The 72089-nt window shown below is 39.4% G+C and overlaps 1 protein-coding gene across 1 annotated transcript; it reads right to left on the bottom strand.

The window, feature by feature from the left end:
* Positions 1 to 16983: 16983 nt before the first annotated feature.
* On the bottom strand, positions 16984 to 62196 carry LOC145394535 ((3R)-3-hydroxyacyl-CoA dehydrogenase-like). The gene is made up of 6 exons (XM_080268371.1): positions 62052 to 62196; positions 39894 to 40010; positions 33365 to 33552; positions 33038 to 33222; positions 32740 to 32867; positions 16984 to 17075 (listed from the first exon to the last, which is right to left on the bottom strand). The coding sequence occupies exons 1-6, from the start codon at positions 62194 to 62196 to the stop codon at positions 16984 to 16986; spliced, it is 855 nt and encodes a 284-aa protein (XP_080124497.1).
* Positions 62197 to 72089: the final 9893 nt, after the last annotated feature.

The raw sequence follows: 72089 nt of genomic DNA, 5'->3' as shown, positions 1-72089 counted from the left end.
GTCTACTTTTTTCCCCATTCTCAGGGCCTTACATTCTTCAGCGGTGAAGTCGAATTGCTTTTGATTTATCCCGTTTTCGGCTGCATCTACGATTTACTGTGACTTGAGTTGGACATTGAATTTTGGAAGGAGGAAGGGTATGATTGCTAACGGAGTTCCAGAAAGTTTGAATCCATGCTAGTTACAAAATTCCACAAAATTTATTATTTCATCCTTCTTTTTACTAAAACAATTCTGTGAGAACATTATTGTAAGACATCTGTTGTATGTACGCCATTTTACTGCAGTTAATCTCTGGTCTTCCGAAAATAAACAATCCGAAAATAAAAAACGTACGCCTGCACCCTCTCATGAGGGGAAAAAAAAAAAAAAAATGCCTGTCTGCAACTTATCCGCCTCATCATCCACAGTTACTTTTCGTAAAACATTTATCATCTGGAAACAAGCAAACAAGCCTATTGGATTTTATTGTCTATGGAACGTCACCGACAAACGGCCGAACAAGTAACAGAGCCGAGAATATTGCCTTTGTGGAATGATGGTTGTTAAGTTTACCCATGTTGATCTTCCATCAATAACAACAAGAAAAGACTATATTCATAGACCTGCAGCGACTCTATTGCCACCAATTTTTTAAAGTTTCTCTCTGTGAATCCTATAGAATCTGTGATACTATTTTATTAAAAAGCGTCCTTATTGCCACAATTGAAAACTGCAAAATAATCAGTCGACGCATCAGCTAATGCAAGGTGACATGTCATATTAACTCAAAATTTCAAGCTGAGCAAATTTACATTCCATAAGGAAGTCACTAAAATGCCTACTTATAGGCGAAACTGAAAATCGCCTAATAGTCAGCTGATACGTCAGGCGACGTAACAACTGACTTGTCAGATCAACTCAAAATTTCAAGTTGAACAACTTTATATTTATTAAGAAAATCGCTCAGAGCTCTTTAAGAGGAGATAATCGAACTTTCCTTGAAAGAAGGAAAAAAGAAAAGATCACCAAAGTGTACCACTTATAGACCTGTTGACTATGCTGCAGGTAAAAATTCCGAAATTTTCGGGCAAAGATTGATTTCAGCCCTTAATACTGTATATGAAATCCGACATCTAATCATTTTGATTAGCAGTGCCTAATGTATTATCGTCAAAAGGTGTAACAGAACCCATGTATTATACATCAACAGTAATGTTGATCAAATGTTTCTGGCCATGTGTCTAGTACTTTTTTGAAGTACACTGTAATGGAATGTTTCCATAAAAATTCAAATTATTCCCTTGAAGTAATTTTTTTCTGCATATGGGAAATTATTGCATCCCTCAAACGACATTCTTTCCCCATAAACGTAATGCATGTTTATAATCAGGCCTGTTAATTCACTATTTGTGTTTATGACAAATTTATGTCATATTCTTCGTTTCTTTGCTTGCCATTGTAGCACAGTGTACGAGATTCATATCTGTGTTTTTATCCTCGTTACTGTCAACAATCCTGCCTTGGAGAAAGGAAAAAACAGCCAGCGATATGAGGTCTGGGATGCGTTATCTTGTCGCTCTGACAGGGCTCAATCATCTTGTGGTCCAACATGTAGCCAGGCTCCTTCTGGATGAGAGGAACTTTCACTGGGTTCACACGGTAAGGAGGCAATTTAATTGGCTTTGCGTCTCCAACATCGACATCATGCATCAACACAGTGGTTCTTCCTGGAGTAGCACGGAACACTTGCGGGTACTCCTGCAGTAATGCCGAAAACTCCTGCCTTTCCTCGGGAGCTGGAGGAAAGCTTAGTCTGGAGATCATTCATGATATCAGGATTCTTCCCCAAACTATCACTCAGGCTCATACTGCATGGGAGAGCTTCACTTGCAGACTCAGGTGGAACAGCTACAGTGCAGACTGGGTTATTTTCGTCCCGCCTGTGATATAACTTTAGCATGTTGATGTGATAAAGTTGCTTGTTCTTTCTACGATCTGGTGTGGCGATGACATAGTTGACATCACTGAGTTTCTTCTCCACGAAATAAGGACCACTAAACTTGGATTGAAGAGGTTGCCCATGCACCGGTAGCAGAATCAAAACCTGATCTCCTGGCTGAAAGTGCAATAACCTGGACTTCTTATCATACCAAGTCTTCATCTTCTCCTGAGCAGCTCCTAAATTCTCTCTCGCCAGCTGTAAAGCAGTGGACATCCGTTCTTTGAACTTCATCACATACTCCAGCAGGTTGACGTCATCTTCCTCCGACAGCCAGCATTCCTTGAGTAACTTAAGGGGTCCTCTTACTTCATGGCCAAATAGTAGATCAAAAGGTGAGAAGCCCAGTGATTCATTTGGAGATTCTCTTGCGGCAAATACAACGAATGGAAGACCTTTGTCCCAGTCTTTCTGATGTTCCAAACAGTATTTCTTGAGCATCGATTTGAGTGTTTGATGATATCTCTCCAACGCTCCTTGGGTCTAGGGATGGTAAGCTGAAGACGTGATCTGGGTGATGCCCAACTCTTTCAGAGACTGCTTGAAAACATTTGACATGAAATTACTTCCCCGGTCTGACTGTACCTCCTTGGGCAGATCAAACTTTGTGAAGAACCCAAGCATTTCCTTAACCACGTTCTTTGCTGAGATATTTCTAAGTGGAATGGCTTCAGGATAACGAGTAGCCATATCAATCAGGGTCAACACATAAAAAAATCCTGAAGAAGTCTTAGGAAGAGGGCCCACAATATCCACCAATACACGAGTGAAAGGCACCTCAAAAGGAGGAATGGGAACTAGAGGTGCAACCTTTTCGGTCTGATTACACTTCCCCACAACTTGACAGGTGTAACAAGACTTACAATACCAGGAAACATCCCTGAAGATACCTGGCCAGTAGAAGTGTTTCAAAATGCGTGCCACAGTCTTCCTCACTCCAAGGTGTCCTGCCAAACTGGAATCATGAGCCACTCTAATGATATCCTGCCTACAAACACGAGGGATGACAACTTGATGTACAACCTCCCATTCACAGTCGGCTGATGCTGTTGGGGGTTTCCACTTCCTCATAAGTACTCCTGACTTTATATAATAACAAGTAGAAGCACCAGCTGACTCTTCCTCACTGCAAGCAGAGTTAGCTAGACCTTTCAAGTCAGGGTCAGCAACCTGCAACTCAACCAACTCTTGACGAGACAAATTATCAACACTACGGGGTACTGCCTCATCTGGTGAGTGGTCCAAATTAGCAAGGAAAGTGTCAGCTAGGATAACATCATCATCATCATTATCCTCTAAGTCAGCAGTAACTTTGGACTTAGCCCTAGTGACAGCACACGCAGAGAACACATCAGGGACATCACAATCCTGGGCCGCAGCCACTGGCTCACTAGACAACTGAGGAGCTGGACACACTTGATTTCCACCAATATCATTTCCAAGTAAGAAAGTTACACCTGACATTGGGAGTGTCTCAACCAACCCAACCATAACGGAACCATTAACAAAACCAGACTCTAAATTCACTCTGCACAGAGGGACGGAGAAGTAATTATTCCCTACACCTTGTAAGATTACAGTTTCATCAGAGGAATTAACATTAGAGCCTAGAACACTGGTCAGCATAAGGGATTGGCAAGCACCTGTATCACGATATATTTGAACTGATTTCCTGTCATTACTGTCCAGAGGACTGACAAAACCATCAGACAGGAAATTAGCACATGAACTCTTGAGAGTGTCACCCACGTTACTGCTCAAAAGAGGAGCTTCATCATGGGAATTTAAGTTACCCCTCAAAGCAGGCTCAGTTAACTCAGTTAAAGAATTCTGGGAACTCTCAAGGGTGGACACTAGACCAATTGACTGAATATTTAAAGACTCCTTTTTGTTCACATCACGCTGTCTCCTGAAACATTTCTCCGTAGTATGACCAAGCTTACTACAATAAGTACATTTACTTTTCTGAAATCTAGAGGTGAAGCTGGTATTTACTTCCTGAGAAACATCATCTTTATTCTCTTTCCTGTTACCTATACTCTGAGTAGAGGCAACGTACTTACTCTCAGCTTTCCCTTTTTCTCTAGAATATCTCTTGTGAGTGAGAACATATTCATCAGCTAAAACTGCAGCATCAGACAAATTATCTATTCTTTTCTCATCAAGATATAGGCTTACATCTTTATTAATACACCTTTTGAATTTCTCCAGCAAAATCATCTGCTTAAATTTGTCAAAATCAGAATCCACATTCTTAGAATTTAACCACTGCTCTAACAGATCTTCTTTGACTTTTGCATACTCAACATGGGATTGCTTATCTTGCTTATAAGTTGTCCTAAATTTTACTCTATAGGCTTCAGGAACAAGCTCATAGGCCTTAAGAATCAAGCTCTTAACTACATCATAATTATCACATTGATCCTGAGGCAAAGATGCATAAGTTACTTGAGCTTTACCGATGAGAACAGTTTGAAGGAGTACTGGCCAATACTTTTTGGGCCAATTAAAACCTGTAGCTACCCTCTCAAACAACTGAAAATACTTTGTTAAATCAGATTCATTAAAAGGAGCGACAAGATTAACATTTTTAGCCACATCAAAATCATCAGAGCTGGATGATCCAGTTCCACCTTGTTTCATGCGATACTCATGGTCTGCCTGAATCCTAGCTAGTTCAATTTGTGCCTGAGCCTGTGCCTGTGCCTCCTGAATACGAGCATTTGCCTGAAATTCAGCCTCCTGAATACGAGCCTGAGACTCCGCCTCCTTAGCCTGAGACTCAGCCTCCTTAGCACGAGCCTGAAACTCAGCTTCCTTAACACGAGCCTCCTGCAGAGCTAGCTGTAACTTAGCTATTTCAATCTGCGTTTGCTCATTTGGAGGAGTTACATTAAACAAGCTTTTATTAATCATGCCAACAATTTGATCTTTAGAATGATGAGAGTGAACTGTAATTCCCAATTGTTGAGCAACAAGCTTAAGTTCATTCTTTGTTCTGTTTTCTACATCACACACTGTTTGCACATTTGACAAAAATCTTTGGCTTCATCAAGTGTAGTAATAGTAGACACCATGAATAAATCACAGTCGCAAAATATCAAGCAATATCCTTATGATAATATCCTGAATATCCTGATAAGAGGTCGCCAAATTTATGTTACGGAACAGAGAAAGATAATGTACACTTTAAGTGAGAATACTAAAAAATCACTACTGTCCCGTAAAGTCCCAGGTTCAAAACAAAAGAGTTAGGTAAAATTACAAGTTAAAGGTTAATGCTCAAACTAACAACAAAACATTCAGGACTCATAAGGATAATGTAATGGCAAAAAACAGGTTAAATATATGGTGAACTGCAATAGCCTCTATTAACACGAAATTAGCATGAGTAAATTTATCTAAGTCAGCCCTGATAAAATGAGAATACTAGATAATACTCAGTGAATGCAAGATATATTATTACAGATAAAAAATATTATTAATAAGGGCTGACACCCAAAACCCATGAATCACAAAAACCTTATTAGTCCTAAGAATTAACATCTTACGCTACACAGTACAAGAAAAAATGCAATAACACTTATACTCAAATTACACAGCTGCTAGATGGCTGGAGACTTCCTGAGCACTCACAATAATAACAACTGTACAGGGGAGGACAGAGATGTGAACAAAATGAGGAGTAGATCTAAGTGGCAATTAATGTAGAGACTGAGCTCATTATATAGGGGACGGCAGACCTTGATACAACTTGTAAGAAGGACGCGCAAATGAAGCCATGGGGACAAAGAGTTGACAATCCTGCTCTGAACAACAGAAAGAACGACTTACTCTACTATAAGGGTAGAAGGGGGAGTGAGGTAGAACACGCTCGTGATCAAACATGCAGCATACTGTACGTTAGAATTACACAAAGGATGGTGAAATCATAGGCTATGTAACAATATATATATATATATATATATATATATATATATATATATATATATATATATATATATCCTTCATTCTTTCCTTGTCCTTCTGCCTATGGATGACTTTACACTCCCTCTCCTGCCTTTCGTTCCTTCATTCTTTCCACTTCCTTTAGCCTGTGGGTGACTCTACACTGAGTGACTAGCCAAATGGTTTGCTATGCACCAGGAAACCATTTACTATGCTGGGTGGTAACCATATAATCAAATTTTGGCACCTGGTGGTTTAGTGGGTAATTATTGCGCTCCAATCGGATTGAGCCGGTGAAGGTTTATATCCAAGGGATGGTTGGGGTTGATTGCTCATGTAATGCCACTCAGGGATGAGTGAGGCTGGTCACTCTCATCTTAAATGTCGGGACCAACTGCCTAGCCCCGGGCTCCTACGCTCCTCATGGGGCAATGTAGGATTGGATGATGTATGGATGGATATATATATATATATATATATATATATATATATATATATATATATATATATATATATATATACCACTTGGAAGATGGTATTACTATGTTGGTTTAGAAATCATTACCAAGGAGTAGGCTTACTGCTGAGTAGAGATGCTTGTAAGGCAGTATGTGAGTTTGAACCAATTAATGAGCACTTGCTTTATGCTCGTTTAAAATCTGACCATGGTAATATCAGTATAGTTGTGGGGTACGCTCCGACAAATGAAGCTGGTGATGAAATGAAGGATGACTTTTATGAGAAGCTGCAGGATGTAGTGAATAGAGTGGCAAGACATGATGTGTTAGTTTGCATTGGTGATTTTAATGCGATTGTTGGCAGTAGTAGGGATGGCTTTGAAGATTGTATGGGTAAGGAAGGTGTTGGTATAAGGAACGAAGACGGAGTGCGACTTGGAAGCTTTTGTTTGGCAAATGACCTTATAAATGGTGGAACTATCTTTGAGCATAGAAAAATACATAAAACTACTTGGATTTCACCATGTGGTAAATATTGTAACCAGATTGACCACATTGCAATTAGCAGAAGGCATAGGAGTTATTTGCAAGATGTTTGCGTAAGGAGGGGGGCAGATATAGGTAGTGATCATCAACTTGTTGTGTCAAAGATTAAAATAAAACTTAAGAGAAACGTTAATGGTAACTGTACAGGAGGTAATAATTATGATTTGGATGAACTGAGAAGTGATGAGAGCACGAGGGAAAAGTTTCGGTGGGAATGTAGGAACAGGTTTCTAGTCCTGCAGACTTTGATGGAATCTGAAGACAATGACATTAATCAAATGTGGAGAGAGGCAAAAGAGGTTTTGCATGAAAGTGCTAAGGTTACTATTAAGAAAAAGGGAAAAGAGAGAAGGAAAAAGTGGATGTCAGATGAAACATGGAATGCAATTCAGAAAAGGAAAGAGGCTATGTTAAGAAGTGAAGAACAACATGTTGATGGCCAGGTAGTTGAAGTACTTATAGCAAAGTACTGGAGTTTATATTCTGAAGTAAAAAGACTCGTTAGACGTGATAAGAGGAGACTTTATGATGAAAAGGCGACAGAGACAGAAAATAAATTAAGTAAAAATGACGGTCAGAGCACAAGAGCAGCGTATCAGGCCATAAAGGAGTTAACTGGGACTGAAAAGAGAAGGAAGGAAATACCTGTACGAGATAGAAATGGTAATTTGATGACTAAAGATCTGGATATAAAAGGAAGATGGAAAGAGCACTTTGAATCTGTTCTAAATAGACCAATCCCAGCTGAAGAGGACATTTTGCCAGCCGAGAGAGATTTGCAGATAGAAACAGGGGATATAACCTTGGAAGAGGTAGCAAAATCTATAAAGGAGTTAAAGAATTTTAAGGCCCTAGAAGAGGATGGAATATTCCCTGAAATGCTTAAGGTGGAAAATGACGAGTTGATGAATGCGCTTTTGAAACTTTTTAATGTGGCTTGGGATAATGGTGGAATTCCAGAAGAGTGGAAAAATGGAGTGATTATAAAAATACCAAAAATGGGAGATTTAAGTGTGTGTGGCAATTGGAGGGGGATAACTTTGACACCTGTAGTTGCAAAAGTCTTTTCCAAAATCTTGTTGAACAGAATAGAGCCAGTAACTGATATAATTTTAACAGAAGAACAAGCGGGATTTAGAAAAGGTCGAGGTTGTAATGATCAGATTTTTATTGTAAGGCATCTAATGCAAAAAGCTAATGAGATGAAAATGCCACTTAGTATGTGTTTTGTGGATTTTGAAAAGGCGTTTGATAGTGTTTCACGTGGAGCTATGTTGAACATTATGAGATTCTATGGTATACCAGAAAAATTTGTAAATATTATTAGAAGCCAGCATGAAGGTACTTTTTGTAAGGTAATGGTGGGTGGTTCTTTGAGTGATCCATTTCAAGTTAGGTCAGGAGTAATTCAAGGAGGAGTTCTTTCGCCATTGTTGTTTGTTTTGGTTATGGATTATGTTATGAAAAAGGTTGTAAGGAGAACAGGTGCAGGAATTAACTGGAAAGAAAATAAAAAGCTGATGGATTTGGACAATGCTGATGATATTGTACTGATTTGCGGAAGTATTTACGAGATGCAGAGGGTGCTTGATTGTCTGGTGGAGGAAGGAGAAAAAGTGGGATTGGTAATAAATTGTGGAAAGACTGAAATTATTAATATGAATGTGGAGAACCAAATTGATTGTGTAATTGGGAATAATGTGGTGAAGAATGTAGAAAACTTTAAATATCTGGGAACGATTGTATCATCTAATGGATCATTAAACGATGAAATTGAGGAGAGGATTAGACAGGCTTGGCGAGCTGTTGGAATGTTGAAATGTGTTTGGAATAATAATATGCTTTCGGTACATACTAAAATGAAAATTTACAAGTCCATGGTTAGACCAATTTTAATTTACGGGCATGAGTCATGGTACAGTACAATTGCAACAGATCAGAAAGTATTAGGATTTGAGAATAAAATACTGAGAAGGATTCTTGGGGTAAAGTGGCAAGACAGAGTTACAAATGCAATAGTAAGGGATATTACGAGAGTGGAACCAGTTAATGAATATGTGAGACTGTCTCGCTGGAAGTGGCTGAGGCACATACAGAAAAGAAGGTAGTGTAATACAGGATGTGCCAGAGTGGACTGCTAGAGGAAGAAGAGGTAAAGGTAGGCCGAGGGAAATCTGGTTGAGGACAATGAAAAAAGAAGCAGGAGAGGAGTGTTGGTGGGACCTGAAGGAGATGGCAAGAGACAAATATTGGTGGAGAGAGTTCATTGAGGCCCTTTGCGTCCCGTGGGGTGCCACAGGAAATTATATATATATATATATTTCCAGAAAACTAGACTGCGAAAACAAAGGAGTGAACATAGATGGAGAAAAGCTAAACCATTTAAGATTTGCAGATGACATTGTCCTAATCTCAGAAATAGCGGAGGCATTGCAAGAAATGTTAAATGACCTGAACAGAGAAAGTCCCAAAGTAGGGTTAAAAATGAATCGGAGTAAAACTAATGTTTAATCCACAAACACCAAAGAGCGTCATCAGAATGGGCGGTGAAATTATTGAAGAAGTTGAGGAATACAACTACTTGGGACAAATGCTAAAATTAACGAAAGATCATGATACCGAAATAAAAAGACGCATTACAATTGGATGGAAAGCTTTCGGTAAACATAGAGACATTATGAAAAGTAGCTAGCCAGTTTGTATGAAACGAAAAGTATATAACGAATGTATAAATCCAGCTATGATGTACGGTTGTGAGACCTGGAAACTGACAAAATCAATGGAAAATAAATTAATCCGTTCTCAGAGGACAATGGAAAAGCCAATGTTGGGAATATCTTTAAGAGACAGGAAAAGATCAACTTGGGTGACAGAGCAGACTAAAGTCAAAGATATTATAGAAGTTATAAAAGAACAGAAATGCAGGTGGGCAGGCCATATAGCAAGAATAAGGGATAACCGATGGAGCAAGAGGCTGACTGACTGGACACCAAGAGATTGTAAGCATTGCAGAAAAAGGCCAGTCAGGAGGTGGAGAGATGAGATAGAGAAATTTGCAGGGAGAACGTTGCAAAAATTGGCTAAGTCAAGGAATTAGTGGAAAAGGTTGGGGGAGGCCTTTGTTCAGCAGTCGACTAGTTATGGCTGATGATGATGATGATGATGATGATATAAAAATACTGTATATCTATATCTATCTATCTATATATATATATATACTGTATACTGTATATCTGGACCTCCTTTCCCACCCCATCCATATATATACTGAACAACCTTGTTGCACGCCCACACCGATCGTGAACTATTCACTTAGATGCCCATTAATTCTTACACATGCTTCACTACCATCATAAAAACTCTTGACGGCACCTAGCAGCTGACCATCTACACCGTACATGTGCAAAACTTTCCAAAATCCTTCTCTCTCCACTTTGTCGTTTTCTTTTTCTAGATCCAATAATGCCATAAACACCTTATGGTCTTTCTCATAAGCCTTCTCTGCTATCTGTCTCACTGGAAATATTTGATCCACACATCCTCTGCCACTCCTAAAGCCACCCTGTTCATCACTCACTAGAACTTCGGATACCTCTTTTACCTCCTCTATAATAATTCTTCCATATACCTTCCCTACCTCACTCAAAAATCTTATGCCACGATAATTCTTGCACTCACTTCGCTCACCTTTATTTTTGTACAGGGGTACAATCACAGCCTTTTTCCACTCTGCAGGCACAGTTTCACAGTTTCACTCATCCATGGTTTCTTACATATCTCCAACAAGCACTTCATTCCAATCTCTTCACTACACTTAAGCATCTCTGCATACACCTCATCATCCCCAGCTGCTCCCCCATTTTTCAGCCACTTCACAGCACTCTCCACCTGTGCGAGTGTCACATCTACTGGTACTGCATTCCTCCGCTGCACACCCCCAAATCCAACCACGTTTACAGTCGCTCTGCTCTCTATTCCCATTCATCAGGCTTTCAACATATTCTTTCCATCTGGTCCTTACTTCATCCCCATGGGTTAATAACCTATCACCTACATCCTTCACACCATCACATTTCTTTAAGCTTTCACTTCTACATTTCCGCACCTCTTTCCAGAATAACTTCCTATTTTCGGAGTAGTTCGCATTCATTTTTCTTCCTAAATCATTATTTATCTCTTTTTTTTTCCTATTCACTAGTCTATTAGCGTGCTTCATGCTCTCAAAATATTTAGTTCTTATTTCAACTTAACCCCTGTCCTGTAACCGCTTTAGCCACTTCTTCCTCTTTTCCTCCACCGCTCTCTTAACCCCCTCATCCTACCATGTCGTACCTTTCTTCCTTTTTGTTACTCTTGTCACACAACACACCGCTTTAGCATTCCTAACTAAGCAATCCCTATATGCATTCCACAGGCTGTCTAGATCCATTTCATTCCAATTAACTGATTCTAACTCCTCCACTACTTTGGTCCTGTAGGAATCTGCCATTTTTTTTTTACCTTCAGCTTCTCAACTTTCAGTCTTTCTCCCTGACTGCTTCTCTTTCTCCTGATCCACCTCACTCCTAGCAGCTTGATCTTGTGTACCACAGTCATAACAATGATCTGACAGACCTCCACATTGTCCTCTCACGGCCCTCGTATCAGCAACCATTCCCATCATCGACTTCTCTACGAGCACGTAATCAATCAGGCTTCTTTCAAGATGATCCCTGTTCCATCTATACCATGTATATTTATGTGCATCTTTGTGTTTGAAATACGAGTTACAAATGCACAACCTTCTCTCCTGACATATATTCTTTAGCCGCTTCCCATTATAATTTTCTCCTGGTGCTCCATAACAACCCATTTTATCATCCTCAGGACCAGTGCCTACTCTTCCATTCATATAAATACATGAGATTATTAAATTACGCTAAGCCAGCTGAACCATTATGGCAGAGATGTTACTAAGTCTCCCATGCCAACGTAAATATAGTTCACAAAAGAACCATTGTTTTCAGTTGTAATGTGTTATCCTTTACTACTAACTCATATCTCTTATTGGTGGTAGGTGGTGGCGACCATCATCCACACATTTGTTTTAATGCTGCCTAATTCTTCCTTGACCCATATCATTCTGTCCCTGTGTCTGTCCTCGTCTCTTCCTGTTTTTCCCTCTCCTTCTTGTTACTTTTTATGACTCTTCCTTTCACTTCAGGCAGCTCTACACTAAGTGACAAATCTGTTTCCTGTAACTCAGGAAACCATTCACAGCGCTGAGATGTAACCTTATAATCAGATAATAGGGTGCCGTGGAGCATGATTTGGTGCCCATACTAACTGGGTGTTGTTAAAACTCGACGTCAATCCAGAAATCAAACTCCCAAGTTTCCCCACGCCTCGCAGTTGCGGCACAACATCTACAGCAAGGGAACGTCAGTGTACTACAAGAGATGGCCTTGTACGGGCTATTGATTGTCTGTGGTTGTTGGGTATGCTTCGGCCAGACAGATGGGTTGATCCACAACAATATCACATAGTAATCAAGTGTATCTAATAGCTGCGTTCAATAAAGCTTATAACGTATTGTCCAATATTCTAAACTTTTCCTAAAATATTATGTCGACGGTGAATCGAAGCACTGTGCCCCAATTCCACATCACCAGTGAAGAGAAAAGCTATGTGCGGAAAAATATTCTACTGATAAAATGAAGCATGAGTCTGTTGATATTAACAGTCTCAGACCCCTACGACTCACTGTTTGCTGAACAAATTCTTATATATATATATATATATATATATATATATATATATATATATATATATATATATATATTGTTTTTGTCTTTTTCTTGGAAGGAACGGTTTGCGGGCTCCTGGCCTTTGGTTCCTTCTTTATTGCATAATAAAAATATATATATATTATATATATATATATATATATATATATGAGATAATATATATATATGAGATAATATATATATGAGATAATATATATATAATATATATATATATATATATATATAATATAATATAATATATATATATATATATATATATATATATATATATATATATATATATATATATATATATATATATTTTTATTATGCAATTAAGAAGGAACCAAAGGCCAGGAGCCCGCAAACCGTTCCTTCCAAGAAAAAGACAAAAGCAATACAAATGAGAGCCAAATTCAAGATCCGTTCATTTCGAGATGCCTGGACACACTGCGTTTGAAAGACTGGAGATAGTAGGAAGTAGGAAATACAGACAGATAGAGACAGTTCCAGAGTTGACCTGCTGCATAAATGAAGGACTAGGAGTAACGGTTAACTCTTGCATTAGAGAATTGGCCAGAAAAGGGATGAGAATTTGTTGCTAGACGGGTGCTACATGCCCGTCGTAGAGGTGGAGGGATGCATGCAGACGGTTCAGAGGAGCAGTGACAATTGAAGTAGCGATAGAAAAGAGATAAAGATGCAACAATGCAGCGAAGAGACAGAGGTTGAAGGGAGCCAGTAAGAGGAGGAGAGTTGGTGAGACGAAAGGCCTCTGACTCCACCCTATTGAGAACAGCTGTATGTGGGGAGCCTCCCCACATATGAGAGTTATACTCCAAACAGGGGCGAGTAAAACCCGTGTATAAAGTCAACAACTGTGCAGGGGTAAAGAAGGTACGGAGTCGGCTTAGCACACCCAATCTCTTGGAAGCAGATTTTACAAGAAATGAAATATGATCTTTCCAAGATAAGTCCCAAGTGAATGGAACCCCAGGCATGTTCAAGGATGATGCAGGATTGAGCTGGATATTATTAAACACACACACACACACACACACACACACACACACACACATATATATATATATATATATATATATATATATATATATATATATCTGCATCACAGATCTTCCTCATGGGAGCCTTAGTTTTGCCAGGAAAAGGAATACCTGTAATATGTACAATTATGTAACTGTTGTGTGGTGCAATACTTTCCGCTGCCAATGTGTTATGATGATCTAGCCTTTAGCTTGAATGTGCTGACTTGGCTGACAGTTTCCTATTGCAGAATGCAGGGTAAGGAAGAGAAGGCTGGGAAGACCTTTTCATATGTATCGATCAAGGAATTTGTTCACTCAGCATAACGTGATGGCATTGGGTAAACTTGATATCCTCCTCATCTCTCTCCCAAGGGAACTAGTGAGAGAGAGGTATCAACTTGACTCCAGAACAGGGCGAATCACTTCTAATAAATAACCTGTCCCCGCGGGAGCTTTCTTATTATCTGAGTTCCTGGTTGTGTATCTATCGTCCCACAAATGCAGCTACAATAAACTGGCAGAGATCTTCTTACATTCCAATATTGATATGAAGAGCATCTCTGTTATTTCAGACATTTCGGAGACAGTCAATATCATCAGTGGATCTAAGAGTTTAAAATACAACAATGTCATTAAAAAAATTTATAAAACCTTTTTATTTAAAGATACATTAGATGAGTTAACATAAGAAAATTATATAGAGAGAAATTATACAACACGGGTACCGTATAAAAGCAACACGCTTACTCTTAGCAAAATCAGAATAACAGGTTAAAGGCTGGCTAGCTATGCTGGATATGAAAAGTACAAAGCAGGAGTTGGCCTCTTCAAGTAGTATTGCGTGAATAGTGGAGTAGCTCTAACTGAACTACTAAGACTAGGTCGAATTCTACAAATCCGAATTGATTCGGCAGTGATGAGCTCTGAGTAAGACTAGAATGAAGTTAGTATATGCAAATCAGCGGAAGATAAAAGGTGATCAAAGGGTGAGATTGCTTTCTGAAAGAAGAATAAGACAGCTTAGAAAGGTGCCTTCAAGTCTCAATGGATTCACCTTGGTGCTCAAGAATTTGGTAGAGCAGCCAACATGAGGTCGATCCCACATATCTAGCTGGACAGCTAGAACATGAAAATAAATAAACCACATTGGACCGGAGGTTAATGGGAACTAAAAGGGTATGTTTAGGAAAGGTGCCAATAGTACTCTTGTTGGTAATGATTATCTTAAAAATTAATTTGTGGATATCAGTCACGGAGAAGTTTGTTTAGTGTTCTAATTCCGTAGGTTAAAGAATCTATGTATTGGAACTATGTTTACATACACCCTTTATCGACAGTGTGAACTGGCTTCTTTGGGGAAAACTTTGAATTTAGAAACCTGCTCACTAGTTTCCCAAAAAAATGGTCGGGATATTTATTACTGGCAAAATTGACTCAAGAATAAAATTTCGTAGTGGAAAATGAGTCATAAGAAGCATAAATTGTTCACCTTCTTGAACAAAGTAGTTATACTGTTAATCTTAAACTGAACAGGATGTAACTGAGGAAGTTTGTTCTTAGGCCGGTGAAAGTAGGTTTGCGGCAAACACTTGTAGATAAGTGAGTGGAGTGATTGGTAAAGAGAATGTCAATGAATGGAGAACTTTTAATTTTTTCAACTTCATGAGTAAAATTTATGTTGGGATGTTGGGAGTCAACATAACCTCCCCAAAATTGAATGTGAGCAAGGTTGTTCAATGAGAAAAGTGTCGTCCATGTACCTTCGGTAGAAAAAAAAAAAAAAATTGGCCTGAAATCACGGGGACAATTAACAAGCCAGGTTGGTTCATTGTGGCAAAGAAAAGCATTCGCATGTGAAGGACTCAGTGGTGACCACATCACCACTCCACCCATTTGAGCAAAAAGTTTATCATTATGTGTAAACAGGGATTGGTGGGGTAGCTTTCTCCAAGAAGCTGTACAATGATTTCCTGTTCAAGCCAAATGACATGAAAATAGAAATACTGGTGTTATGTGCGATGAGGCGAGTCGTTTCATGCAGGGGAACAGCTGTAAACAGGGTTTCTACATCAAAGCCAGCCAGATTGACTGGGTGATAAAATTTCAGAGAAGTGACCTCCTTGACAAACACTGCAGAAATTCTGAACTATATATTGATTTATAGGAAACGGATCAGGGGAACCAAAAATTTTGCTGTATTACACTTGAAAGTACCTATAAATGAAATGATGGGTGTTTAAGGTATGTTAGGCTTGTGAACTTCTTGGTAGACCATAGAGATCACCAGGAACAGAACTAGAAAGATACATACTAACAATTGTTACTATAGTGTGCGATCTACTGAGACAGTTATTCTAGAGCTTGCGGTTAGGATAGGGTAGGTAATGTTAGGTCAGGGTAATTTAGGATAGGTCAGATCAGTCTGGGATAGGATAGGATATAATATGATAGGTTAGGTTAGGTTAGGACAGGACAGGACAGGACAGGATAGGATTGGATAAGATAGGTTAGGTTGGGTTAAGTTCTGTCTTGTCCTAGGCTAATGTAACTTAGCCTAACCTAACCTAACCTAAGCTATCCTAACCTAACCTGTCCCATCCTAACTTAACATACTCTATCCTAAAGTTCCCCAGTAGACCCCACGCTATAATGTAAATGTTCCAATAGAAAGCACATTATATAAGCACCGACTAATAGTCGTACTGTCACCAATTCATTATTAATACTTCTTAGTAATCTATTTAGTCTTTCATGCACAGGGATGGTACAAGGAATATCAGAATTGATGATCTTAAATTCAGAGGAGTCACTCAGAATGTAATTAGGTTTTAATTCATAATCATCCTTATTCTAGATAACTACGCCCCTTCCTTGTCGGGACGATAATAATCATTTCATCATCATTTCTGAATGATTTCAAAACCTTACGAAATCCGTAGTCCTCCGTTTCTTTCCATGTGTACAGTACTGTTTAAAAGTAGTTTCAGCTAAAGCAGATTCATTACACCACACGTAAGTGCAGTCTTGCTTGAAGATGTTGTATTTCTTTAAACCTGAACATAATCTCTCAAAAGGTAAGAAGAACTTAACATAGTTAAGCGAATAAGAAGGAGAGCAAATTCCAGGCATAACGAAAAAAAACATCGAACTAAAATCAATCGTTCAGTCAGTACATATAAAATCATTTTTAATCTCTCCACAAGGCCTTTGACTGGGGAGGAGAAAGATGTGTATGGCGATCACATGCCGTATCCTCCCGTCACCTCAACACAGGCCCCCACCATGTAGCTGCTCCGCTCGCTCAGCAGAAACGCCACCACTTCAGCCACTTCTGTATTTGACGAGAAAAAATATGGTATGAACAATTTAAAACTGAGCAAGTTTGTTAAGTTCGTTATGTTTGTCCGTTGCCTAAATGTGAAAATAGGGACCTGGATGTAAATCGATGGTCGTGTACCGTATTATGGGGAAATGTATGGGTGCTTTCCTTCTCTGTCACACTTGTATGTGTTTGTGATTGTCCCTTGCCACTAAATACTGCCTGCGCATGTTGGATTGAGCCGTGACACTAGTCTTGTTCCTTCCACTGAAATTCACTTCCTGACCAACTAATTCTTCCTCTGTCCCCCTCTTTTCTACCGATTTGGTGGTTTGCCAGTAACATCTGGTTCTTTCCTTTTCCGTCACATAGGCTGTATCCTCGTTAGAGAGCTGGCCTGAAAACTTGACTGTGATACGATAATAATGGAGCTTTGTGACTGAACCCATGATTCATCAGTCTTGTAATTTGATTCTCTTTGCTTACTTATTTTTTTCCCCCCTCAGACCAACCTCCCAAAATGCCTCTCATCATACATCCAGCCCTCATCCCCTACCTCCCATCAGTTATACATAACTGCGGTTTCCAAATATGAACAATAGAAAGGTTCTACAGCAGAACTGCAATTTCAGGCATTCGATTGAACTTTAACTTTATGAGATAAACTGGTTTTTAGTCAAAGGCCAGTTTAGGAACGTACATATTTTTAACTTCTTTTACAAGTAATAATAAGGTAGACACGGTTCTTTCCTCTCCCCGCACATGCACACACACACATGGATGACCAAATTCATTGAGTGTCCCTAGCTGCATCACTCATTTATCGAGTCACTGTACGATTTTAAATGATGAACTCTGGTAAGCTGCAACCACAGAAATATATGGGTGTCAAATGGGGGGTAGTGTGTTGAAGGGTCGGAGTATTAAAGGTGCCTGGAGTGTATCTGAGGCGTGGGTGTTTTGCGTTTTGGGTGTGTCTGGAGTATATTTGGGAGGTTTGTCCAAAGACAAAATATGCATTACAGTGAGAGTGCCATACTGCACAATCATCAGCATAGGAAGAGTACAGTATTTAAGATTTCTGGATGGGGGCTGAAGACGGAATATCATGTTACATTATACTAAACAATGTATGAATAAGCATCCCATACTTTCCTGAGGTACCCCATTTTCTTGGGGAAAAAAAAAAAATGTTATCTTCCAGGGCAATTTGACAGACAGTTTTGTCACTTAACCCCTTAACCGCGGGGCGTCACTTTCGTGACGCTTGGGAGCAAGGGATCATACCGCGGGGCGTCGCTTTTGTGATTCTGTGTTATTTTGAATTCACCCGGGCTTTCAAGTGGGGGCTTGTATCATCTATCAGTACTGACAATGTCCAACACTAGTCAGCACTCCTAATCTCATCTGTACTCCCATCCATTGTTGACAATTTAGCCATTTCTCCCCGTTCTTGACTCCCCTCCCTACCCCCCCTCCATTACCCTATGCTCTCGCCTTCCCGGCCATGCTACGCTAAGTAAATCTTCCCTGGAATTTTTCACTGATTTCATCCATTGAAATAAGCCCTATGTCGTATTCTTATACCAAATAATATATACAAGAAAGAAATCAGGTAAGTGAGAGTGCCATACACCTGGAATTGGCTAATTATCACCTGACAACACCTCACGTGCACTCGTTCGCTAATTTTCGCTGTTTTTTTCCCCTTGAAATATGCTGTATAATCTATTTTCGTAATAAATATACATGTAAGGAGAGAAGGGAGAACCCTAAGTGATATTTACATTCACCTGGAACCACCTAATTTATAATGTATTGTCTAGATTTCCTGCCAATCATATCAGTGCTACACAAAGCTGTTTCAAGATTTAACATTGGTAGCTCTGATTATATATCTCCTAAGTAGGCCTCTAATCTATTTTCGTAATAAATATAAATGTAAGGAGGGAAGGAGAATATTTACATTCACCTGGAACTACCAAATTTATAATGTATTGTCTAGATTTCCTGCCAATCATATCAGTGCTAGACTTAGCTGTTTCAAGAAGTAATATTGGTAACTCTGAATAACCCCTAAAGCAAGCCTCTAGGCTGCCCCTGCGTTATCAGTGTAGTCTCATCTTCCGAAGTGAGAGGACGTATGTTTCAACTTGCTGACTTCAAGGCCTTTTTTCACCCCCATGCAAATGGTTCTGTGACCTTTACCCCCTACTAAACCTCGTGTGGAAAGAGGTAAAGGGCTGACAATTGATAAAAGAGTGACTACGATCTTTCTATTGAGTAAAACAGTGCAAGTGGAATTGTAAATAATGTGTAAATAATGTGTAAACAGCAAGTGAAAGTAATGAATGTAAATATACGTGAACAATGGAAAATAGTTTTATAAGTTATTTCAAGTGACAGTGCACAACACAGTGTAAATAAAACAGAAATGTAAATAACGTAAATAAAATAGAGAACGTAAATAGAAATGTAAATGAGTAGTATTATAAGAATACGAGTATATACTAGGAGTAATGAAAGTGAAAGTTTCACTCTAGCATGTCTGAATGCTATGAGTTATGAGAGTGAAGATGAAAGTGACATTCACTCTCAATGCCAGTATACAAGATGAGAAAGTGAATGCTACGTATTTTACTGAAAGAAATTGAATCCCTACAATGACAATAAACTAATACTACTGAAGGAAACTTATGGATAAAGACTGTAGATATATATAAGTGTTATATAGTAATAGAAATATAAAGTGTGAGGGGTTTTATGAATAATAAATGACAGACTACCATGAGCGAACTAGTGCCAGTGCGACGATCAGACGCGCTCGTAATTTCCATTGCTTTCACAATGGGTTTTTTTTTAGTATGGATCCCAAACTACTTGGAAATTGTAGAATAGTGTTTATAGTGTTTGTATCTGGCTGTGGTAATCATATTACGGGTTGTCGGGAAGTGTAAAGTGGAGACTTCGTTACCCAACTTCAGAGGTCTCCACAAGTCCTACGGTAACCGACGAAGGCTCAACAATCATTCCAGAAGAAAGCTGAAGGTATGTGCCATAAGCATATGTAATTTTATTATTCTAGGACTAATAACTGATTTTTGGCAAATATTTTTTGAGAGTCTGTCGGAGCCCAAATAACCCCGCGGCACACGCAAGTTATTGGTAAACAAGCCCGCGGTGTAGGGGTTAAAAAACTGGAAAAAAAAAAGGAAGTTACCTCTTAAACCAGGAGCACAGAGTCTTCATTAACCCCTTAACCGCGGGGTTGTCAGAAGTGTGCCGTGCACGTCCCGTGGGGATAATCGCGCTCTGACTGACTTTCTAAAATTATTTGCCAAAAATGAGTTATTAGTCCTAGAATATTATAATTACATAAGCATATGGCACATACCTTCAACTTTCTCCTGTGATTTTTGTTGAGCTTTCGTCGACTACTGTAAGACTTGTGGAGACTTCTGAAGTTGGGTAATGAAGTCTCCACTTTACACTTCCCGATACCCCGTAATATGGTTACCACTGCCTGATATTATAATTACAAACACTATTCTATGAATTCAAGTAGTTTGGAATCCATATAAAAAAAAACACTGTGAAAGCAGCGTAAATTACGAGCGGATACGAGCTTTCCACCCACTCTCGTTCCCCAATGGTATTCTGAGGCGGAGCTGTCATTAATTATTCATAAACACACTCACACTTTATATTCCTAGTACTTTATTACACTTATTTATATATACAGTATTTATCCATAAGTTTCTCACAGCACTAGTAGTTTATTTTCACTCCGGGCACTCATTTTCTCGTTCAGTAAACTGGCGTAGAGAGTGAAAGTTTTCACTTTCACTTTCATTACTCCAAGTATTTATACACGCTAGAGCAAAGCGTGATATTCACTTTCACTTTCATTACTCCAAGTATTTATACTTATATTCTTATATTACTAACTATTTACGTTTCTATTTACATTCTCTATTTTATTTACATTATTTACATTTCTATTTTATTTACATTTTGTTATACACTGTCACTTGCAGTAACTTATATATCTATTTTCCACTGTTCAGTTATATTTACATTCATTGCTTTCACTTGCTATTTACACATTATTTACATTTCCACTTGCATTGTTTTAGAGTCACCAGAAAGATCGTTGTCACTGTCCATCATTATCATTGATAAATTAGGCAGTTCATGGTCCACAGCAGAGTCACTTAGCCCTTTATCCCTTCCCACACAAGGTTTAGTAGGGGTAGATATCACAGGGCCCTGTGCAGGGGGGTAAGGACAGGCACGAATAGGAAGTGGTTTCACCTTGAAAGACGACAGTAAACTGAATGATGTGGCCTAGGGGCACGGAAGAGTTGACAATGTCAGCATGGTGACAGCTGCTATTTTATATGCTATATAATGATTGGCAGGAAATCTAGACAATACATAATAAATTACTTAGTTCCAGGTGAATGTAAATATCACTTAAGCTTCTCCCTTCCTTTTTTATATATATTTTTGTTACGAGAATAGGTCATACGGCATATTTCAAGGGTAAATAAACAGGGAAAATTAGCGAACGAGCACACGTGGGGTGTTTCCAGGTGATTATTATCCCATTCCAGACGTATGGCAGTATCAATTACCTCTTCTCTTTCTTTTATGTATTATTATGTATAAGAATAGGGCATAGGGCACATCTCAATGGATAAAATGAATGGAAAAATCTATCCAGGATTTGCATAGCAGCTGGGCAGGTGGGAGGAGAGGGTAATAGAGGGGAGGTAAGGAGGGGAGTCAAGGACAGGGGGAAAAATGGATATATTGTCAACAGTGGATGGGAGTGCAGATGACATTAGCAGAACTGAGTATAGCTGGACACTGGTAGTACTGATAGATGATACAAGCCACCACTTGAAAGCCCGGGCGAATTCAAAATAACACAGAATCACAAAAGTGATGCCCCGCAGTATGATCCCTTGCTCCCGAGCGTCACGAAAGTGACGCCCCATGGTTAACCCTTTACCCGCGGGTGTCATCCCAGAATGACATTGCAAAAACTGGACCAAACCGCGGGTGTCATTCTGGAATGTTTGTGAATATTTTGAATACCGCGTGTTTTTTCCGTGCGCCAATTGTTTCAAGGGAGAGTAGCTATTAAGTTCTTTCACTCCAGCCAACCCCCACCTCCCTCCTCCCACCCCCCAGGCCCCCACCTCCCACCCCCAGGGCCCCCACCTCCCACCCCCCGGGCCCCCCACCCCACCCCTGACCAAACACACACCAGTATCTGTCCAGCTGTGTGAGTGACAACACTGCTGATGTGGCAGTGAAGTGCGAGCAATTACAGTGCCTTTTACCTGCCTCAATGAACACAGAGTGGGTGTTTATCGTATGTGCAGTGTTCATATGTGTTAATGTGAGTACGTTTAAGTACTTGGGTAGTGTGATGAGTAAGGATGGAGGTTTGGAGAGTGAAGTGCTTGAAAGGGTACAGCAGGGAAGAAAGGTTGCTGGTTCTTTGAAAGCAGTGATAAGAAACAGGGAAGTGAGCATGGAAGTGAAAAAGTTACTACATGACAGTATTGTGATACCAACTCTAACGTACGGAAGTGAAGCTTGGACATTATTGGAAGGACACAAGTCAAGAGTGAGAGAAGTAGAAATGAGTTATTTAAGAGGAGCCTGTGGAGTCACGTGGAGAGACAGGCTGACGAATGAGGATATAAAGGAGCGTTGTGGTGTTGATGTGGATGTGATAGGAAGCGTCATGAGGAACACACTGAGGTGGTTTGGCCATGTGGAGAGGATGGAGGGTGAAAGACTGACGAAGAGAGTGTATGTGAGTGAGGTGGAGGGGAGAAGAGGGAGGGGGAGACCGAGGATGAGATGGAGGGATGGGGTGGAGAGGTATATGAGAGAGGGGTGTGTGAGTTGGGAGGAGGGCAGTGAAATGGCAGGGGACAGGGCGACTTGGAGGCGATTTGTTTGTGGCCACCCCAAACGGGATTGAGGCGTCTGGCAATAGATAGATAGATAGATAGTATTATTATCAGAATGAGGTTGGCATTTGGTAATGGTGTGTGAGCGAAAAATAGTGATTTTAGATTGCTCACTTCTAATGGCACTGCCCATCCAGTGATAGTCAACGAAATCATGAAACCTACATCATTGCAAAGCCGAAGGTTAGTACTTTCTAATGGTACCTTATTTTTCGCTCTAGATTTATTCTGTGCAGAGTTATAAAGGTTTAAAGTTTGTTTACATTTTGGCTGGAACCCCCATGGGGGGGGGGCAGTTGGGTCAAAACAGTGCCCGCGGTTAAGGGGTTAATATGCTGTGTGGCAATGTCATGTCGTAGGCTTTATGGATATCCAAGAGCATCCGTATCATGGATTCTTTATTGGCAAATGCCTCCAAAATGCAATGCTACAAATTCGTTAAATGATCTAGTGAACTTCCTTATTTACAGAAGCCACATTGTCGATCATCTAACAGTCTTCACTCTACAACAAAATGAGGCCTATCATCAACCATGCATTCCATGACTTTACATAGACAAGAAAACAGCACTATAAGACGAAATGAAATGGGCTTCGTAAGACAACCAGTCTGTTTGGGTATCAGTATGACGTGCACAAAATGCCATGAGTTTGGGAAAATTCAGGACACCCAAAGCTGCTTGAACAGTGCTAACAGCTTAATCAAATTGTCTTGATTGGGATGCTGGATTATGCCGTATGTGATGGTATCTGGTCCAGGACTGGTGTCTTTACGGGATTCTAGGGCAAGGAGGAGTTTATGGTTGTATGGGGAGTTTACATCTTCTGTGGCAAGGTCTCTTACTCGTAGCTCAGCCAGGCGTTTATGGTCTTGAAAACGCTGGTCATAACTGGCTAAGGTACTTATATGAGAAAAACTCCTGGCAAGGATGTTAGTAATGTCCTTAGGATTGTCATATATGTTGTTGGCCACCTGCAGAGTGGTCATGGGGTTATAAAGAAGTTTATTATTTAGTATGTTAATAATGGACTAGACTTTCGTCACTGGGGTTAAGCGATTTACCATGGACACAAAACAACACCAGCTGTGTGCAATATAGAATTAATTAAATTTTGGGCTTTACATATATGGGCTCTTCAGATATATATAAATTGGTGATCCTTGAGAAGGATCCCTTATGGATTTCTTAATATTTAATTCTGGAAGTGGAGGATCTAAAAATCGTCGACTGAATAAGAATGTCAGATGGGTAATGGATCAATTCCTGAGGAGTAGTCATAAGGATCCCACTAGAAATCTTGTATAACTGGGGAGGCCAGGGATAAGTCTATGGCCGAAAAAATTCCAGTACGATCATCTGCACAAGTCGCTTTACCTCCACTCAGAAGACAGTGGCTGGACTGTATTATTAGGTCAGCTCAGCTCCTTGTTCTCCATGACTATCCATCCATCTTTAAGCAACCTGACTGATAGAGATGGGCATTAAAGTGGCCCAACACTAGCTAATTTCGGGGAAGGTGGTCAAAATCATGCATCACTACAAATGTGGAGGACAGCAGAGAGAGCAAATAAACAGGCATGTGAAGAATTTATAACCACTTCTATTTGTGGGTGTGATTTGCCTGTATGTATGGCAATGTCTTGACCATCATGTCTTTGATACGACTGGTAATATTTGAACTGCAGAGATTAGGGTGATCTTTCAAATGCAACTCCTGTAAATAAATAATGTCTGGCCTCTGTATGGTATGGATAGCAAGATTTCTTTAGCATGTAATTTATTCATGAGAATCCCACGGTTCCACTCCAATACAGTGAATGCCAGTGTTTAAGATTTACGGGGTGGGCCATTGTGCTTTGTCTTTTATGTCGCCTGGCAACAGGTGAGAGATTACAGAAGGACGTATCTCAGTGCCTGCTGACGGAAACCTCCTTATTATCATCGATAACAAGGCTCCCAGACTCCCTTGAGAAAGAGCTAACAATTTCCTCCCTCCTTGGAGCAGGAGTAGGAGGTACATGAAGACGTGACTACTTGGTATGGGTGTTCAGATTAATCTTGTAAGTCTTGTCAGACTTCGATTAAGGTCGTACTGACTGAGAAGTTGCAGCAGCCTGAAAGTAAGACGCTGCAACAGGAATAACAGTAAGAGCTGGAACGTACAGGAATATCAGACCAAGAGGTAGAACGAGTGACAAGAGTACTGGGGACAGGGTCAGTTTGTGTCTCCACTGTGCAAAGAACAGGACGGCACACAACTGCCGATGCAGAGGAGACATTAGGTTTGGGAGTCGCATGCAACTCCCTCACCTTCCTAGCAGCATAATAGGATATGACCTCCATTGCCTTCACTGTGCAGACTTTCTTCTCCTCCTTATACTGTAGGTGGGACACTTCCTCGAGGAAGTGGAGTGACGACGCTTGCAGTGAAAGCAACTTACAGACTCGGAGTGCAGTGTTCAGCATCATGACCCTGAACTGCACACTTGCCATACACTGGCTGAGAAGCCCGACAAAACTTGTCTTTAAGTACATACAATTGAGATCTTGAACAACAAAGAGGGTTAGGGATATATGGCTTGACGTTAACAATTTAGCAACCAACTTTGACATGCACAGGGAGAGAAACTTAGCCAAAGGTCAAGATACTGGTGGCAGTCTTAGTCCTCTTACCTTTCGAGAATCTACTTATAAATCTAACATCAAGTACATGCTGCTGAGCAAAATCACGTATGATGTCATCCTCTTCCATAGATATGAGGTTCTTACAGGTGATAACACCCTTGCAGGAATTCATGGAACCAGGATCCTCGGTTCAACATCATAACAATGAAACTAATGCAGCTTGACAAGTCCTTTACCTGAGAGGAAGTAACAGCCTTAACCAGAAAGTCCACTAGCAAGTGTTATCAGTTGTTTCACCTACTCGCATAGTTGTCAGTTACTCTCTTAATAATTACAGGATTATGATCAGTCAGATAAGTCAAGGAAATGGAACCGACGGCATGTAGAAAGCATTATTTACAGAAATGTAAATGTATTTACAGAAACTAGTCTGGGGCCTGTCAGTATGTGGCACATTCAGGAGTCCGTATGGACAATCTTCCCCCCTGAAGGTGGGAGTGGCAGCAGAGATGTTCACCATAGTAGCCACCTCTCCCCCATAGGGGGAAGTAGGAAGAAAAAGAAAAAAAAAAGAGCAAGGGACAAAATACCCATAATAAGACAACTAAGACTGATCAGTGAAGGGGTCACTCCAGAGGAGTAAGGAAAGGCAATCTCAAGAAACAGATACAAACACCTAATGACTCTCTAGACAAGAAAGGGAGGAGAATAAGTACTAGCTAACTTAACAAGTCCATGGTGAACAAAATGCTAATGCCTGTGGGTCTGAACTGCAGCTAAAGGAGAGCAAAACACGCACGTCCGTACCCTCCACAACCACGCTTCAAAGTCCCTCTAAACAAAAGGTCATACAGCCGTGGCATTTATACCCCTGGAAATTCCCTCTCATTTTTCGTGTCGCAGCCTGATTGGCTACCTATACTCGTAGGAAAATTCCGCCGTCCTACTCAAATGCCTGGTTAGGACACGAGTGCTGTCCTTGTTGTACATCTACAAAGGCTGAAAATCCTCCACTATGGATAGTTATATTTTTCACACAAGTGTGTGCTGCTGCCAGCATTTCTATAATTTGTTTATTCAGATAATTCTCAATGTAAGTAGCTTCTTCCCACTTGGCCAAATGGTTGTGCTGATCTATGTGCAGCACTAGGGAGTTAATACTCTGTTACACTGGACATATGCTTTGTGTTCTGCAATCCTTGTACCCATTCCTCGTCCTGTTTTTCCTATGTACGTTTTTGAGCACCCACGGAAAGGTTTTCTGTAAACTACACTGCTGTCATTTCTACTTCCTTGCACTTTTGTTTTGACTATTTCTCCTATTTTACGTTCTAAGGATGCTGCGATCCGAAGGCCTGCTTTCTGTAAGTACTCACTGATGTCCAAAGGTTTGGCTGAGTTGGGGACAGATGCATGTCTTGTATTATCATCATTTGTTTGAGCACTGGCATTTTCTCTTTTCTTTTTAATTACATCAATAGCCTTCCTTTTTTAGCATAGCTTCTTAAAGGTTTCTATTATGTATTAAGAAGCTATGTTATCCAGTTGGCATGATACTATAACTAATAAAGAAGTGCAAAGGCTGGTCCCGTTTTACTAGTAAAAATGATAACTACATGTGTTCACCACACTTACTTCAAGCAAGGAAGATATACAGTTACAGTCCTTGTACAGCATTATACTTATGAAATAGTATGCGCAAAAATGCAAAGGAATGAGAGGGTTGAAGTCTCCTGTCCCACGACACGCATATTAATATCTCAGTGCGCTATGGCCGTATAATAAACTGGTGATACCAGCCAATATCATAGCCGCTTCTGTATTCTGTCTTAGGGGGATTGTTGTATTTATGTGGAAGAAGATACTTAGAAATATTTTATGCACAGTTCCTACGTTTGTGTCACTCAAGAATGGTTAGGTTCAACGTTTGTGTCATTCCAGAATGGTAAGGCTATTTCTCTTGGTTTGATGTCTTCCCTTTAACTATATAAATTAGTTAAAATTAAAGGTTTTGGTGTAGCACAACGCTTAACTGCTGTTTGGGGTGAAACTGATAAGTGTTACAGACAGTGTTGGCAAAAAAATCCACCTTTTTTTTTTTTAAGCCCAACCCACCTGTTTTATTTCTGGTTTTTCCACAACATACCCCCAATACCCAGGCAAAAGTGTTTTTTTTTTTTTTTTTTTTTTTCAAAGTTTACCTTAAATTTAAATAAAATAATGTTTCTGCTATACATAATTATGAATAGTCCAATAAAATCTTATTTTTTCACACAGTTATTTGAATGTGGGAAATGAACACAGTCATGTTTTGACCTGTTTGGCTGTCATCCTTGGCCTGCCTGCAACACACCAAAACATTCTTCAAACATGAGAGGCTTGAGCGCACTGCACAACTCATGAGCTGGCAAAGATCAGTCCACATTATACAATAGTAGGAGGAGTCATTTGCCTTGCTATTCTCCTTTTCTTTTTGGTAATTATATACTTGCATTTCTCAGTCTTCCAAATAGTTATTATTGAAAGTTCTGTTGCATAAGTGATTTCACACATTATCTTAACAGTAATAATAGCTTTTGGTAACCAAATATCTAAGCCTACAAAATACAACTATTTTAAACAGAAAGGAATGTTTATATTTCTATAGAATTATTGATATTTGGTAATGATATAAGACAACATATAGTATAAGTTAACTCCAGTAATTATTACTGCTATATAACAAATTTACCCCCCTCCTTAATCAAACGAAAAACCATATCTATGAAAAACAATTTTACTCTTAATTTATAACTTTCAAAATTAGAGACAGGCAGTGCTGGCTGTAAAGTTTGTATTCACCAGATGAAGACCAAGGAAACTTACCTTGAATTGAAGCTAGTTACTTTTAGGATTTTTTAACCCAATCTTAAGCACAGGTGTCATGTTTACACTCATTTTGGAGAAAAGTGTGATCAAGGTATTAGTAAGAATTAAGAAATTGAGTGCAAAATTTCTTGTTTACTTCAGAGATCAGAAATATGCCTCACACAGCTGGTTGTGGTTGAAAAAACAAAAAACAAAAAAAAAAACAGTAAAGTGGGTAAAATTTTTTTTTTTTTTTCAAGTGGGTTTTACTGAAAAATCCCGGGTGGGTAAAACCGGGTTAACCAATTTGGTGCCAACCCTTGTTACAGAAAAAATCTGCCACAGCATGATGAAATGAACGCCACCACCAAATTGTCAACAGTTCAGGTGGAGTTGAAAGTAAAACTTACTATACCCCAAGTCATGTTTCAGTGCAAATATCTGAGCTAGTGACAGTTTATCTCCCTAGCCTACTGTGTAGAAGACATGAAATGAGATACAGAGATCTACTACATCCTCTGGAAGTCAGTAATGAATACCTCTTACCATGCTATTTATTTCTATGCCATGACAATCTTCCCCTCTGTGTGGTGCTGGCACCACATAATGCATGACACACAGGGCGAGAAAAGACGAGCAATACACATTCTGTTCTTAGGGCATCCGCAGTTCTGGTACTTATGTGTGATGGTCCTATGATACAGTACTAGTTTGGTGCACCTTATTTGGTTGCAATACGTTTATTATTCACGTATTTCTTTATGAAAATCCGAAGAAAGACACGTCTGTTGCAGGCAAATATGTTTTAACTCAGCTACGGCAGCCAAACACACTGTTTTATGTTTGTACTGTCACCATCTTGTGACAGTACTGCTGATCCTCAAGAGTCGGTTCTGACGGCGCCTACGATTAGCTGATGGGAGACATGATGTCAACTGGTGCCAAAGCTGCTTTACAAGGCCAAAAGTTATGGACATGAAGTGTCGGGAAAAAATATCGGGTTTTGAGAAATTATGCTAGAGATCCAGCGTCTCAACATCACGGTAAGCAATGCACCAGAATTCAGATATGGCATTCTGTGCACCGCAAGTACGTGTTGTATGTATAACACCCAGGAAACCACTTAACACACTGGGTGATAACCATACAGCGAAATGGACGCGTGGTGGTCTAGTAGGTTAAGGCATTCCAGTGTGATGGGTCTCATAAAGAGTTCCATCTGAGGGATGGTTGGGGTACATTGCTTACATGACGACCCTTGCCTTACATGACGGGAATGATCATTCTGGGCCCGAACCTCTTATGATCCTGTGAAACACAGAAGGGTTGGATGACAAAAATATATTTTATAAGATCATGGCATTAGAGATTTTTACACCTGCAAGGGCAACACTACAGCAGATCTAATGCTTTTCCTTGCACGTATGTGCATGTGTGTGTGTGTGCCTCAGTCTGTGTGTTTGTCTGTGTAATGATACCACAGTAACTCTTCTTTGATTTTAAACAACTCTATGGAAGGGTTGAGGATCAGTCAAACGGTAGGCCAATTCATTTGTAGTCCAACAAGACAAAAATTAAGGTCACATGGCAAGGTTAACCTCAACAGATTTTGTTTTTAGAACAAACTTGGTGGAAGGGATGAGGGTAAGACCAGATTGAAGGAATACCTTTTTTTTAGAGGGATAATTCAAAGGTCAAAGTCTCACAGGACTGTCAAGGTTCTACCCGTGTGTGTCTGTGTGAGAAAAAAAAATAACAAAACAAATTTCATCTGATTTAGAGCATCCTTAGTACAACGGTTGAGGATCAGCCAGTTGGTTCATCTTGCTTTATAACAGTAAGATAAAGGTCCGTGTCTCATAGAAAGATGTACTTACGAGGTTTTTGTCCAGTTTACACCAAACTTTCTACAATGGTTCAGGGAAAGGCAAGGATGAGGAATTTGATTTTGAGAACAATCATCCAAAGGCAAAGGCCACAGAGAAACACCAAAGGTCAAGGTCACACGGCAAGGTCAGCCTAAACTGTTTAAATCCAATTTAGAGCAAATTTGGCGGAAAGGTTGAAGGTAAGACAAGGACGAAAATATTAGGTTTTAAGAACTTTCAGTCAAAGGTCAAGGCCAGAGGGCAAGGTAAAATGTTCCACCCAAGGACTCCGACAGTTTAGATTACAGTTTGGACCAAAGTTTGTGGATGAATTGAGATGTAAACCACGGATGAAGAGATTTGATTTTGAGAAAAGTAAAAATAAAAAGTCTGGGAAACAGATAAGAACAAATCAATTTTGATTCATCTAGGACTAAACTTCGTGAAAGGGTAGAGTTAGGCATGAATGATGTGATTCGATGTTGAGATCAATCAGTCGAAGGTTCACGTCATTAGACCAAGGCAAATATTTCTCCCGTACACCATTTGTAAGACACAGGTATTGCATCCTCTCTTGGTGCTCATTCATGTTAACGCTGTCACCACAGAATATGGAAGGTCTAACTGTGTTTTGTTAACCTTCCCTCTGGCCTGCCGCAGTCTTTTCAGTAACTCAGGAGTAAGCCTTACCAGGACACAGACCTTGCTATTTTACTTGTTACTCCATTTTGCTTATTTTATACTAAGTTTCATAACATGATTGTCTGCATAAGGACTTACCGCATAAGATATCATTTTTTGTTGTTGTTGTTTTGCACAACCCCAGTCTGCCTGACCAAGCAGAACCGTCAATCACAGGCAAGCAACTGTCCCATTGGGTTCGTCCCACGGATTCTCTATCCCATTTATGCTGTGTCTGCGCCTTAGTGTGTTATATGCTGTGCAGTACTCCATTATGTGTGCTATATTGGGTGGGTCAGTTCTAGATGCGGATCGTTTTAGTCTTTAGTTCCACCCAACCTGAATCAAAGCTGGTAACTTTGAGTATTAGGCGAAGTTCTGATCTAAATCTAGCTAGTTGTACTAGATCAGTTCTATTTTAGGATGCCTCTATTTGTGGTGAATTTTGAGAGGACGGATTTTTAATACAGTGCTGTTATTGAGGTGTATTGTCCTGCACGGGAAAGGAGTATGTAGGTGTTCCTTCATTGCTAGTGTTGGGATGTTTGAAGGTGGGATATTGTTGAGGAGGGTCTGGTAATGTTTGTGCGTGATAGTTTTATATGCCTAGTTGTTTTGTGTGGTCCTGTTATATAATGACAGAGGTACTGTGTGTTAGCGTAGGCTGCTGTGTAGAACTGTATGCTTCTCATATGAAGATATTCTCTAACAGCGAGGACTTCCATTTCAAAGAGTAAGTGAGCTGTGGGAGTGATTTTAGTGCAGCCATTAATGATGTGCGAGACTTTCTTATATTTGGCCTGCAAGGTGCTGTAGTGTGTGATTAACAGGATGGGGTCCCATGCCGGGGAGGCATAGGACATCACTGTCTAGTAAACAGATTGTTGAGCAATGAGAGATGTCATACTGAGTGTAATATATGTACAACTTATAACACAGCATAGAAAATGAAAATAGTCATTGTTAATTATTCTCATAATAGTACTGTAGTTTCTTTTTTACAGATGCTGTGTTTTGACAGTGCTATGCATGGTAATCACTGTTTTTATTAGTATACAATGCAAAAAAATAAAAATAAATTGCAGAGGAAATTTCGGTCACACACACGAAACAATTATTGGATTCCTCACAACTGACTTGGTGCCATCAGACCCCTTCATCTTGGTAGAGAGAAAAAAAATAGAAGTACCAGATTTCTTGTATATCCTAGTTTACCTTAAATCTAATAAAACTGTTGGAGTCACGTGAATTCTTTACAATACTTTCCTACCTTTTAATAGTCTGATTTAATACTCATAACAAGAGTAGAAGAAAAAAATAGTTGCATAGGAACTTCAAGTCATTCGTCATCATTCTCTTCATATCATTTACTTATGATTAGATATAATATTTGATAATGCACTTCTATTCCCAAACTATCTGTGTCTATTTCTATAATGTGAAATTATTTAGTATGTGTAACAGCAGAACTATGGAGAAAAGAATCAGTGCTTAAAGCCTGGTGAAACCTGAGGCAAAAATGACACCTCGCCCTGCCAACCACTCTTCCTCATGGTGTCAGATGTCTACACCCGGCTAATGAAGCATTATCACCTCACAAATCCAGCCACCATTCATCTCACCACATCCCCCTACCAACCAACTCACTGCCTCCACTAACCTTCAGGGCGACCACTTCTACCCAAAGTTATAAGGGGCATGACTTTCTTAATATTCTCCTCGCCTACGGCTGCTGTCATTGGTGTGTCAATCAATCCAGGCAGCACACAGTTTACACGTATGGCTTTGCTGCAATGGTAAGAAGTTTCAGCAACTTGCACTTCAGTGTGGATGAATCATATTACAAAATATCGTTCTTTATATATGGGGAAAATAATTACCAGCATTAAAGCAAATACAGTACGATACATGGAAGCCAAGATCAGGCCATTGTCTGGGAACATAAATGGTTTAGTTACCTCGCCAGTTCCGCAGCACACGTTTTGGTGAGTGAAATAACTCCTCCTTTGCTGGCAGTATAGCCACTCATTTCGGCAAAGCCAGTTTTCCCCAAAATGCTTGCAATATTCACTACCGCACCCTTGGAATCTCTCCCATTTTCCAGCAGTGACCTTGCAAAAGCCTGGGTTACCAAGAAAACTCCCTGCAGAGTACAAGAAGATAATAATATCAGATTCCTTGTTGCCTGAGTATCAATACTAATTTCATTATAGCTTGACCTTAGTTTGCTACTTTGTGTCATGTACTATTATTCAGTGAAATGATCGTCAAAACTTGGAACTGACCGTCAGGTTGACAGCAATAATTTTCTGCCAGGAGTCATCATCTAAGATGGAAGCGAAGGTGGACACGCCGGCACAGTTGACGAGCAGTGAGGGCGGGGCGCCACATTGGTCCTGGGCTGACTTCATGGTGTCCTCCACACTCCTTCTGTCACTCACGTCCATGGCCACAGCCACGTGCTGCTGCCCACCTGCCAGAGACAGGGAAATAATACATATGTTCTTTATTAGGATATATTACAAATTTTTTTGTAAATAATAGCACCAAAAATCCGCCAACCAGAAAATTCTCATGTGCAAATAGCAGTAAAAAGAAATGTTTTGCGCAGCGTCAAGCCAGAAAATATGTTTGTGTTGTCAGGTACTTAATGATATTTAAATCCAATTAGGAAGTTAAATGGATGTCACCCGAACAGACCTAAATGCAAAATAAGAAAGTTTTACCTCAGGACTGCGGGAATGGGGCACAATAAGAAATTCATTATATTGCATACTGTCAAATACATCAGAGAGAACGGCACTCTTCACCTTCAGGGAGTAAGTAACTGTGCCACCCTGTCTTTCAAGTGGAAGTGTGGACACGCCAACACCAAAGAAAGCAGAAATGAGCGTGTTCCACCACTTCTGAGATGCTGTTTTCATATTTTGAAAGAGCTACAGATTAAGCAGCCTAAGCCACAGCCCTAGGGGAATTATGAGAGAGAGAGAGAGAGAGAGAGAGAGAGAGAGAGAGAGAGAGAGAGAGAGAGAATTATCCACTTGTTCTGAGCACTCCTGAGATAGGAACAGCGTTCGTGGGGTTTACATACTCACTGAAAAAAAAAAAAATCGTCGAGACAGCAAAGTAAACACTGTCAGCCTGTTCATTGCCCCAAGCAACGCGTGCAATATATAATCTGTAGAAGGAGAATGAAACAAAAGCATTTCAAATTACCACTGTGTTTGTCCATTAGTACTTGGTCGTCCCATCCATAGCCTTCAGTACAACTATTCAGCGGTTTGGCCTGCTACCAGAGATCATACTGGTGTATCTGTCTATCTAGCCTATCTATCTATATATCTATCGTGTGTGTGTGTGTGTGTGTGTGTGTGTGTGTGTGTGCAAAATATGCGGTGATGGATTTTTACTCATCTAACGGCCGTTTGTGATCTTCAAAAATTTTTCTTTCATTTTCATATTTACTGAATCACTCACGGACGAAGGTAATTACATCGTTCTTCTTCCATTTGTCGCCTAGTATATCCAAACTACGATAAGGACGGGAGGAGATAAAAGCTGAGAAAAATAAACCGTCCACCATATTTTATATATATATATATATATATATATATATATATATATATATATATATATATATATATATATATATATATATATATATATATATTTTCCTAGCTACACTGCATGTAAAAATTAGTACTAATGTTTGGTGCATCTGTCAACACTCTTGTTCCATGAACCAATGATCTAATTCCCAAGAAGGGACGATTAATGCAGGGTGGTCGCAGGGGAAGGTTGCACATTCCAGGGTAATACAGCAACTTTTTCTTATATATATATATATATATATATATATATATATATATATATTATTGTTTATTGCTTCCCCAATGCTTCTTCAGAACTCAGCGTATTGGACTCCATATCCACACAGTTGACATACCTTAATCTCACTCCTACCACTGAAATTATCGTTTGGGGTGATTTTAACGTTCATAATATAGAATGGTTTTTGCATTCTGCCAGGACTGACGATAATGGTCTAGAATGCGAGCTGTTTGCAGAATCGTTTACTTTCATACAATTGGTACAACAACCAGCGAGAATACCAGATAATCCTGCCCATGGCGTCTGTCTCTTGGACCTATTCCCGACATATAGCCCCGATAAGTACAGGACAGAAGTACTGTCACTGGTTAGATCCTTCAATCTTAGTCTCATCGAAGCCTCACTAGGCAGTTGGCCCAAACCTTCCCGTTCTGAACCAGTCAGCGTGACCAGAGGGCACTTTGATAGGGAAGACTGAGGTGGATTTAGAAATGATCTTCCTGATATTCCATAGCAGTCTTTCTTTTCCACTGACATCAATTCTACCCAGTCCCTATTAATGACTAAATCATGCTGGTATGGAATTGTTCGTGGATCGCATTCCCCAAAATGGTTTGACAGCAATTGTGCCAGAACAACAGTCATAAAGTCCTTAGCATAAATCTTTTACTTAATATAAAATAAGTCTGAATCCCTCAATTTAAAATTGCTAGAAACCATGAAAGAGAAATAATAAATCTCGCTAAATCAAACTTTCTTTACAACCAAGCATCAGAACTATTAAATAATCATAATGACAACAGAATATTCTGGTCAACTCTTAGTTCTTTCAATAATAAGTTTAACAAGTCATCACCCATTCCCCCACTAAAATCATCAGATTAAACCATAACTGACCCACGTTGAAAAGAGAACATGCTCGCTACTACGTTTATCAGAAATACTACCTTAGAGTAAGTCAGTCACAACGTCCCTGTACTTGAACTGACTCTTCTGATAGTGCTCCACTTAAGATACTGACTAGATACTGTACGTAAAATCCATCTCAAACAATTTACTATTTAACAAAGCTCCAGGTCCAGATGGAACTCTTCCAATCATTTTGAAAAAGTATTCCCCTGAACTTGCTCCTGTTTTAGCTAAATTATTCAGACTATGCATAAGTACTTTTTCATTCTCTACTACGTGGAAAAAAGCCAATACCCAGCCATTTCCGAAGAAAGGATGCTCCTCTGACTCCTCTGATTACAAGTCAATAGCTATCACATCTTCTCTTGGTAATGTATTTGAGATTGTATTAAGCGTATAGTTAAACATCTTGAATCTAACAATTCAATTAGCGGCAGACAGTGCGTGTTTTTTTTTTTTTTTTTTTTTTTTTTTTTTTTTTTTCTACGAATGATCCACTGTTCATCTTCTCAATATGCTGACTCATACCATCCATCAGTCTATTGACCAACATGGAGAAAACCACGCAGAAGCCCTTGATATTCTTAAAGCTTTGACAGAATGTGGCACCAATCCCTACTGTCCAAACTCCCCTGCTAAGGCCTATCATCTTTTGTTCCACTGAATTCCCCATATCTCAGCGACAGAAAGGTAATAGTAAAATTAGATGATGTATATTCCAATTTCTATTCGATTAATGCTGGCGTGTCACAAGGATCAGTCCTGGTTCCAACCCTGTTCCTAATTCATGTTAATGATCTCTTATCTATCACCATAATCCCAGTCACTCATATGCAAATGACTCAACACTTCACAGTTCCTTCACACTTTAACACCCATTCACAGTGTTTAATATCTCTAACTCGCAACTCAGTACAACAATCTCCATAAATCAACACTTATCTAAGATCACTGAGTAGGGACAAAACAATACGATCTCATTTAATGCTAGGAAAACTAAAAATATAGTTTACTAAGAAACACAGTCACCTAATAAAATCTGCTTCAAAGAAACTTGAATTATTGTACAGAACCCATTCATCACTGATAAGCGGTCAGCCATAATTTACACAAGTCATATGCACTCTCAGTTGGAATAATGCTCATCCTTGTGGTGTGGACGAGGAGAGGTTGCCCTAAAACAACTGGACAAAATTCAGAACAAAACTATAGGAATTACTAATAACCCTGCAATTACAATTGAGCTACCTTCCCTGCAAGTAAGAAGGAATGCTGCCTCACTTGCATTGTCTTACAGATACTTTTAAGGCAAATGTCCAGACGAAGTTGCATCAGTTGTGCCACATCTCCACGCATTCCCCTGTGCTACACGGGCATCTGGTAGCACTCATGACTGGACTGTGACACTGTGCCATATTGCAGAACTTCTGCCGATCAGAATTCTATTTTTTCCCCAAACTGCATCTCTTTGGAACTCGCTTCCCCAGAATAGTTTCCTCCCAAACTTCAACCTACAGCAGTTCAAATCCAACTGTTACATATTTTTAATTAAGGTCACCTATAACTTGGTGCATGAACTATTTTTTTTTTATTTCTATTTCCTTCTTTAGTTCATCTTCAGTTAAAAAAGAAAAAATCTTCCAGGTTTCATCTCCGTCCCCCACCCCATTTGTCATACTAGGATCTTCCTGGGCTCCAGATGGAAGAAAAGATTGGTATGTTAACCTCGTCTGTCAATGTCTCAAAAACTGTGCAAATGCAAGAGAAGTTGTTAGCTGACAAACTATCGTTAAACAAGAACACCACCAATGCTCACTTTGCGTATGTTGGGAAAAAAAGGAAAATGCTATCTGGTGCCATGCACAATAATTCCATAGTTGTACTAGAAGCCATGGGTGGGAATACTAGGTATAAATATACAGTATAAATCATAATGCAATGCAGTTTGTTTTATTCTCCATATGTGAATACTGCATGTATTGTCTGGTGCAATGAACAGGCCGGTGATGTTTAGTGATTTTTTTTTTTTAGACGATTATATTATTACTATTGTAAATGTAGAGATGTGCCACAATTCAAAGATTTCAATTTCAGGTGCTTTGTAAAATCTGTGAAACAGTTGTTGATTTGTGACAAATGACTGGCTGTCTAATGAACCCATAGACTTAAATACTACTGCACCTAACACTGTAGGCCTACTGTTGGTTATAAGACTGTAAATATTTTGTGAATTATTTCATACGATTATGAATGATTAATTGATAGTGTTATATTCCTCATTCTGTGATGCTGGAATGCATTAATTTTAAGAACTTGGTGATTGGCAACCCGCATCATGAAATAATATGAAGCAGTTCTAAACATGGGATGTGGGGCTAACACTATACAATATAGTATGTAACAGCGTTATTTTATTTATCAAACTTATGCCAATAAAAACAATAACATAACTACATGTAAGAATGTGATTATTTAATGAACTTTCTTTTAAATTAGTAATTTGCATCTCTAGCCACAAGTTAGGGAAAGAGATATTGCTGGAGAAACGAAACTCTTTTTGCTCTAATTTGGCCTAAAATTGTCGCTGTCCCTCTTGAATGCAGATCTGTAACAATACTGTAGATTAACAGTAGAAACTGTTGCTCGCCACGTGGAATTGCTGTGGAAAGGAGATGGAGACGCAGGACTGTCTTTTTCTGCCACTGAGCTACAAAAAATAACTTGCAAAAGGTCGAAAATCTGGACCAAGCTAAGGTGAAGCAACTATGGAGGATATTTAAAGATCGCTCATAAAAGTAACAGACTACTTTACTGGTGCTGAATAACTGCCATCTTATGCAGGCAGTAAGGTAAGGAAACCAATATTTATTATCATGTTATTGTCAGAGAGCCCTTAAAGAACGTGAAGTGGTGTTGTAAGGACCTTATATTTATTAAAGTTTGTTAGGTTAGCATAATTCAGACAGGATTTGATGGAGAGAGAGAGAGAGAGAGAGAGAGAGAGAGAGAGAGAGAGAGAGAGAGAGAGAGAGAGTCACAGGCAGGGAGGAGCAGGGAAGTAGAAAGACATAAGGAGGGTGCACTGACGTCCAAACAACGTGGCCTGATGCCTGAGAATCTCAAACATGATACCTTCATCTACGTGTTATAAACCAATTTCCAAACTCTTTATGAGGTAAATTTACGTATTGTTCAAGAGGGGACGGAGTAGAGAATATAAATTTACACCTTATCCAACTTTCAACAAAATAAGGGGAGTGTAAACTTACATCTTGACCAACCTTAGACAAAATAAGGGGAACGTAAATTTTCATCCTCACCAACAGGCGACAGACAGGGGAGACCGTAAATTTACATCTAGACAAACAGGTGACAAATTGGGGAGGATATAAGTTTATGTGTCAACCAGAAATGGGCTAAACAACATTAAACCAATCGCCTAATGAGACACCCTGTAAAGGACGACCTCAACTATATGTTCTCCAGGCATACTTCACCCTACTCAGGAATGACAGTTCTTCCCCCAGCACATCGCAGTCACATGCAGCTCCCTGTTCAGGCATTTTCCTGTGTACTCATCTGTAATCAATAACGATTGCATTCTTCTAAAGCACCAGAATCCCTTGCACCTCCCCTTACCAAAAATACCACATTGTTGTATACCTGCAGGTTCTGGACTGAGAACTCCTCCAGGGAAGACCTCCTCACCATATTACATTTAACCCATTACTGGTTGGAAACTCAGTACAATTTCACCCCCCTTGTTTCGTCAAATCATAAATTTTTTTCGGCAATGTCACTTCCATAAACCCAAAAACTAATGATAATAAACAAAGCAAACACGAAATTCGAGCAAAAGTGTTCGTATTGTTTTTAAATCCATGCCACTAAGAGAATGACCGGACACATGTTGCCATTTTGATGGAGAGAGAGAGAGAGAGAGAGAGAGAGAGAGAGAGAGAGAGAGAACATTTTCTCCTTGGTAGGCTATTACACTGAACACAATGGTGCATCACACAAACATAAAGTTACCTCTGGCTACTCTGTGATGCATTGGATATGAGAGTGACTCACCAGGCAAGAGAGTGAGGGTGTGTTTGGCCGCCTGAAGGTTGATATCAGTGACCACCAATCGGGCGCCCTCCCTGGCCAGCACCTGACAGCATGCACGCCCAATGCCGCTCCCGCCGCCTGAAGTGACAGGCAGTAATAAGTTCAAGTAAACTTTAGTCTTTAAATATAAACCCTTAACTATAGTGAGTGCTTTGCTATCTCACTGAACATTTTTCTCTCTCAGTACCCAGTGCTTTCTTCTCTAACTCTTTATAATATTCTCAGTCAGAGCTCAGTGCCCTCCCTTGCTTCACTGTACTGCCAGTCAGTACTCAGTGCTCCTTCTTCAGTATTATAGTTTTTCTTTCGATACTATGTACTGTACAGTGGTGGAGAGTAATGTCACTGTTTTTATTGAACAATTATCAAATTCTCACACAATTCTCTCAAAAGAATATTGGGTTCCAACGATGGCATCACTGTTCTTTGAAAGTCATTGCTCACAGTCACAGAATTAATCATAATGAAGTAAATCGTTTTTTACTTCAGCAATTGTACAAGCATCCACATATCACTGTTGTGCATACAAGCTTATGACACCACCTGATACAGCAGGACCAGACACTAAAGGAACACAGTTCGGTCTATTCAGTGTGAGTATTCATTATTTTTCTTGATGCCTTAATACAAATTTGTTTAAAACGGGAGAGACCTTTTGTTTCAAGGAATTCATCAGTGCTGTATCAAACCTTTCCAGTTCGTGTAAGCTGAATGATGTCGCCTGAAGGTAGCAAATATAAACTTATCAATAATTCATCGGACTGAAGGGATTAATGATAAGAAACCGGTGAGCACTCCTGCAATCTGATGATAACGAGGAGACTAACAGTATGACAATGTGGTCTTGAGAAATCTTACTAACCAGCATAATTTTACATTAACCTACTACACACTGCTTGGTTACCATGGATTTGGGCTGACGTACAGTCTACAATGGCGTGCCGTGTCGCCAAACTGTTTATGTACCCTGAGATTTAACATCATATTCTAACATGGCATGTTTCGTAGCACATCTTCCATAGCGATTTATTTGGAGTGATGGCCATTGACTTTCTCTTGTGTGTTAATTATAACGTTTTAATATCGACATATATCAGTAACAAGCAAGAGGATACCGAGATACGATGGGAAGAACAGCCCAAAAGTCATTAGCATATAACTCTTACTTAAAATCAAAAACACCTGAATCACTCTCCCAATTTTAAATTGCTAGAAATCATGCAAAAGCTGTATTAAATCTATCTAAATCAAACTTTCTTCAAAAGCAAGCATCAAAACTACTTAACAACCCTAATGACAATAGAATATTCTGGTCAACTCTTAATTCTTTCAATAATAACTTTAACAAGTCATCTTCCATTCCCCCACTAAAATCTTCAGATGGCAATATTACAAATGACCCACGTGGGAAAGCGGATATCTTTGCTAGTACCTTTGCAAGAAACTCTACCGTACATGATACCAGCCAGAATGTCTCAGTACTGGAACTTGATTCTCCCGAAATTGCTCCACTTAAAATACAGACAAGATTTGTAAAATCCATCCTAGACAATTTACCTACCAACAAAGCTCCAGGTCCAGATGGAATTCCGCCAATTGTTTTGAAAAATTGTTCCCCTGAACTTGCCTCTGTCCTAGCTAAATTATTCAGACTATGCATATGTACTTCTTTATTCCCAAATTCATGGAAAGAAGCCAATATCCACCCAGTTCCGAAGAAAGGAAGTTCGTCTGACCCCTCCAATTACAGACCAATAGCTATCACATCTTCTCTTGGTAAGGTATTTGAAACTTTAATTAATAAGCATATTGTTAAACATTTTGAATCCAACAACTTAATTAATGATAGACAATACGGTTTTCGCCACGAAAGATCCACCATTGACATACTCAATCTCTTAACTCATACCATCCATCAATCAATTGATCTTTTTGGAGAAACTCATGCAGTAGCTCTTGATATCTCTAAAGCTTTCGACAGAGTATGGCACCGTTCCCTGCTGTCCAAACTCCCTTGCTATGGACTAATGTCTTTTGTTCCTTTGATTTCTTCTTATCTTAGTGACAGGAAAATAAGAGTAAAAGTAGATGATGTATATTCGAATTTCCACTCAATTAACGCCGACGTGCCGCAGGGATCAGTTCTGGCGCCAACCCTATTTCTGGTTCATATTAATGATCTCTTATCTGTTACTCACAATCCCATTCACTCATAAGCAGATGACTCAACACTACATAGTTCATTCACACTCAGACATCCATTTACAAAGTCTAATATCTCTACCTCTCAACTCAGTACAGCCATCTCCATAAATCAAGATCTATCTGCAATCAGTGAATGGGGACAAAACAACCTTGTCTCTTTTAATGCTAGTAAAACTAAATATATTCAGTTTACTAATAGACAGATATTGCCTGATTCGTACATTACCTTCAGTGCTACTAATATTCCCATCTCCAAAAGTATTGAAATTCTTGGTGTCTCACTTAACAGTGCCCTCAGCTGGACCTCTCATGTCAGATCACTTGCTAAAACCGCCTCAAAGAAACTTGGATTATTGTACAGAGTCCGTAACTTCTTCGCCGATGAGCAGTTAGCTATAATTTATAAGAGTCATGTGCGCTCTCAGCTTGAATATTGCTCACCCTTGGGGAATGGTTGTGGAGAGGTTGCATTAAGACAACTAGACAAAATTCAGAATAAAGCTGTTAGAATCATTAACAACCCTGCCATTGCATATAAACTACCTCCCCTGCAAGTAAGAAGGAATGTTGCCTCCCTTGCATTATTTTACAGATATTTTTTTGGCAAATGCTCAGACGAAGTTGCGTCCATGGTGCCACCTCTCCATGCCTTCCCTCGTGCTACACGGGCATCTAGTAGCGCTCATGACTGGAATGTCACTCAACCATATTGCAGAACTTCTGCCTATCAGAATTCTTTCATTCCCCGAACTGCATCTCTCTGGAACTCGCTTCCCCAGAGTTGTTTTCCTCCAAATTTCAACCTACAACTGTTCAAGTCTAACTGTTACAGATATTTTATGAACAGAGGACACCAGTAATCTGGTGTATGGATTATTTTTTTTCTCCATTTGTTTTTCCTTCCTCCGTTGTTATTTGAAAAAAAAAAATTACGAAGGAAGACGTCTTGTGAATTCTCCCCAGCCACATTGCCTATGACCTTCATATGCCAGTCATGTAGGTGGTGACGGAGTGTTATCACCACACAATAAGTGTTACCTTGGAGTAGATGGCTTGCCGTCGTCATCACTGTGACGGCCTGCCTGTTGTATCTCAAGTATTTGTTCAGCGCCCAGTATCCATCACTGCATTACATTGGTCTCATCAAAATTTTCATAAGAAAAATCTAACCAGTAATAAAAATGGTTACCAGATAGTAAAGAAATATATACTATCCATAGGTGGCATACAGTAGCTAGTCAGTTATGGCGGAAAAGCCTGGGGTGTTCAGTAATAGTTATGTTGTTCAGAAAACATTTAAGTTTACCTGCGATAAGTGAGTTGATAAGGTATGTCCTCCATTAGCTCTGCTGACTTCATCGGGTGTATGAACACCAACCAGCTGCTGCTTTTGCATGAGGAGTATTGGAAACTACTGTAAATACACGATACACTCAAGGAATGTAACACCACTGCCTCAAGATAAGTAACCTCTCAAATAACGCGAGGGTTAGGTTCCTGGAGAGGTCGCGTTAGTTAAAAACGCGTTTTTTAAACATAATTTTCCCATAAGAAACAATGGTAATATTGGGGGTTACGTTCCTGGACTCTGGAAAAGTCTACCCATTTGGGGAGTTATGCTACTCTAAACTTAAAAGCAACAATATTAATTTGAAGGAAAATCCACGTAAAAAACAAAACAGTATATCTGGGGAGAAATAAACAACATTTGAGCCCTAGTTGGACCGAAGCGTTCTTTACTTCTCCCCAAATATATACTGTTTTCGTTTTTTACGTGGATTCTCTTTCAATTCTGCTTCATTTACGGCATTGTGAAAGTTCTTCAACATTATTAATGCATTAGTAGGTCATAAAAACACTAAAGTATAAGCAACATTATCATTACAGTACGTAGGTCACAAACAATAACACACACAGCCTCACTTCATCTATGCATCACTCGTCGTCTGCTGCTGTCCCTCCTTACCCCGCTACCCCACCTCCCGCCGCTCCCCACCCTAAATTTGTTGTCCTTCCTCGCTCTGTTGTCTTTCCTCTTCCTCTTCCTCTAACTCCCGTGATACTGGTGATGAAGATAACTCCCTTAAGTTTTCTGTCTTCTTCATAAAGAACTGCTCTATCTTGGTCTGAGTGGTTTTCTTCTTTCTGTTGTGCAGCATCAAGTTGTAACAGTTTAGATCTGTCATCACTTTCCTGGCCAAATTTTGTCCGAAAATGAGCCAAATTGCTCGGAATGGGGCCAATCTTCATTTTCGAATATTATAGTTCGAATAAAACCAGTTTAAGCAAGACAAATAAAAAATTGTATTTATGCATAAACTGCCACACACGGTCTATCAGCTCGGGACTGTCCAAGGCGCGCGAGGCTAATTTGAAACCATCACGTACGTGTAAAGTCGCGTTATATCAAGAAACCCCTGTTAGTTAAACATATCTCCTAAAATATTTGCTCGTGTTAAAACGAAAACGCGTTTTTTTAACTCGTGTTAGTTGAGAGATAACTGTACTCCATATGGAAAGTGTGTGTGTGTGTGTGTGTGTGTGTGTGTGTGTGTGTGTGTGTGTGTGTGTGTGTGTGTGTGTGTGTGTGTGTGTCCCATCAGTCTACAAATCACAAATGTCTCTGCGAGGGCGAAAGTGGCGTGGGCTACGAATTAGGAGTTTTTATTAGTCGGCCATCTTGCCTCCTTTAGCGCTTGTGAGAAACTTTAAGTCCTCGTGACAGCTGCCCACTATTCCTAACTGGGCTCCGAGATGTGAGAAGTCATAGTGCTTACATGTATTCATAATGAGCTCTTAGGATTTCAGTGTTTTGAGGCACTCTCTCCGGATTTACAAGTCATCCTAAGGATTTAAGAGCTTTAATAAATACCTGCCCAGACTTCTTAATAACACTGTTCCACAGTGAAACTGTTTCTGAGGTGAAAGCATTCAATTCCAAGTATTACTGGTCTGCTGATTACGAAAATGATAATTAAAATGCTCAGTTAATTGCAGTTTTTGATATGGTATGTTGCTACATAGTAAGGCAGGTACTCCAACAAGTAATACACCAACATCAGTTTCCATACAATTCATACATATTTCTTTTTCTATATCAACGAGTTTGGGCTTATATTGGCTCTATTAATTATTTACAGTACACCTATAATGACTGTATATGCAATCACTACGCTTACTTTTTCATATTAGATATTAATTTCGTTTTTGACTTCAGAAGACTCATCTGTGTACGATTAAACTGGCCTAGATATGTGGAACTGCTTCAATTCTCTAGATAACTTTTGCTACATATGTAGCAATGTCACACTGAAATCACAGAAGCAGACAATCACGCCTATCATCAAGAAAGTGTAAATGCAGTATTTTGGCTGTGCAGTAAGAAACCAGTACAAGAACTGGACATCGCATGTTTGTTGCAATGCATGTGCTTCAAATCTCCAACAATGGCTAAACAAAAAAGGAAGTCGATGCCTTTTGCTACTGCAGTAGTCTGGAGGGAGCCAACTGACCACTCATGCAATTGTTACTTTTGTTTCGTGTCTCGAGTGCGTCAGTGTCCAAATGTGAGAAAAAAAAAAAGACTAAACAGTTTGACTACCAGAATATTCCGTCTGCAATAGACCCAGCTTCCCATGAAGATCAATTTCCTGCTCCACAGCCACCGGATACCTACAGTTTGAATCTGAAGATGAGCAAGATCAACGTGATAATTGAGCCTTCTACATTTGGGGATTCCACTTATGCTTCTGACTGTACAACTGAACCCCACATGATCACATAGTGTAAACTGAATGATCTGGTTCGAGATCTACAGCTTCCTATATGCAAAGCAGAGCTTCTTGGATCATGACTACAAGGCTGAAACCTGATTATTACACTCTTTTTTCTATATTTACAAATCGACACAAAGAATTTACTCCATTCTACATAAAAGTTGGGACTTTTGTTACATGTAACGACGTAAATGGGCTGACAGAAGCTATGATCACAAAGCCGAAGACTGAAGATTTTTTATTGATTCTTTAAAATACAGCTTGAAAGCCGCTCCACTGCACAATGGAAATAAGTTACTGTTAAATCCAGTAGGACATGCAGTCAGCATGAATGAAACATATGAAAACTTTCAACTGTTCCATTTTATTAATATGGACAGCATAATTAACTGCAGTACTGTGCTTTGAAGGTTGTCTAACTTTTACTTGTATTGCAATCTGGCAACACTAAATACTGCTGCTTCCTCTGTGAATGGGATAGTTGGGCCAGGGGGTTTCATTGGAACAAGAAGGATTGCCCACCCTGCAATACTTTGAATTCTGGAAGGAAACACGTGCTGAATCTTCCTCAAGTGGATCCTAATAAGATACTTCTACCCTCTTTGTTTATCAAGCTGGGATTATCGAAGATTTTCATCAAAGCCTTGGATAAAACTAGTGCTGATCACTGGCATCTAAAAACGAAATTCACAACACTCAGAGAGGGAAAAATAAAGGCAGGAGTGTTTGTATGACCATAAATATGAGGACTTCTCAGAGATGAAAGATTTGATGAAATATTGAGTGATGTGCAAAAACAAGCATGGGGAGACTTCCGATTGGTTCTTGAAGGCTTCTTGGGAAACAAAGAGAGATGAAAACTATCAGCATCTCATCGAAAACACGTTGCAGGCATACAGGTAATTGCATTGCAGCAGCTCCTTAAAAATACACTGACATTCGCACCTCAACTTTTACCCAGAAAATTATGTTCCAGTAAGTGACGAGCACGGGGAAAGATTCCACCAGAACATGTCTAGAATTATATATAAATATATATATATATATATATATATATATATATATATATCAAGGAAAGCGGAATACACCACTTTTTGCGGATCTTTGTTGGACCACAAGCAGAGATGCACCTGACGCCATGTACAAGAGGCAGGCTAAAAAGTGCTTTTTAGAAGCATGATAAACGTGTTTGAGTGTTGCTATTATTTTTTCCTATTGTTTTTTTCTTACTGATTTTGGGTCTGGGATTAAAATCATTGAAAATTTTCAACTATTTTCATTACGAAATATTATCCAAAATATATATATATATATATATATATATATATATATATATATAAAATATATATATATATATATATATATAAAATATATATATATATATATATATATACATATATATATATTTATATATATATATATACAGTAATATACGAACATTATATTTACATGAAGACGTTAACTAATTATTAGTTTTCTTTGGTAAATAATTGTTTAGCTTTCAATGTTACTCTCAAGATATATAATTTTGTTGAACAATTTCTCATACTCTACAGAACAGTGCATATTACTGAAGACACTAATTGGTAAGCTACTTTCTCACCTGATTATTTACTTCTTGTGTTGGTATTTTCATCATACAATTATCTGACAGGTTGTACAATAAATAATGTCAGCTACAAGGAAACAGAAGACTAGGGCCTATCAGCACATTGTTTGAATATCCATCACCTTCAATCACCCGAAGCAATATTAAATTGTCTGGCGGTAGCGATACTAAATATCAAACGGACTTTATCATTAGCACCTTCAGTCCGAGTAAGGAATTTGTTATATTATGGGTGTCTCATTATTATACACAGCTGACGAAAGAGTTTTCGATTCGGAGGGTCTGCTATATCATTCATTAACTCCTTCAGTGTTAAGGCGCTTTCCCAGGTGGAATGCAATCGCGTGGCAGCACCAAGAATAGACTCAAACAACTTGTCATGCAGTGGCTGGTAAGAGTCTATCTATCTATCCATAGCCCGACGCCCTAATCCTGCAAAGGGTGGCCGCAGAGAAAACGCCTCCAAGTCGCTCTGTCACCCACCATTTGACTACCCTCCCCCCAACTCACTCCCCCCTCCCTCATATACCTCTCAACTCCATCCCTCCTCCTCATCCTCGGTCTACCCCTCCCTCTCCCTCCCTCCACCTCACCTACATACACCCTCTTAGTCAGTCTTTCATTCTCCATTCTCTCCACATGTCCAAACCACCTCAGTGTATTATTTTCTCCTAATCTTCTCAACCACATCCACATCCACCCCACAACGTTCCTTCACTTCTTCATTCGTCAACCTGGTAAGAGACTTGTATATTATCTGTACGCCGACTGACCTTGGCCCGTATTCTCGTCGCCTAAGGAAGATTCCTAACACCACCTCCTTTCACGATTTATTTCTGAATATGGATGATTAATATCTATTTGTGCGTTATTGATGGGTAGTATGGCGATATTGGAAGGATTTATATAAAACAGAAGCGGACAGTGAGGTGTAATAAACAAAATAAATCTCTTTGGAGATAATGTTAAGGAGCTTCCTCAACCGACGAGAATACGAGCCCTTGAATCGTCTGCCCTAGGGTAAGCCACTCAGGCAACCGGCGATAAATCATCATGGTAACTTGCAAGCAGTGTTGCCAGGTCTAGGGAAATTTCCCTTTTCTAGGGAAAAACTGACCCCCAGAGGGAAAAAGGTAAGAACAGTAACAACTAGTCAAAATCTAGGGAAAATCGACATGAAGTTTTCTCTCTATATCTATCTATCTATCTCTATATATCTATATCTATCTCTATATATCTATATCTATCTATATATCTATATCTATCTATCTATATATCTATATATATATATATATATATATATATATATATACAGTCATATGATTTACAAATGAGTCACATTTGTCAACCATCTTAGAATGTTACCTCAAGCCAGACTACCTAAGAGGCACTAACAGTAAGTAATGTATGCTTCAGAGATCCAGCCAACTTTCTCCCACTGGAGGAAATGTACCTTGGTGGTCGAGTAACAGTGTCACTTTACAGCAACCCTGACCACAGGCAGCAAGTCCACAACTTCAGAATAACATGCCTTGATTTCTATGATGAAGGAGAGTCTCAAATAATGAAGAGATTTAAACTGACCCAGTTCTGCAAAATCTCGAGGCCATGGACCTTCAAAGTTTCCTGAAGAAAACTGTTATGTCTGTCGTTCCCCTAGCATCTCACTTTCCTAACCTGATTCCTGTGGGGTGTATAAATGGACTTGACACTGAATGGGGTTTCCTGCGCAACACGGACTTGGGTGTGGAAAGTGATATGAATATGTGCAAGTTTTGAATGAAAGTAAACAACATGAAGGAAAGAGATAATTCACCATTGTTTCCCCCGCTTGGAAGTTTCATGATGAAACTGATGTGTTTGCTTCACGCAAGTGCTGTGGTGGAGAGTATTTTTTTCTCAGATTAATTTAATGAAAACAAAAACAAGGAACCAGTTACACTCATCAACTCTCAATGGGCTGCTTCATGCAAAAGTAACCTTCGAACCTGCTTCATGTAACAGTTCCAAGATTTTTCCTAGCCATCTTAAGAGGATGCAAAAAGGCTACAAAACCGAAGGCCCTAAACACTAAATTGTAAGTACTGTACTCTGCTGTGACTATTTTGCTACTCTGTAAATTCATGCACCAGTATATCATCACAATTTTTGCAAATTAAAGCAACCTAGAGAAATTTAACGGCAAAAAGGGAAATATTGAGGGTGGATCTAGGGAAATATGACTGAGTATATCTGGCAACACTGCTTGCAAATACGGCAATGAGAAGTGCCTGTATTATCATCAGCTGCGGAGATCTCCAATGGTGTTGCCAATTATGCGTTTTTATTCTAGATCCAGATATTAACGAAATCTAGCTACAGGACATTTCTACAAAATATCAGCGATATTCCAGTGATTGTAGGCACTTTAACGATTTCCTGGATTTATTTATTATTTACAGTCATTCTTGTTCAGTGTTTTTCAAACTTTTTCACTTCATTCCCCACTTCTGGGGATCGTAACATCCTCGTGGCCCCACTTCAGTTTTCTCGCAAGCCCCTTATAAAAAAAAGAAAAAAACTTATGGTGTTCTCCATTATTTTAAATCTTACAGCGATCAATCGGAATGCATATTTTGTTACATACCAATGGGATGGATGGCACTGCTTTCAGTCAGTCGACTGGTTCGTGGTTAAGTCACTGGCATCGCACATCTAATATCTGGGTCCACCTCCAGCAACTTTCGGCTTTTACTTTTTATGTGTAGAAGGGTGGAGAAAGCAGAATCACGTAAATATGTTATGGAAAATGGCAAGGACTCAAGTGTGATTTCACAGACACACTGACTTATACTTACGCTAGTCCGCTATAGCCACCCTAAAAGCCTGCCATGGCCTCCTTGGAATCTAGCTGTTTGTGAATGCATGTTTAGTGGTAGTTGTAGCTCTGGATCTGGCAACACCACTCACTGCCTCATCTTCCTTACCAGTTTATTTTACGTGTTACACTAACATACTTTTTACTCATTTTAAAATTTATTTGTATTTCTAAAAGAATTTCTTAGTCGAGGTCTTTCGCACTATAAGTCTGAAATAAAGCCTTCATTCATGTCAAAAGGCCTCTCCTAAATGCATTAAACTATCTAGAGTTGGCGAGAATAAATTTATTGATACGCCATAATAGTGAAGGATTAATATTAAAATATAAAATATTGACACTGCTTGCAAAAATAAGTATGTAAATGAAAAAATCAGTCATTAACCCTTTATATCCGCTGGCGTTTTTGAACACTATTCTTGCTGCTGACGGACGATTTTATTCACTTAAGGGAAGACTTTTCGTACTGAAGAACTTACCATAAATTTTACACCAGTATTTGTTATATTCTCTTACCCAAATATGATGCTGGTTAAGCCAGAAGAATTTCTTCGTACACACCGATAACGTATCTTTCCCTTATATTCTCGCTACTTACAGACATTAAGTTTAGAATATTTTTTGACATGGTGAAGTATGATGTAACTTTCATCACCCATCACTATATATTGGCTCTCCCATATTAAAAATAATCATCTTGAGGCAGCAGCAGCAGTAGTAGTAAATCTTGTAGCCCCATGTTTATCTGTAACGGGAATCTGATGGACTGAAGGCTGAATTTGTCCTTCTCAGACAGACCACCATTCTACTTCGGAGGGATAAGGATACAGCTGAGGGACGTTTGTATATCCAGGCTATTCAGCCGAACGGTTATATCAGTGCCACCACATGAAGGCATCCCTCTCCAGTGCCTTGAAGAAGTATCAAAAACGAATTAACATCACTTCATTCAACAGATGAAGACAAGCTGCTGTACATGAAGTGCATACAATGTTACCTGTGACGAGAGCTATTCTGCCTGTGAGTGTGCATGGCGAAGTAGTGATGGTGGTTGTGTCTGCTGATGCTTCCATAACGACTGGCTCACACTTGCGCCACGCTTTTTTTTTTTTTTTTTTTTTTTTTTTTTTTTTTTTGCCTATCGACCATTGGGGCCTGAGCCCCTGGTCATTAAGGCAAAATATATATATGTATATATATTGACATATATACACATATATATACGAACATATATATATACATACTTACATACATACACACATCCATGCATATGAACATACACACTTTCATGCACACGTACATATATATATAATAATTTTTTTATTATTTTTTTTGTAGTTTTATTTTTATTTATTTTTTAATATTTTTAACCTTATATGACTTATAATCAAAAATACCTAATCTAAAGACCCTAAAACTAACCACCTAACAGACAAATCACTAACCTATACTAAATCCTAAGAGACAAATAACTAGACCTACACTAATGGTAAAAAAGCCTCGACCAAGAGAGCGCAACGCTACCGCATTGAGAGCCTTATATTGGCAGTACAGGGTTGCCAGACGTTGCAGCACAAAATATGACGGACTCGGTGAAAAAATGACAAGTTCAGGGAAATAGGGACTTACATATGTATTTATATTTATGTTTATACACATAATATGTATATATTCTTGTGTATATATATAAATATATATATACAGATAAATGGATAGATAGATAGGTAGATATATAGATAGAGATATAGATATAGACAGATAAATATAGATACGGTATGTACAGTATGAGAGAGAGAGAGAGAGAGAGAGAGAGAGAGAGAGAGAGAGAGAGAGAGAGAGAGGGAATGTTGATGACTGGTTGGTTTATTGGCTGGTTGGTAGGTTTAGCTGTAAAATTATGCAAAGTAGGTACAGTATACAAGAATAGGGGGTGGTAGGTGTTGCCACACACTTTCAGCAAATATATTTTCATAAGTTGTAAAATGAGGAAGAATGTATAAGGTATTATAATTAGACAGTAGATAAAAGTGGCAATAACCTGTTTTAAAAGTATAAGTTGAGCTGCACTTCCCCAGCATGGGACAGAGGACATCATACACCTTTGTCCCCAGATCGTATGGCTTAACAGGTCCTGCGGAAAACATGCCCTCCTAACATGCCTTCAACAACCTTCCACTCCCGCCTCTCTCACTTTGTCAACTCCGTCACTCTGTTAATTGCACATGCCATTCATGGCTACACTCTGATGCGTCTAGTACGAGTAGCTAGTTCAGCATGTCAACACTGGCTGCATAAATATATACTAAACTATCTACTGTCGATTTGTAAACAGCAGAAAGCGAATAAAAAGGACAGGTTTACACTGTCCATTTCCTTAGGAAAATGAAATGACAGGCAGGTTTCCAAAGGGACGCTGTCCTTAAAAGGAAAACCAGGCAACCCTGCATGACTGGCACAAGGCCAGTCTGTGTGTGTGTGTGTGTGTGTGCACTAGGGAGGGAGGAAAGGGCAGCGTGAACTTTGGACTAGTGGAATGATTTAGCACTGTAATCTGTATATGAGAGAGAGAGAGAGAGAGAGAGAGAGAGAGAGAGTAATGTTGGCGTCTGTTGTAAATGCCTGCGAATACTGTACAGAACCACGACATAAAGCTAGTGCAATAATGTGAAGTAATGAACAGTAATGTACAATGGTGGTCGAACCCCTCTGTTTCCTCCTGGCCATGGCATCTTACAGGGCCAAGTGATACTGAGAACTCTGCCATGATGACTAAAACATCAACCAATTCATATAGAGGACGTTGTTTTAAGTTCATTGCTACTGCTTCCAGACGATTTCTTTAGCTTAGGAGAGTCCCTTGGTAATGAATGAAATACTTCAGAATATATTGTTAAGAAGTAGGGTCCTCTAGTTAGGTAGTGCTGGAGAATTTCCGATGTTTCCCATGGTTCCGCTATGCATCACAGTCCCAGATAGCCTGTATTTGTGAGTGGAAGTATTTTGTGCGGTATACAATAATTTTTGTGCTCCTTTTCTCTGTAATGTTTTATTTATGTGACTTAAATTATGCAGTTGAGTGTTATGCAGTGTATGTAAATTCTGGTATGTTTTGGATGTCTCCAATTTGGTAATGGTTGTAACAGTTGCTCCCTTGAGAATGCACGAGAACTGTGGAGAAGTAGTAAATGATTCTAGTAAACAGGGAGCTTATATAAGGGTGGGAAAGACACTAGATCAGTTTTAGTTAGTTTTTAGTTCATTTTGTTGTGGTTCAGTGAAGTGCAGTTTGTGAACTCTTTATATCTTCGGTTCTTGTGAAAATAGTGAAGCATTGCTGGGAAGCATTAAGTGTCAGTGCAGTTAGTGAAGTTTGTATTTCTTTGGTGCTTGTGAAAACAGTGTAGATGGCAAGCATTAAGTGTAATTATCTGGAAATTAAAGACAGTGAACTTTAGAAGCCAATGTTTATTTTCAGTGCCTGTGCTGCTGTGTTGTTGTACACTGAAAGGCTGCCTATAGGAAGAACAACTCACTGGGCAATGTCCTTCCTATACTGATATACTGCTGTTGGAGCTTCTTATACTAATCTACTGCTGTTGGAACATGTGGCAGTGTAACAGTGGTGTCAGGAGTGTGGATCATAAAGTGCTGCAGTGAGTCAAACCTTTGACATGGAGGCAGGTGTACAGACGAGAAGCCAGGCTAGGCAGGACGAGGTGTCATTGGCTTCAATCATGAAACTGTTCCATGCACAAAGTGTGCAGTTAAAGGCCCAAAATGAAAGACAGAAAGAAATCAAAACACTGCAGGCACAGAGTGAACAATTAGAGACACAAAGTGAAGAACAAAAAGAATAAAATGAACAGCTTCAAGAGGCATTACAGAAGCAACAGAGAGAATTACAACTGAGGATGCAAAGACAGGTAGATGCTTTCATGGGGGAAATGAAGGAAAAACAGCAACAGCTTAACCGCTAGGATACGCAATTCGATTGATCGAACTTCCCTGAAAACCAGTACAGTATATGGACCCGATTTTTCAACTCTTACAGAAGTAAAAAAATTCATGCCCAAGGTTTAGAGCTTGAATTTACACACGTTATTCCGCAAACCAGAGCATTTTAGACCAACTGGTTCATGAGCTATAGCCCATCAAAACTGAAAAAAGTTACCCTTCCAGGCGGAGCGACTTCAGTTTTCTATGCACCCCCACCCTTCCCTCCCTCATTCCTTCCCGCCCCTCCCATGACCTTCCTCGCCCGCTCCCATCACCCCCCCTCTTCCTCCCCTCCCCATTACCCCCTACCCCCTACCCCACCCTTCATAATTTTACCACTCCATTGTGTTTTTCAAACAATAGCATGCACAATAATTATGTCGGTGTTCCTCAACCACTGTAAAGGACATGAAAAAACAGCAGTTTAGCATATCTGTACAAGCCATTATTGCGAAATACTGGGACACCAGGGTCAGGCTAAAAATAGCCGGCAATATTGACACAGGCCATATGCTATGGTCGCATGGCATATATATAATATAGCAAATGCAATGATATTGCAAAGGAAAGCATATATATATATATATATATATATATATATATATATATATATATATATATATATATATATATATATATATATATATATATATATATATATATGGATAATGCATAGGACAAATTGTCGGCTCATGGGAGAATTAGCCCTGAGGTGAGCCACAGTAACGGCAAAAGACAGCCCACTCCCACACAAGCGATAACGGGGCAAGTAGGAGGCTGGAAATAAATAAAACTGTCTTGAACTAGCAAGGCAATACCGGGAAAAGTATTCCAATAGACTTCAACATAAAAAATACAGCAAATTATGACAAACCTAACAGGAAAAGCCTGGGAAAAGCTGTAAAACTTTTGACACACGCGGTGGAGGGGTCACGAGGTCAAGAGAGATAATTACCTCGGTGCTAATCACAGCTGAGATTGCCCGAGACTCAGCTGAAACTCTACACCACAGAGAGTGACTTATGCTTTGATAAACAAAGAGTATTAAAAGGATAAGCATATGCAAAAAACCTTCTGCAGGTACATAATTGTGCCAGTAACGTGCTTCCCCCACCAAAGAAAAAATAACATTAAAAAAAACATGAAAACCACACATTGTTTCGTGCATCGGTGTATGCAGTTAACTAATAATCTGGTATTGAACGATAACACGGGACATGAATAGTAATAATGACTTATAATACTGTGGGTGGGCGAGGGAGGGGAGGGAGGTAAGTGGACGACATACTACAGTGGGTGGTGGGTTGGGGTGGAGGGGGAGAGGCCTAGAGGGGAGGTACGGGGGTACAGAGGTGCTCGTCTGAACTGTCTTCATGCATTCCTCCACCTCTACGACGGGTGCTACGCACCCGTCTAGCAACAAACTCTCATCCCTTTCCTGTCGCACTCTCTAATGCAAGAGTTAACCGTTAATCCCAGTTCTTCATTTATGCAACAGGTCAACTCTGGAACTGTCTCCCTCTGTCTGTATTTACTGTTTCCTATGATCTTCAGTCTTACAAACGCAGTATGTCCAGGCATTTCGAAATGATTGGATCTTGAATTTGGCTCTCTCTTGTATTTTGTTTATCTCTTGCAAGGAACAGTTTTGCGGGTTCGTTGCCTTTGGTTCCTTCTTCCTTACATAAAAGAAAAAAAAAACATGTAGCAATGTCACACTGAAATCACAGAAGCAGACAATCACGCCTATCATCAAGAAAGTGTAAATGTAGTATTTTGGCTGTGCAGTAAGAAACCAGTACAAGAACTGGACACCGCATGTTTGTTGCAATGCATGTGCTTCAAATCTCCAACAATGGCTAAACAAAAAAGGAAGTCGATGCCTTTCGCTATTGCAGTAGTCTGGAGGGAGCCAACTGACCACTCATGCAATTGTTACTTTTGTTTCGTGTCTCGAGTGCGTCAGTGTCCAAATGTGAGAAAAAAAAATGACTAAACAGTTTGACTACCAGAATATTCCGTCTGCAATAGACCCAGCTTCCCATGAAGATCAATTTCCTGCTCCACAGCCACCGGATTCCTACAGTTTGAATCTGAACATGAGTAAGATCAACGTGATAATTGAGCCTTCTAGATTTGGGGATTCCACTTATGCTTCTGACTGTACAACTGAACCCCACATGATCACATAGTGTAAACTGAATGATCTGGTTCGAGATCTACAGCTTCCTATATGCAAAGCAGAGCTTCTTGGATCATGACTACAAGGCTGAAACCTATTTATTACACTCTTTTGTCCATATTTACAAATCGACCCAAAGAATTTACTCCATTCTACACAAAAGTTGGGACTTTTGTTGCATGTAACGACGTAAATGGGCTGACAGAAGCTATGATCACAAAACCGAAGACTGAAGATTTTTTATTGATTCTTTAAAATACAGCTTGAAAGCCGTTCTACTGCACAATGGAAATAAGTTACTGTTAAATCTACCAGGACATGCAGTCAGCATGAATGGAACATATGAAAACTTTAAACTGTTGCATTTTATTAATATGGACAGCATAATTAACTGCAGTACTGTGCTTTGTAGGTTGTCTAACTTTTACTTGTATTGCAACCTGGCAACACTAAATACTGCTGCTTCCTCTGTGAATGGGATAGTTGGGCCAGGGGGTTTCATTGGAACAAGAAGGATTGCCCACCCTGCAATACTTTGAATTCTGGAAAGGAAAACGAACTGAATCTTCCTCAACTGGATCCTAATAAGATACTTCTACCCTCTTTGCTTATTAAGCTGGGATTAACGAAGATTTTCGTCAAAGCCTTGGATAAAACTAGTGCTGATCGCTGGCATCTAAAAACGAAATTCACAACACCCAGAGCGGGAAAAATAAAGGCAGGAGTGTTTGTATGACCATAAATATGAGGACTTCTCAGAGATGAAAGATTTGATGAAATATTGAGTGATGTGCAAAAACAAGCATGGGGAGACTTCCGATTGGTTCTTGAAGGCTTCTTGGGAAACAAAGAGAGATGAAAACTATCAGCATCTCATCGAAAACACGTTGCAGGCATACAGGTAATTGGATTGCAGCAGCTCCTTAAAAATACACTGACATTCGCACCTCAACTTTTTCCCAGAAAATTGTGTTCCAGTAAGTGACGAGCACGGGGAAAGATTCCACCAGAACATGTCTAGAATTATATATATATATATATATATATATATATATATATATATATATATATATATATATATATAATTCTAGATATGTTCTGGTGGAATAATATATATATATATATATATATATATATATATATATATATATATATATATATATATATAATTCTAGACATGTTCTGGTGGAATATATATATATATATATATATATATATATATATATATATATATATATATATATATATATATATATATATATATATATATATATATATATAAAGGAAATTCGAATTCACCACTTTTTGTAGATCTTTGTTGGACCACAAGCAGAGATGCACCTGACGCCATATTCAAGAGGCAGGCTAAAAAATGCTTTTTGGAAGCATGGGAAACGTGTTTGAATGTTGCTATTTTTATTGCTATAGTTTTTTTTTTTTTTTAACTAATTTTGAGTTTGGGATTAAAACATTGAAAAATTTCAGCTATTTTCAATACGAAATATTTTCCATCATATAATATATATATACATGAGTCACATGTAATATACGAACATTATATTTATATGAAGACGTTAACTAATTATTAGTTTTCTTTGGTATATTATTGTTTAGTTTTCAGTGTTACTCTCAAGATATATAATTTTGATGAACAATTTCTCATACTCTACAGAACAATGCATGTAACTAAAGACAGTAATTGGTAAGCTACTTTCTCACCTGATTATTTACTTCTTGTGTTGGTATTTTCATCATACAATTATCTGACAGTTTGTACAATAAATAATGTCAGCTACAAGGAAACAGAAGACTAGGGCCTATCAGCACATTGTTTGAATATCCATCACCTTCAATCGCCCGAAGCAATATTAAATCGTCTGGCGGTAGCGATACTAAATATCAAACGGACTTTATCATTAGCACCTTCAGTCCGAGTAAGGAATTTGTTATATTATGGGTCTCATTATTATACACAGCTGACGAAAGAGTTTTCGATTCGGAGGGTCTGCTATATCATTCATTAACTCCTTCAGTGTTAAGGCGCTTTCCCAGGTGGAATGCAATCGTGTGGCAGCACCAAGAATAGACTCAAACAACTTGTCATGCAGTGGCTGGTAAGAGTCTATCTATCTATCTATAGCCCGATGCCCTAATCCCGCAAAGTGTGGCTGCAGAAAAAACGCCTCCAAGTCGGTCTGTCACCCACCATTTGACTACCTTCCCCCCAACTCACTCCCCCCTCCCTCATATACCTCTCAACTCCATCCCTCCTCCTCATCCTCGGTCTACCCCTCCCTCTACCTCACCTACATACACCCTCTTAGTCAGTCTTTCATTCTCCATTCTCTCCACATCTCCAAACCACCTCAGTGTATTATTTTCTCCTTATCTTCTCAACCACATCCACATCCACCCCACAACGTTCCTTCACTTCTTCATTCGTCAACCTGGTAAGAGACTTGTATATTATCTGTACGCCGACTGACCTTGGCCCGTATTCTCGTCGCCTAAGAAAGATTCCTAACACCACCTCCTTTCACGATTCATTTCTGAATATGGATGATTAATATCTATTTGTGCGTTACTGATGGGTAGTATGGCGATATTGGAAGGATTTATATAAAACAGGAGAAGACAGTGAGGTGTAATAAACAAAATAAATCGCTTTGGAGAAAATGTTAAGGAGCTTCCTCAACCGACGAGAATACGAGCCCTTGAATCGTCTGCCCTAGGGTAAGCCACTCAGGCAACCGGCGATAAATCATCATGGTAACTTGCAAGCAGTGTTGCCAGGTCTAGGGAAATTTCCCTTTTCTAGGGAAAAACTGACCCCCAGAGGGAAAAGGGAAGAAAAGTAAAAACTAGTCAAAATCTAGGGAAATCGACATGAAGTTTTCTCTCTCTATATATCTATCTATCTATCTATCTATCTATATATATATAGTCATATGATTTACAAATGAGTCACATTTGTCAACCATCTTAGAATGTTACATCAAGCCAGACTACCTATGAGGCACTAACAGTATGTAATGTATGGTTCAGAGATCCAGCCAACTTTCTCCCACTGGAGGAAATGTACCTTGGTGGTCGAGTAACAGTGTCACTTTACAGGAACCCTGACCACAGGCAGCTAGTGCACAACTTCAGAATAACATGCCTTGATTTCTATGATGAAGGAGAGTCTCAAATAATGAAGAGATTTAAACTGACCCAGTTCTGCAAAATCTCGAGGCCATGGACCCTCAAAGTGACCTGAAGAAAACTGTTATGTCTGTCGTTCCCCTAGCATCTCACTTTCCTAACCTGATTCCTGTGGGGTGTATAAATGAACCTGACACTGAATGGCGTTTGCTGCGCAACACGGACTTGGGTGTGGAAAGTGATATGAATATGTGCAAGTTTTGAATGAAAGTAAACAACATGAAGGAAAGAGATAATTCACCATTGTTTCCCCCGCTTGGAAGTTTCATGATGAAACTGATGTGTTTGCTTCACGCAAGTGCTGTGGTGGAGAGTATTTTTTTTTTAGATTAACTTAATGAAAACAAAAACAAGGAACCAGTTCAACTCATTAACCCTCAATGGGCTGCTTCATGCAAAAGTAACCTTCAAACCTGCTTCATGTAACAGTTTCAACATTTTTCCTAGCCATCTTACGAGGATGCAAAAAGGCTACAAAACCGAAGGCCCTAAACACTAAATTGTAAGTACTGTACTCTGCTGTGACTATTTTGCTACTCTGTAAATTCATGCACCAGTATATCATCACAATTTTTGCAAATTAAAGCAACCTAGAGAAATTTAACGGCAAAAAGGGAAATATTGAGGGTGGATCTAGGGAAATATGACTGAGTATATCTGGCAACACTGCTTGCAAATACGGCAATGAGAAGTGCCTGTATTATCATCAGCTGCGGAGATCTCCAATGGTGTTCCAAATTATGCGTTTTTATTCTAGATCCAGATATTAACGAAATCTAGCTACAGGACATTTCTACAAAATGTCAGCGATATTCCAGTGATTGTAGGCACTTTAACGATTTCCTGGATTTATTTATTATTTACAGTCATTCTTGTTCAGTGTTTCTCAAACTTTTTCACTTCATTCCCCACTTGTGGGGATCTTAACATCCTCGTGGCCCCACTTCAGTTTTCTCGCAAGCCCCTTATAAAAAAAAGAAAAAAAACTTATGGTGTTCTCCATTATTTTAAATCTTACAGCGATCAATCGGAATGCATATTTTGTTACATACCAATGGGATGGATGGCACTGCTTTCAGTCAGTCGACTGGTTCGTGGTTAAGTCACTGGCATCGCACATCTAATATCTGGGTCCACCTCCAGCAACTTTCGGCTTTTACTTTTTATGTGTAGAAGGGTGGAGAAAGCAGAATCACGTAAATATGTTATGGAAAATGGCAAGGACTCAAGTGTGATTTCACAGACACACTGACTTATACTTACGCTAGTCCGCTATAGCCACCCTAAAAGCCTGCCATGGCCTCCTTGGAATCTAGCTGTTTGTGAATGCATGTTTAGTGGTAGTTGTAGCTCTGGATCTGGCAACACCACTCACTGCCTCATCTTCCTTACCAGTTTATTTTACGTGTTACACTAACATACTTTTTACTCATTTTAAAATTTATTTGTATTTCTAAAAGAATTTCTTAGTCGAGGTCTTTCGCACTATAAGTCTGAAATAAAGCCTTCATTCATGTCAAAAGGCCTCTCCTAAATGCATTAAACTATCTAGAGTTGGCGAGAATAAATTTATTGATACGCCATAATAGTGAAGGATTAATATTAAAATATAAAATATTGACACTGCTTGCAAAAATAAGTATGTAAATGAAAAAATCAGTCATTAACCCTTTATATCCGCTGGCGTTTTTGGACACTATTCTTGCTGCTGATGGACGATTTTATTCACTTAAGGGAAGACTTTTCATACTGAAGAACTTACCATAAATTTTACACCAGTTCCAGCATAAGGCATTTGTTAAATTCTCTTACCCAAATATGATGCTGGTTAAGCCAGAAGAATTTCTTCGTACACACCGATAACGTATCTTTCCCTTATATTCTCGCTACTTACAGACATTAAGTTTAGAATATTTTTCGACATGGTGAAGTATGATGTAACTTTCATTACCCATCACTATATATTGGCTCTCCCATATTAAAAATAATCATCTTGAGGCAGCAGCAGCAGTAGTAGTAAATCTTGTAGCCCCATGTTTATCTGTAACGGGAATCTGATGGACTGAAGGCTGAATTTGTCCTCAGACAGACCACCATTCTACTTCGGAGGGATAAGGATACAGCTGAGGGACGTTTATATATCCAGGCTATTCAGCCGAACGGTTATATCAGTGCCACCACATGAAGGCATCCCTCTCCAGTGCCTTGAAGAAGTAGCAAAAACGAATTAACAACACTTCATTCAACGGATGAAAACAAGCTGCTGTACATGAAGTGCATACAATGTTACCTGTGACGAAAGCTATTCTGCCTGCGAGTGTGCATGGCGAAGTAGTGATGGTGGTTGTGTCTGCTGATGCTTCCATAACGACTGGCTCACACTTGCGCCACGCTACCGCATTGAGAGCCTTATATTGGCAGTACAGGGTTGCCATACGTTGCACCACAAAATATGACGGACTCGGTGAAAAAATGACAAGTTCAGGGAAATAAGGACTTACATATGTATTTATATTTATGCTTATACACATAACATGTATATATACTTGTGTATATATATAAATATATATATACAGATAGATGGATAGATAGATAGATAGACAGATAAATATAGATAGACATAGATATAGACATGGATAGACATACAGATAAATATAGATACTGTATGTACAGTATGAGAGAGAGAGAGAGAGAGAGAGAGAGAGAGAGAGAGAGAGAGAGAGAGAATGTTGATGACTAGTTGGTTTATTGGCTGGTTGGTAGGTTTAGCTGTAAAATTATGCAAAGCAGGTACAGTATACAACAAAAGGGGGTGGTAGGTCTTGCCACACACTTTCAGCAAATATATTTACATAAGTTGTAAAATGAGGAAGAATGTATAAGGTATTATAATTAGACAGTAGATAAAAGTGGCAATAACCTGTTTTAAAAGTATAAGTTGAGCTGCACTTCCCCAGCATGGGACAGAGGACATCATACACCTTTGTCCCCAGATCGTATGGCTTAACAGGTCGTGCGGAAAACATGCCCTCCTAACATGCCTTCAACAACCTTCCACTCCCGCCTCTCTCACTTTGTCAACTCCGTCACTCTGTTAACTGCACATACCATTCATGACTACACTCTGATACGTCTAGTACGAGTAGCTAGTTCAGCATGTCAACACTGGCTACATAAATATATACTAAACTATCTACTGTCGATTTGTAAACAGCAGAAAGCGAATAAAAAGGACAGGTTTACACTGTCCATTTCCTTAGGAAAATAAAATGACAGGCAGGTTTCCAAAGGGACGCTGTCCTTAAAAGGAAAACCAGGCAACCCTGCATGACTGCCACAAGGCCAGTCTGTGTGTGTGTGTGTGTGTGTGTGTGTGTGTGTGCACTAGGGAGGGAGGAAGGGGCAGCGTGAACTTTGGATTAGTGGAATGATTTAGCACTGTAATCTGTATATGAGAGAGAGAGAGAGAGAGAGAGAGAGAGAGAGAGAGAGAGTAATGTTGGCGTCTGTTGTAAATGCCTGCGAATACTGTACAGAACCACGACATAAAGCTAGTGCAATAATGTGAAGTAATGGACAGTAATGTACAATGGTGGCCGAACCCCTCTGTTTCCTCCTGGCCATGGCATCTTACAGGGCCAAGTGATACTGAGAACTCTGCCATGATGACTAAAACATCAACCATTTCATATAGAGGACGTTGTTTTAAGTTCATTGCTATTGCTTCAAGACGATTTCTTTAGCTTAGGAGAGTCCCTTGGTAATGAATGAAATACTTCAGAATATATTGTTAAGAAGCAGGGTCCTCTAGTTTGGTAGTGCTGGAGAATTTCCGATGTTTCCCGTGGTTCCGCTATGCATCGCAGTGCCAGATAGCCTGTATTTGTGAGTGGAGGTATTTTGTGCGGTATACAATAATTTTTGTGCTCCTTTTCTCTGTAATGTTTTATTTATGTGACTTAAATTATGCAGCTGAGTGTTATGCACTGTATGTAAACTCTGGCATGTATTGGATGTCTCCAATTTGGTAATGGTTGTAACAGTTGCTCCTTTGAGAATGCACGAGAACTGTGGAGAAGTAGTAAATGATTCTAGTAAACAGAGAGCTTATAAAAGGGTGGGAAAGACACTAGAGCAGTTTTAGTCAGTTTTCAGTTCAGGCTGATGTGGTTCAGTGTCAATGCAGTGCAGTTAGTGAAGTTTGTAAATCTTCGGTACTTGTGAAAATAGTGAAGTATTGCTGGGAAGCATTAAGTGTCAGTGCAGTTAGTGAAGTTTGTATTTCTTTGGTGCTTGTGAAAGCAGTGAAGTGTAGATGGCAAGCATTAAGTGTAATTATCTGGAAATTAAAGATAGTGAACTTTAGAAGCCAATGTTTATTTTCAGTGCCTGTGCTGCTGTGTTGCTGTACACTGAAAGGCTGCCTATAAGAAGAACAACTCACTGGGCAATGTCCTTCCTATACTGATATACTGCTGTTGGAGCTTCTTATACTAATCTACTGCTGTTGGAACATGTGGCAGTGTAACAGTGGTGTCAGGAGTGTGGATCATAAAGTGCTGCAGTGAGTCAAAACTTTGACATGGAGGCAGAAGGTGTACAGACGAGAAGCCAGGCTGGGCAGGACGAGGTGTCATTGGCTGCAATCATGAAACTGTTCCATGCACAAAGTGTGCAGTTAAAGGCCCAAAATGAAGGACAGAAAGAAATCAAAACACTGCAGGCACAGAGTGAACAATTAGAGACACAAAGTGAAGAACAAAAAGAATAAAATGAAGAGCTTCAAGAGGCATTACAGAAGCAACAGAGAGAATTACAACTGAGGATGCAAGGACAGGTAGATGCTTTCATGGGGGAAATGAAGGAAAAACAGCAACAGCTTAACCGCTAGGATACGCAATTCGATTGATCGAACTTCCCTGAAAACCAGTACAGTATATGGAGCCGATTTTTCAACTCTTACAGAAGTAAAAAAATTCATGCCCAAGGTTTAGAGCTTGAATTTACACACCTTATGCCGCAAACCAGAGCATTTTAGACCAACTGGTTCATGAGCTATAGCCCATCAAAATTGAAAAAAGTTACCCTTCCAGGCGGGGCAACTTCAGTTTTCTATGCACGCCCACCCCTCCCTTCATCATTCCTTCCCGCCCCTCCCACGACCTTCCTCGCCCGCTCCCATCATCTCTCCTCTTCCTCCCCTCCCCATCACCCCCTACCCCCCCCTTCATAATTTTACCACTCCATTGTGTTCTTCAAACAATAGTATGCACAACAATTATGTCGGTGTTCCTCAATCACTGTAAAGGACATGAAAAAACAGCAGTTTAGCATTCCTGTACAAGCCATTATTGCGAAATACTGGGACACCAGGGTCAGGCTAAAACTAGCCGGCAATATTGACACAGGTCATATGCTATGGCCGCATGGCATATATATAATATAGCAAATGCAATGATATTTCAAACTAAATAATATATATATATATATATATATATATATATATATATATATATATATATATATATATATATATGGATAATGCATAGGACAAATTGTCGGCTCATGGGAGAATTAGCCCTGAGGTGAGCCACAGTAACGGCAAAAGACAGCCCACTCCCACACAAGCGATAACGGGGCAATTCGGAGGCTGGAAATAAATAAAATTGTCTTGAACTAGCAAGGCAATACCGGTACAAGTATTCCAATAGACTTCAACATAAAAAATACAGCAAATTATGACAAACCTAACAGGAAAAGCCTGGGAAAAGCTGTAAAACTTTTGACACACGCGGTGGAGGGGTCACGGGGTCAAGGGAGATAATTACCTTGGTGCTACTCACAGCTGAGATTGCCCGAGACTCAGCTGAAACTCTACACCACAGAGACAGTGACTTATGCTTTGATAAACAAACTATCTATTCTATCTATATACCTTGGCTGCTTCCCCTATGGAAAGGGAGGTAGCCGAGACAGGACGACACACTCCCCATTTACTCATCCATTCAAACAAAGTCAATCGCATCTTAGCCCCAAAGGGGAGAAGGGACAGATCCTCACCGCACCACACCACACATGGGTCAACTGCGCAGTGCAATCAGTGACATCCGCAGCTGGGCCCGACAGTAGAGCTGGTTTACCCCTGCCACATCATAATAGACCCATCCCCTTACTCGCACTTGACCTGACTAGCTAATCAGACCAAATGCGGGAGAATATCCCCTCAGGGCTGCGTCATCATTTATTCATTCACAATTTCTCTCCATTTATTTCTGTCACGCACAGCCACTCTTCCTTGCTCAACAGATATCCCTCTCGCATCCAGCGCTCTCTTCACACTGTCCATCCATCCTATTCGTGGTCTCCCTCTCAGCCTAACACTTCTCACATCAGATCTAGTTATCTTTTTCACCAATCGCTCATTATCCATTCTCTCCATATGCCCAAACCATCGCAACACCCTCTGCTCAACTCTACCAGCCATCTCCCGAACAACTCCAGTTCTCCTTCGCTCTTCATCATTTCGCACTCGATCCATACGCGTCACTCCACACATACTCCTCAGACACCTCATCTCCATTACATTCAAACTTTTCCTCTCTGCTACACCCATATTCCATGTTGCAGCCCCATATAACGCAGTCGGTACCACAACACCCTCATACAGCCTTCTCTTTACATCCATTCTAAGCGAACGACATCAAAACACTTTTTTCATTCCTCCCAGCACCTTTCCTACTTCATTTATTCTAAACTTCACTTCTGCATCTATTCTTCCATCCATAGGGACATGCGACCCTAAATATTTAAAACACTCCACCTCCTCAAGCAACTCACCATTCAAAACTATACAAAGAGTATTATAAGGATAAGCATATGCAAAAAAACCTTCTGCAGGTACATAATATTGCCAGTAACGTGCTTCCCCCCCCCCAAAGAAAATAAAACATTAAAAAAAACATGAAAACCACACATTGTTTCGTGCATCGGTGTATGCAGTTACACAACCAATAATCTGGTATTGAACGATGACACGGGACATGAATAGTAATAATGACTTATAATACTGTGGGTGGGCGAGGGAGGGGAGGGAGGTAAGTGGACGACATACTACAGGGGGTGGTGGGTTGGGGTGGAGGGGGAGAGGCCTAGAGGGGAGGTACGGGGGTACAGAGGTGCTCGTCTGAACTGTCTTCATGCATTCCTCCACCTCTACGACGGGTGCTAGGCACCCGTCTAGCAGCAAACTCTCATCCCTTTCCTGTCGCACTCTCTAATGCAAGAGTTAATCGTTACTCCCAGTCCTTCATTTATGCAACAGGTCAACTCTGGAACTGTCTCCCTCTGTCTGTATTTACTGTTTCCTATGATCTCCAGTCTTACAAACGCAGTGTGTCCAGGCATTTTGAAATGATCGGATCTTGAATTTGGCTCTCTCTTGTATTTTGTTTATCTCTTGCAAGGAACAGTTTTGCGGGCTCGTTGCCTTTGATTCCTTCTTCCTCACATAAAAGAAAAAAAAAAAAAACATATGTAGGAATGTCACACTGAAATCACAGAAGCAGACAATCACGCCTATGATCAAGAAGGTGAACATGCAGTATTTCGGCTGTGCAGTAAGAAACCAGTACAAGAACTGGACACCGCATGTTTGTTGCAATGCATGTGCTTCAAATCTCCAACAATGGCTAAACAAAAAAGGAAGTCGATGCCTTTCGCTATTGCAGTAGTCTGGAGGGAGCCAACTGACCACTCATGCAATTGTTACTTTTGTTTCGTGTCTCGAGTGCGTCAGTGTCCAAATGTGAGAGAAAAAAAATGACTAAACAGTTTGACTACCAGAATATTCCGTCTGCAATAGACCCAGCTTCCCATGAAGATCATTTTCCTGCTCCACAGCCACCGGATACCTACAGTTTGAATCTGAAGATGAGCAAGATCAACGTGATAATTGAGCCTTCTGTCTGTACAACTGAACCCCACATGATCACATTGTGTAAACTAAATGATCTGGTTCGAGATCTACAGCTTCCTATATGCAAAGCAGAGCTTCTTCGATCATGACTACAAGGCTAAAACCTGTTTCTTACACTTTTTTGTCCATATTTACAAATCGACACAAAGAATTTACTCCATTCTACACAATAGTTGGGACTTTTCTTTCATGTAACGACGTAAATGGGCTGACAGAAACTATGATCACAAAGCCGAAGACTGAAGATTTTTTGCTGATTCTTTAAAATACAGCTTGAAAGCCGCTCCACTGCACAATGGAAATAAGTTACCGTTAAATCCAGTAGGACATGCAGTCACCATGAATGAAACATATGAAAATTTTAAACTGTTGCATTTTATTAATATGGACAGCATAATTAACTGCAGTACTGTGCTTTGTAGGTTGTCTAACTTTTACTTGTATTGCAACCTGGCAACACTAAATACTGCTGCTTCCTCTGTGAATGGGATAGTTGGGCCAGGGGGTTTCACTGGAACAAGAAGGATTGCCCATCCTGCAATACTTTGAATTCTGGAAAGGAAAACGAACTGAATCTTCCTCAACTGGATCCTAATAAGATACTTCTACCCTCTTTGCTTATTAAGCTGGGATTAACAAAGATTTTCGTCAAAGCCTTGGATAAAACTAGTGCTGATCGCTGGCATTTAAAAACGAAATTCACAACACCCAGAGCGGGAAAAATAAAGGCAGGAGTGTTTGTATGACCAAAAATATGAGGACTTCTCAGAGATGAAAGATTTGATGAAATATTGAGTGATGTGCAAAAACAAGCATGGGGAGACTTCCGATTGGTTCTTGAAGGCTTCTTGGGAAACAAAGAGAGATGAAAACTATCAGCATCTCATCGAAAACACGTTGCAGGCATACAGGTAATTGGATTGCAGCAGCTCCTTAAAAATACACTGACATTCGCACCTCAACTTTTACCCAGAAAATTGTGTTCCAGTAAGTGACGAGCACGGGGAAAGATTCCACCAGAACATGTCTAGAATTATATATATATATATATATATATATATATATATATATATATATATATATATATATATATATATATATATCAAGGTAAGCGGAATCTCACCACTTTTTGCAGATCTTTGTTGAACCACAAGCAGAGATGCACCTCACGTCATGTACAAGAGGCAGGCAAAAAAGTGCTTTTTGGAAGCATGATAAACGTGTTTGAGTGTTGCTATTATTTTTTCCTCTTGTTTTTTTTTAACTTATTCTGGGTCTGGGATTAAAACATTGAAAATTTTCAGCTATTTTCAATACGAAATATTTTCCATCATAATATATATATATATATATATATATATATATATATATATATATATATATATATATATATATACATGAGTCACATATACAGTAATATACGAACATTATATTTACATGAAGACGTTAACTAATTATTAGTTTTCTTTGGTATATAATTGTTTAGCTTTCAATGTTACTCTCAAGATATATAATTTTGTTGAACAATTTCTCATACTCTACAGAACAGTGCATATAACTGAAGACACTAGTTGGTAAGCTACTTTCTGACCTGATTATTTACTTCTTGTGTTGGTATTTTCATCATACAATTATCTGACAGGTTGTACAATAAATAATGTCAGCTACAAGGAAACAGAAGACTAGGGCCTATCAGCACATTGTTTGAATATCCATCACATTCAATCACCCGAAGCAATATTAAATAGTCTGGCGGTAGCTATACTAAATATCAAACGGACTTTATCATTAGCACCTTCAGTCCGAGTAAGGAATTTGTTATATTATGGGTGTCTCATTATTATACACAGCTGACGAAAGAGTTTTCGATTCGGAGGGTCTGCTATATCATTCATTAACTCCTTCAGTGTTAAGGCGCTTTCCCAGGTGGAATGCAATCGTGTGGCAGCACCAAGAATAGACTCAAACAACTTGTCATGCAGTGGCTGGTAAGAGTCTATCTATCTATCTATAGCCCGACGCCCTAATCCCGCAAAGGGTGGCCGCAGAGAAAACGCCTCCAAGTCGCTCTGTCACCCACCATTTGACTACCTTCCCCCCAACTCACTCCCCCCTCCCTCATATACCTCTCAACTCCATCCCTCCTCCTCATCCTCGGTCTACCCCTCCCTCTCCCTCCCTCCACCTCACCTACATACACCCTCTTAGTCAGTCTTTCATTCTCCATTCTCTCCACATCTCCAAATCACCTCAGTGTATTATTTTCTCCTAATCTTCTCAACCACATCCACATCCACCCCACAACGTTCCTTCACTTCTTCATTCGTCAACCTGGTAAGAGACTTGTATATTATCTGTACGCCGACTGACCTTGGCCCGTATTCTCGTCGCCTAAGGAAGATTCCTAACACCACCTCCTTTCACGATTTATTTCTGAATATGGATGATTAATAACGATTTGTGCGTTATTTATGGGTAGTATGGCGATATTGGAAGGATTTATATAAAACAGGAGAGGACAGTGAGGTGTAATAAACAAAATAAATCGCTTTGGAGAAAATGTTAAGGAGCTTCCTCAACCGACGAGAATACGAGCCCTTGAATCGTCTGCCATAGGGTAAGCCACTCAGGCAACCGGCGATAAATCATCATGGCAACTTGCAAGCAGTGTTGCCAGGTCTAGGGAAATTTCCCTTTTCTAGGGAAAAACTGACCCCCAGAGGGAAAAGGGAAGAAAAGTAAAAACTAGTCAAAATCTAGGGAAATCGACATGAAGTTTTCTCTCTCTATATATCTATCTATCTTTATATATACACACACACACACACATATATATATATATATATATATATATATATATATATATATATATATATATATATATATATATATATATATACACAGTCATATGATTTACAAATGAGTCATATGATTTACAAATGAGTCACATTTGTCAACCATCTTAGAATGTTACATCAAGCCAGACTACCTAAGAGGCACTTACAGTATGTAATGTATGCTTCAGAGATCCAGCCAACTTTCTCCCACTGGAGGAAATGTACCTTGGTGGTCGAGTAACAGTGTCACTTTACAGCAACCCTGACCACAGGCAGCTAGTCCACAACTTCAGAATAACATGCCTTGATTTCTATGATGAAGGAGAGTCTCAAATAATGAAGAGATTTAAACTGACCCAGTTCTGCAAAATCTCGAGGCCATGGACCTTCAAAGTGTCCTGAAGAAAACTGTTATGTCTGTCGTTCCCCTAGCATCTCACTTTCCTAACCTGGTTCCTATGGGGTGTATAAATGGACTTGACACTGAATGGCGTTTGCTGCGCAACACGGACTTGGGTGTGGAAAGTGATATGAATATGTGCAAGTTTTGAATGAAAGTAAACAACATGAAGGAAAGAGATAATTCACCATTGTTTCCCCCGCTTGGAAGTTTCATGATGAAACCGATGTGTTTGCTTCACGCAAGTGCTGTGGTGGAGAGTATTTTTTTCTCAGATTAACTTAATGAAAACAAAAACAATGAACTAGTTACACTCATCAACCCTCAATGGGCTGCTTCATGCAAAAGTAACCTTCGAACCTGCTTCATGTAACAGTTTCAAGATTTTTCCTAGCCATCTTAAGAGGATGCAAAAAGGCTACAAAACCGAAGGCCCTAAACACTAAATTGTAAGTACTGTACTCTGCTGTGACTATTTTGCTACTCTGTAAATTCATGCACCAGTATATCATCACAATTTTCCAAATTAAAGCAACCTAGGGAAATTTAATGGCAAAAAGGGAAATATTGAGGGTGGATCTAGGGAAACATGACTGAGTATATCTGGCAATACTGCTTGCAAATACAGGAATGAGAAGTGCCTGTATTATCATCAGCTGCGGAGATCTCCAATGGTGTTGCCAATTATGCGTTTTTATTCTAGATCCAGATATTAACGAAATCTAGCTACAGGACATTTCTACAAAATATCAGCGATATTCCAGTGATTGTAGGCACTTTAACGATTTCCTGGATTTATTTATTATTTACAGTCATTCTTGTTCAGTGTTTTTCAAACTTTTTCAATTCATTACCCACTTGTGGGGATCGTAACATCCTCGTGGCCCCACTTCAGTTTTCTCGCAAGCCCCTTATAAAAAAAAGAAAAAAACTTATGGTGTTCTCCATTATTTTAAATCTTACAGCGATCAATCGGAATGCATATTTTGTTACATACCAATGGGATGGATGGCACTGCTTTCAGTCAGTCGACTGGTTCGTGGTTAAGTCACTGGCATCGCACATCTAATATCTGGGTCCACCTCCAGCATCTTTCGGCTTTTAGTTTTTATGTGT

Source organism: Coenobita brevimanus, chromosome 27, assembly GCF_032717465.1.
Source record: "Coenobita brevimanus isolate Jiangsu-jjx chromosome 27, ASM3271746v2, whole genome shotgun sequence".
In the NCBI taxonomy this organism is placed as follows: Eukaryota; Metazoa; Arthropoda; class Malacostraca; order Decapoda; family Coenobitidae; genus Coenobita; species Coenobita brevimanus.
The sequence above is the reverse complement of the archived record's forward strand: the minus strand, read 5'-3'. Positions and strand labels throughout refer to the sequence as shown.

Excerpts from the sequence above, each read along its gene's own strand:
- LOC145394535 (XM_080268371.1), bottom strand. The coding sequence starts at position 62,196 with ATGGCAACCCTGTACTGCCAATATAAGGCTCTCAATGCGGTAGCGTGG. Across the intron at positions 32,868-33,037 it reads TGTGCTGCGGAACTGGCGAG|CAAAGCCATACGTGTAAACT; the intron begins GTAACTAAACCA and ends TTACCATTGCAG. Across the intron at positions 17,076-32,739 it reads TAGAAGTGGTCGCCCTGAAG|AAGTGGCTGAAGTGGTGGCG; the intron begins GTTAGTGGAGGC and ends CGTCAAATACAG.